At 45.7% G+C, this 66,005-nt stretch overlaps 2 protein-coding genes across 2 annotated transcripts; both read left to right on the top strand.

The window, feature by feature from the left end:
• The first annotated feature begins 18,042 nt into the window (after positions 1–18,042).
• On the top strand, positions 18,043–27,951 carry PRPH (peripherin). Its single transcript, XM_066617627.1, has 9 exons — positions 18,043–18,605; positions 22,306–22,366; positions 22,712–22,807; positions 23,726–23,890; positions 24,495–24,620; positions 25,613–25,833; positions 26,016–26,065; positions 26,497–26,576; positions 27,904–27,951. The coding sequence occupies exons 1-9, from the start codon at positions 18,043–18,045 to the stop codon at positions 27,949–27,951; spliced, it is 1,410 nt and encodes a 469-aa protein (XP_066473724.1).
• A 12,267-nt stretch (positions 27,952–40,218) lies between these two features.
• TROAP (trophinin associated protein) lies at positions 40,219–59,691 on the top strand. The gene is made up of 16 exons (XM_066612847.1): positions 40,219–40,407; positions 41,816–41,996; positions 45,286–45,443; positions 46,713–46,794; positions 46,984–47,072; positions 48,363–48,484; positions 49,785–49,828; positions 50,566–50,723; positions 50,927–51,020; positions 51,139–51,257; positions 52,037–52,129; positions 52,604–52,681; positions 54,096–54,194; positions 56,435–56,741; positions 57,187–57,386; positions 59,270–59,691. The coding sequence occupies exons 1-16, from the start codon at positions 40,219–40,221 to the stop codon at positions 59,333–59,335; spliced, it is 2,079 nt and encodes a 692-aa protein (XP_066468944.1). The 3' UTR covers positions 59,336–59,691.
• Positions 59,692–66,005: the final 6,314 nt, after the last annotated feature.

Genomic DNA, 66,005 nt, shown 5'->3' with positions numbered 1-66,005 from the left:
TGCTGTAGCCTTTCCTCATAAGGTAGGTGTCCCAGCCCAGTAATCATTTTGGTTGCTCTCTTCTGCACCTTTTCCATTTCCACTACATCCTTTTTGAGTTGTGACCAGAATTGGATGTAATACTCCAGGTGTGGCCTTACCAGGTGCTGTAGGCTTATACCATAGTCTTTCGAGACTGAAGGTTGCCAACCATTACAATATTAGCTGTCTTATTCTCAATGCCTTTCCTAATGATCCGAAGCATGGAATTAGACTTCTTCACTGCCACTACACATTGGGTTGACACTTTCGTTGAACTGTCCACAAGCACCCCAAGATCTCTCTTCTGATCTGTCACAGACAGCTCAGAACTCATCTTCTGCAGAAGCATCTCCTTGGCAGAAGGCTCTGCTATTACACAGCACATCAGCAGGTTTCCGAGGGCTGAAACATTAAGGCTTCCCCAGCACCATGCTGAGTGTCAGCAAAATCTTGTTGGCCAAATGTGGCCCCGGGCCATAGTTTGGAGACCCCTGCATTAAAACATCTGTAGAAGGAGTCTAGGAGTCATTGTGGCTTCAATATTCTGAATATCCAGGAACTTAATACCAACATTGACAAACTTCACTGATCTCTTTGCCTTGCCTTTTTTGTGGCTTTAAAAAATTAGAAGAATAATCTTTGGTTTTTATAGCTTCCCCCATGTCTAATACAATTCTTCACAACCAAGGCTAATAATTCATTTGGGAGGAGAGGCATCAGATCCCCTATAGGAGGGCAAATGTGGAGAAAGTACCTAGAAAATCTAGTTCTTGGTTGTGGACTGTGGCACTCTTGCTTTCAGTATTAAAATGACAATAAAATCGTCTCTACATCCGAATACAAGCTGCTTGCACTATCAAATTTATTGATGGGAGTGGGAGAAAATGTAAGTGATGTGTAAAGGAAGAAGCAGTATCTGAGTTTCTGCTTCTGAAAATAGTGGGATTGAGGAAGAAGTTGGCCTAGTTCTTTCCTCCAATTATTTTCAGTAACTCCTACTTGAAGGTTGTCCTGGACCAATGGGCAGTTGATTCATGCATATTAACTCCCTTGGGAAGCTGGCCTAAGCTGTGAATAAGTTTGATTTTTTTATATTGGCTTAGCTTGCTCTAGAGAGTGCCTGTGCAACACGGGACTATCACATCTCTTTCCCCTCCAACCTTAGCACAGGGTGACAATAGTGGGTTCTTAATGCACGTGCCTGAGGGTAACTTACCCTTTTAGCAGTTTCTAATGGCAAAGAAAGCCAGGGTTCTAATGCTTTTCTGCTACTAGGCAAGATCTGGCTTTAGCTGCAGATGGAGGAAAATTCAGTTGGCACTTGACTCCATGCTTGCCTTATGCTTTTCTAGGGCAATTGATTTAAACATAACTTGCTAGCCAAAATATAGCTATATAAAAACAACTGGAATAAAACAGGGATGTTTAGAAACAGGCAAGTTGAAGAAAAATGGAAATTGCATATATAAGACTTGGATTTTTAATGACGTGCATCACAGAATATTGTCTTGTGTACAAAATACAAGTTTGCAGAGCAACACATCTTTTAAATCTTGTGGCTTCTAAGCTGGTTGCCATAATTACAAGCTCTATAACGCCAGCAGGCTATACTTTAAATGAGCTTCTAAATTATGAATTGGCTTTTATTTGAAGAGTGCAGGTCTCCTGTTAGGCCTCTGAAAGATACATGCACTTTATTCTTGTCTTGCAGCTCTTATGATTATAGGCCACCAAGCTCAAGAAATGGATAAGTGTCTATTGCTGTGTCTGCAACTTGGAATTCAACCCTTGATTGATGGGTGTGTGTGTGTGTGCTGTCAAATACTGTCAGGGTAGCAAAACAAGTATAGGAGGATGGATTTGAATCCGGTAGGCTGCAGCCATATCTGCATGCATGGGCAGAATTCACTAGGCCATGTCTGACTTGAATTGTAATGGCCTTGTCTTTTGCCTGCTCCAGTTCTTTGTATGCTAATTCTGCTTAGGGACTTTTGGAGTCTGTATGTCTAGTGAATTCAGCATCAACACAGCTGGTACTAACTGCTAATTTTTATCTGACTCTACCATTTGGCTCTAAGGCAGGTCTTGTACAGGATTTCCAAAAGGAAGAAGTCTGGACTGAAGAAGATGGGGTATCATGAACTCAAGTAGTATTGGTTTCATATATTTGCTAGATTGTGCTGGGAAAGGAGGGGTCTAGGTGTATATAATAGAGTTATAAAAATGAAAGTCCCTTTTATCCCTAAGTAACTGACAGATGACTGCTACAGTATTAACTCTGTGTTGTGCTGCCCAGGGCCAAGACTGCAAATTGCCACCCTTGCCCATAAAACATCACTTCCTGTTTTATCTGAAAACCAGAAGTGCCATTTTTTGGCATTCTGAAAGTTGCCTGGGGGTCAGGGATGCTATGGTCAGACTCCTTGCCCCTTGAAAGGCCTTCTAAGACCTTGAAAAGGGTCCCAAAAATGGGCCTGGGAAAAAGGAAAAATGGTGGTGGTGGAAGGATTGTCACATGGTCCCCCTGGTGGGATGGCATTCTGGGGCATTTGCCCTCCTGCCCCCCAGGAATACCAGTGGTATTGAAAATAAAATAGGAGCAGAGGCAGGGGGAAAAACTATTCTGTTAATAAGCAGACACATCTTTGATTGTAAATGTTAGAACAAGGAATTCTGGAGTGATTCCCTCTGCATGGATATATGAGACCCTATGCTGTGGTGGAACTCATGGAAAGAGGTCTGCATGCTTGGAGGATGTGTCAAACAGGTGAGAATCATGGCCTCAGGTCTGACTCCATTTTGTGAGCCTGCAGCCATTTCTGCAGCAGCTGTGAGAAATCTGCCTAATGGGATGTGAGAAAGGAGCTTTGTTATCTTGGGGTGCATTCCAACTAGCATAACTCATGATAGCAAAGGTGCTTGAGCCTTTCAGGTTTGAGCTTTAATGTTGTGCTAATGAGAAATTGGCCACAGCTGTGATTTGGCAGTTGGGAGGGAACAGAGTGAGTGACAGAGGCCTCAGCTGGTTACATCCCTCTTCTAGAACCTCTGGCTTGCTGAGAGCTGAGGTATAAAGGAGCCCACAGGGTTGGTGTGAGGATGAAAGAAGGGGAGGAATCATGTACAACACCCTGAGCTCCTTTGAGCAGGGGGCTCTAAACTTTTATGCCAGAGGGCCACATCAAATATCTGGCATGGTGTTGAGGGCTGGAAAAATAAATTTTAAATATAAAATTTAAAGAAATACATTAGAAAGCCTCAAAGGGCCAAAAATGTCACTTCTGGTTTTTCAGGAAAACCAGGAAGTGATGTTTTCAGGCCTTTAGAAGACATTCTGAGGGGAGGCGCATGGCCTCCCTGCCACTCAAAACGCACTCCAGATGCAAGTGGAGCACAGCTCTGGTCACATTGGTTGAGCAGGCCAGACACTTGCAGGAAATCAGAGGCTTGGTGCAGGCCAAACAGGGGCTTGTTGCAGGCCGCATCTGGCCCCCAGGCTGGGGTTTGAAGACCCCTGCCTTAGAGGAAGGGTGGCTTAAAAATGTGGAAAATATTAATTTTGTCAGGGGTTGTCAAAAATGTATGGGCCTTAGATGTCATATGACCTTGGGCCCATAAACCAAGAGTGAGGCCACTACTGGTGGCAGGTCCCCAAGGAAAAAACCCTGCCCCTCCCCCAACTGTGTACAACTTTTGCTCTGGGAGTTGCCTGGGCCACGTGTGCCCTGTTTGGTGTGGGCCTTCTTGCACCCTGGCCAGCCTCTGTTGGTCTCTCAGAGCGTCCTGTGCAGTAGCAAAAGGGGCTGGAGAGGCGAGGTCAGGCGCAGACCATTCCTCCAACGTTTCAGGCAGCCGCAGGGAGCGCTGGCTGCCTGCTTGCGGAAGATGCTCGCCGAGCCAGAAAGCATCGGGCGGCGCCCCCTTCGCGAGGCTGCATTCTCTTTCGCTTGCCGCCTGCTGAAGGTCACCTCCTTTCCTCCACCGAGAGCCGCAACTCCGGCAGCCGCGGTACGGAGCTGGCTCGCATTCCATACGCAACAGCGGCCTCTAGTGCATGCCTGGATGCGACCATCGCCCTTGGAAGACGCAGCTCCTCTCCGCATTGCAGCCTTTGTTTATTGCAGACGAGTTCTGTCTGCAAAGTTAAAGGGTGTGTGTGTGTGTGTGTGTGTCGGGGGGCGGATCCTCCAGCCTTCGAGGGCTCCGCTGAGACTCCCCCTTTAAAGGTAGAGGGACTGATCTGGCTCCCCTGAACCGCCTTGCGGGTAGCACAGGGAGGAGGATCAGGCAGCCCTTTCCTTTGGCGAGATGGAGGCGGTACAGGGTCGCTTCTGTCTTCAGGGCTGGCGCCAGACACTGCGCAGGTCGGGAGCGGTGCCTGGTCATGCAGGAGGTTCGTCTGGACGAGGAGGATGCAAAGTCTGGTCACGCTGACCCCAAATACCCTCTGAATAAAGGCCTGGCCTGTGCAACCAAGAAAGAAATTGCAGCTAAGAAATGGCTCATACATCTCCTTATTTTAAGGGGCTTATACCCAACCAGACTTTAAAAGCCAAGTCTTTATGACTGGGGAGGACCAGCGGTTTGAATCTTACCTCTGCCATGCACTCAGAAGGTGGCCTTGGGCAACACCTCTCTCTCTCTCTCAGCTTTTGCACAATGGCTTCAATTGGGGGGGGGGGATAATACTGATCTATTTGACAAGGTTGCTGTGCATATTTTTAATGACTTTTTAAAACCAATGTGGGCCATGAAGAATGTGGAATGCTCAGACATGCTATATATATGCTCAGCATGACTGATCCCATACACTGTACTGCAGTGGTTCTCAAACTGTGTAGTACTGGGACCCACTTTTTAGAATGACATTCTGTCAGGACCCACTGGAAGTGATGTAATTCACCTGGAAGTGTTGTGGCTAGAAGTGATCTAATCAAGCAGGAAAATTTTTTTTTAACACCCCCATATGACAAAATCAAATCAATTAAGTAAGTAAATTAAAAATGTAAATAAGTATAAATTAAAATAGTCATTTAAAGTAAAGAAGAACCTTCCTAACCCTCCCAAGTGGTTGCTTATCTGTTTTTTAAAAAAATTCCCCACATCCCAAAGGCTGCAATCTTATCCACACCTACCCAGGAATAAGTCCCATTGACTATCATTGTTAAAAGCATAGATATGGTGGCCTGTTAAAAGTACAGATCTGTAACATTTCCCCATATGCAGTCATGTACCATGGTAGAATCAAGTCAAATATTTTAAAAATAAAATGCCCATTGAAATGAATGGGGATCCACCTGAAATTGGCTTGCAACCCACCTAGTTGGTCCTGACCCACAATTTGAGAAACACTGCTGTATGTGATCCTCTTCCAATTGCCCCACCTTCCCTGCTAAAGATACATTGCCATTTAAGACTCCAGCATGGTACACTCTTCCTCCAGTTATTTGATGCAAACATTTTCCCCTTCTTGCTCTCTACTATAAATGGTTTTATTCAGTGACCTGTTCAATCTTTCTTCTGCAAGCCCCAAGATAGCATTTCTCCTTTATAAAGCTTTCGTCTTTGGTGGGATGGAGCCAGCCAGAGAGAAACAGTGAGAGGAAGGGCAAGGTGAAGAGGGCCACTGGTGTTAGCAGATTGGGGAGCATCTTTCACTTTTGCTTACTTGTAAGTGAACTTGATTAGTATGTGTAAAACATCCTACACATGTGTAGCATGTGTAAAAACCAAAAGGAACCCTTAATTTCACATTTGCTCTCCTCAGCAGATATAAGGGAAGGGGGAATTAAATAAAAAACAAGTATGAACCAAAAGAAAGCCTTAATTTCAAATTTGCTCCCCTAAGCAGACATAAGGGAAGGGGAATTAAATAAAAAACAAGTATGAACCAAAATAAATCCTTAATTTCAAATTTGCTCCCCTAAGCAGACATAAGGGGGATTAAATAAAAAACCAAGTAAGTGTTGGAGTTGGTATAACTCTGTCTGCTTCCAAGAGGTGGCAGGAGACTGTCCTAAAAAGGGTTAAGCCATAGTCCAGTGTCCTTTGCAATTTACCTGTCCACCTTGGATGACCTATGTGGGGCGTGGCCCCAGACCCTATATAACTCCCTTCTTCTCCGAGCACGTTCTCTCTTCCTCAAGACCACTGACCAGACAAGATCACCACTCCCAGCAGGGCTCTGCTGGTGACGCCATCTTGACCACATGGCACGCAGGATGAGGCAGCCTCAGGGCCTTGTTATCTTTTAAGTTAGTGTACCTCTGAACATATTCAGATGCTGTAACCGTACTACTAAGGAACTGTGAGTAAATGAATCTACTTTGCAACTTCAACCAGCCAATGTTGTCTGTCTTTCTTGATTAGCAGTCAGCTGGGTGTGGGAGGCTCCCTGGGGTTTATTCCTAGCAAGAAGGGGGGTCTGCTGCTGAAGCTACTCTGCTTCCCCCTTAAGGAGGAAACCAGGTTTAAGAAATTCCTCCAACAGTAAGAACCAAACTGAACCCTTAATTTCACATTTGCTCCCCTCAGCAGATATAAGGGAAGGGGGGGGGGATTAAATAAAAAAATCAAATAAGAACCAAAAGGAACCCTTAAGTTCACATTTGCTTCCCTAAGCAAATATAAAGGAAGGTGGGATTAAATGAAAAATCACGGAATGGGGAAAAACCAAGAAAATGGGAGGATGATTTGAATAGGAAGGGAGGGGATTCCATCTGGTATTTTTTGCCTCTGGTAGTAAAATATTTGGCACTGACTGGGGGGGGGCATAGGTAACTGGTAGAACACCTGCTTTGCATACAACAGGCCCTAGGTTCAGTTCCCAGTATATAGGGCCATGAAAGACCCCCTCAAAAAAAACTAGGTGAGCTATTGCCAATCAGTGGAGAACATGCCATACCAGATGGACCAGTGGTCTGATCTGGTGTAAGTCTAAATTCATATCCACAAGTTGGTATGTGTCTGTTTAGGGCACATAATAAACTTTCATCTCTGGCTCCAGCAGATCATAGGAACAGGCACATTTTTTCTGAAGTTATTCCACCTGCCTTGAGTGTTCTGCTAATAAGGCAGGATAAAAGTGCATGCTTTTCCCACAGAGTTTGGGGCAGTAAAATTAACTGAAAGGATGCTGTGTTGGAATGACAGGATCAGTAAATACCATGTTAAGTGGGGACAGATTTCCTAAGGAATACAGTAATTGTTTGGAAGAAAAAAAAAATGCCAGTGATCTGGATGGGGAATGCCACCCTATCCATAATGCACTTAGGGCCTCTCATTTGTAATGTTAATCTCCATGCCAGCCTGTGTAGCTATGGCACAAGAAGTTCTCTTATCTGACGTTTATTTTTTCTACATCGATTTTTAATAGGGAACATGTATGCTGAATTTTTGCGTAAATAACCCACCCCTCCCACATTCTCATTTGTGGCAAATACATGTGGCAAGAGATAAGAGGCACTGAGAATAGAAGTGGTATCAAATCACATGCAGGACAGTGAGGGGATAAATACCAACAACTCAGCCATTTTTTCCCCAGATTGGGGGGGGGAAGAGTTGAGTTTTAGGCTGCAATCCTAACCTCACTTTCCTGGAAGTCCCATTGAACACAATAGGACTTACTTCTGAGTAGACCTGGTTAGGATTGTGCCCTGAGGCAGGCACTTCTGCATTGTGGGATTTGTTGGATGTGTTGTTTGGCCCTCTGGAGGCCCTTTTGTTCCTGAGATGGTTCAGAGGGTGCTTAAAGTTAGATTGGAATTTCACCATCTCTTCCTAACAAAGGAAGGAGTGGGGGAGGCAGGAAGGGGAAAAGATCTTGGCAGCTCTTAGGTCAATTGATTGCCCTGGCAACCAGTGTGGCCTGAGCTGAGACAAAGCTGAGAAACTGAGTGCCTGGTCCTTGCTCTGTGTTCACAGGCACCACTGTGCCCCAAATGGATGCCATGAATCAGCAGAGTAAACCAGCGCCTTTCTGTGCCACTAGTCAGTCATTTTGGGAAAATTTCATCCAATGCATATTGGGTTAAATTTGTTGTTGTGATAGGGAGGAGGAAGACAATAAGAGGTAGTGCTGGTGCTGGGAATCCTGGGGGAAAGCTCTGTACTGCTCCCCCATGATGGAGCATGGGGCTCTGTGGGTTCAGGCTTGGCCTAATTTGATGGGCACCCTGATGGGCCTGGGTTCCTGACCAGTCCCTGATCTCTGATGCCACTCTTTATGAGAGGTTGGTACTTCATATTACAAATACTCTTGATCTCCGGGTATCTTACCTGATAGCTTGCCTAGGGACTAATCCTCACTGAGATGGTAAACAAGTGCCCGGGTTATACCACTTCAGCCTGCAAGAGGCAGCTCACATAACAAAATGCTTTTCCATACAAGAAACATTCACTTTACCTAGAAAACCAGCATGTCATGGGGGAAGGTTCTTGTCCAACTTCCTTTTCACCCTGACATCTAGTTTTTCATGTGGAAGGAATCTTCTTTTGTACTGAGTATTCAATCATGTGAGGCTCCTCCCACAGTCTGAAGCAGTAGAGCCAAGGCACACCTTATCACTTCTAGGAGAAGCAGGCTGAAGACTGATGGGAAGAGAGGATAGATGTTTCTTCTTGGTTATGTTCAGTTCGGGGAAATACCACTTCCAGAAATGAGGTGGCAGTCACTTTGGGAGGCCTATGTGTGCCTGCAAGGATTGACATAAACCCTGCCCCCCCCCCATTTTGTGGGCTGTTTGAAACTGTTGGAAAATGTGAACATTTCCCTTTCTCCTTCCCAACTGGGCAGCATTTTTTTAAAAGGAGCAGGTTTCACTTTATTCAGCATCTGGCCTGCAGCAAAGAACTTTCCCTAGGCCAGTCTGGCTGCAGATGATCCATTAAAGCTGAAAATCCAATACAATTGGCATTTCACTGATGCTTCAATTGGTCTGCTTCTCTCTCTTTCTCTCTCTGCACGTCTGCATACCCCTTTAGCTGTGCTTTGGGCACATTTCAAGTCCCTCAGCAAATATATTCAATTGTCTGGCTTTCCTGTAAGTAGCTGGCATGATTCTCAGACGCTGGGGGAGGGGGAGGGATAAGGAGAGCGGGCAGAAGCCGCAGAGAATGACTGATCCCTGAAATACTGGCCCCTGAATGTCTGCCCTTCTCTGAGTTTTATTCTAGGAATGATTTATTAGTTGTTATGTTAGCATGACCTGTATCTTCTCCCACTGACTGTGATTGTATCATCTTCAAAACCTTTTATGATGTAGCCTCCACCTTTACCATTCTGTTCTGGTATTCTTGCTGTTGGTCTTTCCTTCTTGGGTTTTATTGCCTTCAGTCCCTGAATACTTCCTACTTATTTAAATAATGTTGTCATTCTCCCTCATTGCTTCTTATAAGAGAAGTCCTTCCAGAACATCTGTACAGCGCCACCCCTTCTTTCAATTTCCTGTTCAAACCCCACTTCAGCCTCTCCTTGGCATAGCCCTTTAAATCCTCACCCCCTACAAATACTAATCTTAAGTACAAGTGTACCTGAGCATATTCTTGCTCTGTTGTTTTTGGGCCTGTCTCTCCTCTCCTCTCCTCATCCTCACCCCCAGCAAACTTTAGATTGTAAACTCCTCAGGACAGAGACTTGTATTGGTTTATGCTACTCTGTTAAGTGCTATGGACAGCAGTGGAACTTTAAAAAGACCCATAATCTGTAACTGTTCCCTTAAGCAGAGCTTTCCACATGCACTGCCTCCGACGCATTCTTAGCATCACCTGGCAGGACAAAGTTCCAAATAACACAGTCCTGGAACATGCTGGAATCCCTAGCATGTAACTTCCTGATTTTAGAAATGGGCTGTGTCAGAATGCCAGATGCAAGGGAGGGCACCAGGGTGAGGTCTCTTGTTATCTGGTGTGTTCCCTGGGGCATTTGGTGGGCTGCTGTGAGATACAGGAAGCTGGACTGGATGGGCCTATGGCCTGGTCCAGTGTTCTTATGCTGAAACAGAGACACCTGCGTTGGCTCGGTCATGTCCTGTGAATGGATGATGGCCGGATCCCAAAGGATCTCCTCTATGGAGAACTCGTGCAAGGAAAGCACCCTACAGGTAGACCACAGCTGCGATACAAGGTCATCTGCAAGAGGGATCTGAAGGCCTTAGGAGTGGACCTCAACAAGTGGGAAACCCTGGCCTTTGAGCGTCCCGCTTGGAGGCAGGCTGTGCAGCATGGCCTTTCCCAGTTTGGAGAGACACTTGGCCAACAGACTGAGGCAAAGAAGCAAAGAAGGAAGGCCCATAGCCAGGGAGACAGACCAGGGACAGACTGCACTTGCTCCCAATGTGGAAGGGATTGTCACTCCCGAATTGGCCTTTTCAGCCACACTAGATGCTGTTCCAGAACCACCATTCAGAGCACGATACCATAGTCTTTCGAGACTGAAGGTTACCAACACAAGTAGAGCGAGGACAGAATCTCAAGCCACTGCTAGTGATGAAGACAGAAGTCGGCTTGTTCTTTCAGCTGTGTCCCTGTAAGCCATTTCCTCTCATTTATCATCTCTGTAGCACTTTCTAAGGTGCCAAGTGCTTTATTATAATTGTTCCTCTGATCTTTACATTAGTAGGTCGTTCTGATTGCCTTCTTTTAGAGATGATGGTGGCTGAGGCAAAAAAGAGGGAACAGCTTGCTCAAAACAAGTCTCTCCAGATGGTTGCTCCAAAGCTCCCTAGCCCTCACCAGTTTCCTTCTGCTCCTGCTCACTGCGCTTCCCCCTTCACAAACAACACATAGAATCATGATATGGAGAGTTGGCAAAGTGTAGTGATCAGAATGTCAGGCTAGGACTGGGGAGACCTGGGTTCAAATCTCTCTCTCTCTCCCCCCCCCCCGCCAAGTGCCTTAGGCCAATCACTGTTTCTCAGGCTACCCTACCCCAAAATGGGGCTGGGGGGAAGATCCATATATTGTCCTGACCACCTTCAAGGAAGAATGGGGGAAAAATATAATATTCTTGGACCAATTCCCATAATCCACTATTGCTTCAGCACGTAAAACTACTATAATGTATAAAGCTTTCTTTAGCACCAGGACTTTGTTAAGATTAAGCTAGATGAAGTGCCCTTACATCTGCTTTCAGCCAAGCTGAGGCCATTAGCATTGCTCCCCCTAGTGGCTGTTAAAACCATGGCAAGCTGTTCCTGTGGAGCAACTTGCCACATGGCTGCAGTGGGTTTTCTCCATGCCAGTGCCTACATACAAAAGGAGATTTGTCTTGGCATGAAGAAAACACCTCAATCATGTGGCAACCCTTTCTTAGAGTGGCTGCTTTCCACATGTTTAGAATGGGAGCCACAGCAGAAAGCAACCCTCCCTAGTGACAAGCCCACCAGGAGGGGATTCTGCTTCTGCTGATGGTTTGATCTGCTCCTGAGAGCTGAGTGGTTGTTTTTTTTGTTTTGCCTCAGGCAGCAGGGGAATAAGGACTGTAATAGCAGCAAGGGTAGGGTTTTATTTTTTGCTTGTCTTTTAATCTATGGCTGGCTGGCTCTCTGGCCTCAGCTCTTCCTGCAGATGAAGGATCAGGTCTCTCAGGGCTGCTGTTTTGTTTTTTGCTAAGCTCCATTAGCTGTTAAGAGCCACTGCAGAAAGGGTTTGCCAATCTGATTATCCAGCTTCTGTTCTATACTTACCCAGATCGGGCACATTTCTGCTATCAGTCCTGGGAATATTATCTATAATTTCTGTATCAATTTAGCATGTAGAATGTTTTACAATGCTTTGTCTCATTCATCCTTCTAAAGCCTTTGTTAAGTAGGCTGCTCATGTCCCTAATATCAATCATCAGTGGGGGTGGAAAGGAAGGCCAACAGCCTGGAAAATTATTAGGATCCACTGGCAACAGGCTGAGTAACAGGAAACAGAATTTCAGAGCCACTGGACATTATCAAGCAGGAACTTTTTAAAAAATCCTAGGGTGCAATCTTACCCACACTTACCTAATAAATGGGCCTTACTCCTGTCATTGTTAAAAGCATATACATAGTAGCCTGTTAAAAGTATAGATCTGTAACATTTCACCAAATGCAGTCACATACCATGGTAGCATCAAGTCCAATATATTAAAAATAAAATATTGCAATGAATGGGGACCCACCTGGAATTGTCTTGCAACCCAGGGTCCCAACCCACAGTTTGAGAAACACTGCTTTACTGTATTTGTTTAGGGCCCAAACCTATCCAATTTTTCAGTGCCAACGCAGCCACACTTCAGCCCCAAGGTAAGCAAACAAATGTTTCCTTACCTTCAGGAGGCCTCTTTGACTGCCCCCCCAACACAAAGATGCAGTGCATGCCCTGCATCAGCACTGGAAAGTTGGAGAGGATTGTGCTCTTAGAATATTTTTATTCTGTCTTTCTCATCCCAGTAGAAGGCACTCAAGTTAGCTTACAAAAAATAAGACATCAAAACAATAAACAGTAATCGACTTAAGCCTTCAAATTAGAGGCGCAACATAAATAAAATTGCTATAGTAAGCAAAAAGACAACAAAATCAAACCCCATGAAAGCAGAATGAAACTAAAGCCCATATACTAGAGAAAATAAATAATTATCATTATAAATTGAATAAATAGGAATACTGGCAGAGAATGAGGTAGTAAGGTTGGCTCTGCAGCTAGGCAGATGATGTTCGGAAGTTACAGTGTTAATGGCACAGGTCCAGGTGGCTGGCACAGGTGCCAGCAGCTTGCTAGGTGAGGCACTGCCCAGGGACCCATGCCTATCAGAGGAACAAGCTGGCTGGGTCAACCTCTCAACCCTCAATACCAGTGGCAGAAGTAGCACTGCCCAATACGGCATCAGGGGGCACCATGAGGGGCTCAGTGCAAGGCTTTGCTCCATGGACCCTAGCAAACAGGTGCCTGCACTGCCCGGGCCATTTACTCATTCCAGAGGTCAACCAAGTCCTTGGTAGGATTGCTGGCCCTAGAAACAGGAAAGTCCCCCAGAGCTGTCAAAAATCCATCTGGACCCATAAGACTCAAAGGGCAGAACTTCCAAATAGGTTACCTACCCCAGCAAAGGTGAGAAGCATCAGAAAGCTGAACACTTACTAGGGGGTGATCAGATGATGGCAAAGGAGTGATGTTAAATCTCCTCTCTAATCTGATCACCATCAGTTTGTCTTTCAGTAAACACCAGATCCATGTCCAGCAGAATGGCTCCAAGACAGATGTTAGCCAAAAAAGGCCCTTGGTTGCTCCTGTAAAGATCCCTGATTTTCCTCTATTTTTCAGTTTGGACCTTTTTAGCATCCTAGAGGCTTCTGTGATAGTATCAAAGGGGCCTGTGAGTGAGCCAGATTCAGCAGACATTGTCCGATTGTTGTTGTTTCTTACTGAACACCTTTTTCCCCCAAATGACCAGTAAACAAAGAACTTGGCCTGGAGCCAGTTCATTGGACCATGAAGCCTATCTGATTTCTGAGAGCAAGAAATTAAGGGACCCAGCTGACCCACCCTTGGACCTAATCCTACAGGTCAAACCTGATTAAGCTACATTAAGCTATGCATCCCATTTGCACATTTGTCTCCTTCCAACTTTGGAAGCATATAATGCTTCATAGGGGTTTGCCTTGCTGCAAGGGTGGGTGTCAAACTCTACATTTATGCAACACACTTATCTCTCTGGACATTTGCTAGAGTCCTATCCTGAATACATTTCAAAACTTTTTTATATTTGTAAGAATTTGGTGATGAGATTGTGGTAAAAGGTTAAAGAGCCCAAAATAAAGTCAATCAATTATTTAATCCTCCTCAAACCAAATGGCCTTTTCCAGGAAAGATAACAACTTATCCTAATGTTTAAATAATAAGCTTCATAGCCATGGCAGTGTATATTCTGCAGTACTTTACCACCATCATGCAAGCACAGAATTTGGTATTGGATGCTGAATTCAATGTCCTGAGAATCTCAGCTTTCACTTTTGGAAATCAAGCTTCTAGCCCTTATGGCTGCAAAAGCTAAATGCTTGGTGACCATGCTTGGTGACATGTTGGAAGCCACAAACAGGGGATGAGAAGTTTTTCAGTGGCCAAAGGGACAGAGTTTCAGCAGCCTGCCTAGCTGCCAGTCCTATGTCATGTCTAGTACTGCAGAAAGATTAAATTTAGCATCAATATACTATGTACGTTTGGGCTTACTGTCTCAATTTATAGTTTCCTCAGCTCAGCTTTTTATGGTACAGGGTTATGGATATTTTTTTAGCACAGAGTACACATGCTCATGATGAGAGATCTGATCACCACTCTTGCAAACCCACACCCAGCAGCCCACATGCCTTGAATGAAACAGGCTTGTTCGTTCTTAAAGATCCCTACTTGCAACATTCTGCTCCAAGCCTGCCCAGCTTTGCTTCCCTCCTAGATGCAGGAATGACACAGGGCAGCTACATTTTCCAAACCTATCATCTGTAGATGGCATTAATTAGCCTACATATTGGCAGCCCCAGCAGGGTGCCCAGGACCAGACAAACCCTTCCGGCAGTACTGGCCCTATCAGCAGTGGCTCTTTGGCAGGCTGCTGAAGTGTGGGGTCTGCTTGGCCATCAGCTTGGAGCTTTCCATTCCCTCCCTTTTTGTGCCAGCAAAGATAAAGACACTGATGTGCTGTGAAACCAGAGCGGTTGCTCCAAACATCCCACTCTTGACAAAGCATGATTCACTCTGGGTGAGTTCACACATGTCCATCACAATGCCTGCAATTCCTGTGTGTGAAGCAGCAAACGCCAGGGACAGAGCTTGCACACCACCTCACATCCTCCCAAACACCATGCTGCTCGGGGGAGGCAGATGGCAGGCTCAGGGGTGAGCCAGGCAGCAACAGGCCACCAGCTAACAGTGTGCATTACTGTGTGTAAAAGTCTCCCAAATCTTGAGGAAGAGGAGAAAGAGCAGTGGGAGGGAGGGAGGGACAGATCCCTACATGAGAAGTGCTAAAGCAGGGGCATGATATGGCTCACATTTAGGGAGAGGGGGTGGGGGGCTCTGGACTGTGCTGATTTTCCCCATAATTCAAGCACTGGCTGAATGATGCACTGTAGGATGTACTGACTGCTCTCCTGATGTCTACCAGACAAGACCAAATTGTCATCTAAGAGCAACAAGCAGCTCCCGAGACAGACACAGCTGAAGATTTGCTTCTGTCCCCTCCCAATGGGAGCTTTTTCCCCCAGGGCAAATAACAGTCAGGGGTAGGGGTAGGGACAGAGGCAAGGCCAGCCTTAGGAGCTGCGGGCTCCAAGTCGAAACATTTTTTGTGGGGTCCAGGTTCACAGCGATGAATCTGCAGAATCTTAAGAGATAAAAATAAAATTTGTTGGACTTTATATCTCTATGGTTGAATAGAAAGCAATCAAAATGTGTGCTTAAAAGTGGATGTTAACGGAACAAATGGATCTAAGAACATTTTAATATAAAACTGCATACAAGACTAGATTACCCAAGCATGAGGCTCCCTTAGGCATGGGGCCCAATTGGGATCTATTGGTCCAATTGGCTTAAGGCTGATCCTGGACAGAGGGTTAACCTCCCTCCCACCACACTGAAGCCCCAATTTATGGGAGGGGCCAAATTCAGCTCATGTTGGCAACCTTCTATTCTAACCTTCAACCTTCTAATAGTTGGCAACTATTTATTTTATGGTATGCTAGGCCTAGTCATGCCCTTATAGTGATGTATGATGGTAAAAGAGCTGGAGGAGGGAAGGATCATATGGGGTGCAAAAGGAATGCAGTTTCCAGAGTTTCACAGGGACTGTGGGATGAAAGAGAGTAACAAGATGGGGACTGGGAGGGGAGGGACAAGCAAGTGTAGTGGGCTGACAAGAAATTAGGAGTGGGAGCAAGAAGCATTGGGTGGAGAATTTGAGGATGAATCTTAGCAGGGGGAGAAACAGTTGGCAGCAAGAGCTGTTGGGCAAGAACTGTCTGCAGTGGATTTATTGGCAAGGGAGTTGCAGGCGCTGGGAGGAAATGGCTGAGGGGAGAAGGACCAAGGGCCGCCCATTTTCAGCAACAGTTCTTCAACTCAGAATCTCTAGCAAACCTCAGTATAAATGGATGCAGAGTGGTGGTTGTGCATAGAAATATAGTTACAACCATGATGCAATAATGTATGTGTAAGGGAGCTAGAAAAAGATATCAGAGTGGACTGTCTGGTGTGCTGATATGTATAATAACAATAATTATTAAGAATATTTGCATACCGCTTTTCAATAAAAAGTAGTTCACAAAGCCGTTTCCAGAGCTAAACATATGGTTCCCTACTGTTGGAGGAAATTAAAAGTAGTTTCCTCTTTGGGGGGGGGGGAAGCAGAGTAGCTTAAGCAGTGGATACCCTTTTTGGGTATCACCCCAGGGAACCTCCCTCACCCGGCTCACTGCTATTCAGTGAAAAAAGGCAAAGAGGCAATTGCTTGTTAAAGTTGCAAAAAGAAGTGGTTTACTCACAGTTCCATTGAGTGTACATTTACAGCACACCTACCACCCCCAAAGGGGCTCACACATGCAAGTTTGTGCACCTAACAAGATTCTTGTGTAAAGGCTGCAGGCCTTGATTAGGGCTGGGGTGGGATACCAGAAAAGCTTGTCTAATCAACATGTGCCTATGTATGCACCTGTTGTGTGTATGCACATGGGCGTGACTGCATGCAGGACTGCATTCTGTTGAGTTCATTGCCCCAACTCACATACTGCGCATGAGTGCCTGTGGAAACACCCACTATTCCATTTTGCTGGACAGGCAAGCATCTTTCCAGAAGTGATGCGCTACGTGGTGGTGCTGCCAGTGGCACTGCATTTCCTTCCCCTGCTTCTCAGGGGAGAGGAGGTCAGTGTGGAGTGACGTATTGGAAGATGAGGCAAGTGCTGGATGAGTTGCCTGGATGGTTTGTACTGAGTGAGGAGCCACAGCGGTGAAAGCAAAGAGCTGACAGAGAGGCATGATTTGTGTCATGTCAAGTCTTTCCCTCCCCTTTGCATCTTAGTTTGCCTTTCTGGAATGGGACAGACTGACCATATCCCACTTCAGAAAAGAAAATCCCCAGCTCCAATATGGGGACTAGTTCCCAATGAATACAAATTCATTGTATGTTAGGTCATAAATGAAAAGTGGCTGATGTCCCAAACTTGAAACCTTCTCCATTCAGGGACTCCTAGAAAGTTCCTCTTCCTACCAAGCGCCCACTTGTTAGCCTCCTCTAGTAGCCCTATCTAGGGGTGGTGGTGGTAGTGGTGGTGCAGGGGGTACATTGTTCTTGGGCCCAGGGTCAAAAAGGGAACCTGGGAGTCAAAGGGAACCAAAAATAAGGCCTGGGAACCAAATTCACCTTTGAAAGAAGAAGGGAAGGGGCTCCAAAGAAACTTTGTACCCCCTGATAGCATTCCTCTCAGTGTCTCTGGCCCTGCCCTGCCTAGAGGTCTTCGAACAGAGTGAGCCACCCCTCTCCACAATTCTCCCCACAACTGAGGACAGAACTGCTCAGCAGCTGCCTTATGCATGCTTCCACCTTCCCAGCCCCGACAAAATGGCGTAGCCGTGCCAATGGGGCGTGCGCTGCACCCTGGGGTGGGAAGGCAGCTGCAGAGGCCTCTTGAAGGTCTGGGAACATTTGTTCCTTGACCTCAGGGCTGCGATGATGCTGGAAAGTTGGACAGGATTGGGCCCAAAGACCCCTCTCAGCTCTCTCTCCCCAGCGCTATGGGGGTCCAGAGAGCCCTTCCCTGATGCTCCAGTTGGTTGGCCAGCCGCTCCTCCGGAGCAGCTCTGTGCAGGGAGCGGGGCTTCTGGGCTGGTCGCGTCCTGAGCTTGGGTGGTTCCCTGCTGGCCCGGCCTGGAGGGCTGCAATGCGGGGCTCTGGGCCGCATCCAAGGAGGGCGGAGCCTGCTGCCCCCGTGGCTCCTTCCCCGCTCCTATAAAGGGGCGCCCCCTGAGCCGGCGCCTCCTTCCTTCCTTCCTTCCGCGCCAGCCATGAGTTACTCCAGCAGCAGCAGCGGCGTGCGCGCCACCTCCTACCGCCGCACCTTCGGGGTGGCCCCGCAGCTGTCCCCGCTGGGCTACTCCTCCTCGCGGCTGGCCTCCTCCGCGCGGCTGCTGAGCACGCCCTCGGCCGGGCTGGCCTCGCTGCGCTCCTACCGCGGGAGCGGCGCCGGGGGCGCGCTGCTGCTGCGCTCCAGCACGCCGGCCGCCCCGCGCCTGGGCTACGGCGGCGGCGAGAGGCTGGACTTCTCGGTGGCCGAGGCGCTGAACCAGGAGTTCCTGGCCACGCGCAGCAACGAGAAGCAGGAGCTGCAGGAGCTGAACGACCGCTTCGCCAGCTTCATCGAGAAGGTGCGCTACTTGGAGACGCAGAACGCCGCCCTGCTGGCCGAGCTGGGCCAGGCGCGCGCCAAGGAGCCCACCCGCGCCGCCGACCTCTTCCAGGAGGAGCTCCGCGAGCTGCGCAGGCAGGTGGACACGCTGGGCTCCGACCGCGACCGCCTCCAGGTCGAGAGGGACAACCTGGCCGAGGACCTGGCCGCCCTCAAGCAGAGGTGAGCGGCGGGGCGGGCGGGGCGGGCACCTGGGTCCCCTCTGCAGTGCGGGAGGGGGAAGGTGGAGAGCCGCAGTGCCTGTCTGGACCCCTTCCTGAGCCTGGATGGCTGGCACAATTGGTGGGGTGCGGAGTGGGGGGGTGGGGGCTGATAGCCGCAGTAGCCCTAAGACTGGGTTCTCTGACCCTGCATTTAGTGGTGGGAAGGGTCCCAGGGTCAGGATAATTCTCCAGTCGTGCAAGGCTCAGGCAGTAGTACAGAGTCTGAATGCCAAACTTGACCGCACCACCGCCTCGGACACCTGGGTCCCCTCTGCAATGGGGGGGGGGGTGGAGATGGAAAGCAGCAGTGCTCGTCTGGACCTGATTCCGAGCCTGGATCAGGCACGCTGGCACAACTGGAGTGGTGGAGGGGGGACTAATAGCCACAGGAGCCCGAAGACTGGGTTCTGTAGTGGTGGGAGGGGTCTCAGGATAGGTCGAGAGTATACAGGGCTGCGTTTATTAAGCAGGACTTCACTCAGTAGGGATTCTGAATACCAAATGTGAAACTGCATTACTCAGTTATCCAAGGTAGTTTAAGAATTGAGAGATGGGTTTGGATTCTGGTACTTTTCTCTTGGGAAACTGACTGCTGATCTGACACCCCTTCTGAAGATAATGAACGGGGACTCCTGGGTTCTCTTGCAGAGAGAGTGGGGAAGGAGTCTAAGGGGTAATATCAGGATAGAGTAGCGAATTCAGAACTGAGGGCTGAACCTGGAGAAGGGTGTGGCACATGTGTCACTGACTGAAGCAGTGAGCCTCTGCCCAAGAGGGATGGAATGGGAGCAGCCAGTGAGGGATGCTTTCAGGAAAGAGTCCTGAGGAGGATGACCAGAACCTCCTGGGTTCAAATCTTTACTTTCATGACTTTCAACTTTCTCCAGAAAGAAAACATGCAACAATAAAACATTAAAAATTGTATGACAAAATTTATTTTTTGCACCATATAACATGATTAATAAATGGCAACATAGGAACCAGCTGAAATTGCACAATCTTGTGAGTTTTTCTGGTGCATGCTAACCTTAATTTTAATGGTGTAAGAAAATCTGGCAGTTTAAGGATGCACTCGCTGGGAGTGCCTTCTGAGAGAGGGTTTTAATGGTTGCATCACAGTAGCCCTGGCAAGGTGTAGGTGTTCTGCCCCAAATAGTGACAACAACAGAGAGTCTTTTTGCAGCTAGATTGACATGGGTACCTCTCTGTAAGTTGCCATCTCAGTTGTAAAACATGATTTTTGTCGGAAAAATGATTAAAACATTATGGAACTCGGCTATCTAACTTTCTGGGACTAGAGTTGAAAGGCAGGTGGCTTAGGAAGGGAAGGGGGCAGCTGCAAGCTGGGATTTCTGAACTACAGCATATGCCTAGCTTGGAGAGAGTCAGAACCCTCAAGTTTCTGCTTCAGCTCTAGGGGCAGATTTTGGATTGAAATTCTAAAAGATGAGAAGAAAATGGCATTCTACCTGTAACTGTAGCGAGGTGATTCTCATCTCTGAAATCTTCAGTGTGCAGCACAGTAAGGGGTAGAGAGTTTTTATCATGCGTATGAAGTAACATAAGATGGCTGGAGACATACTGAGATTTTAGGAGTTGGCTATGCACAGAAAAGAGGTATACCTGTAATTCCTGATTGGTCCTTGATATGAACTAGTGGGGTGACAAGGATGTGGTGCTCCAAGAATGGACTGTGTTCAGCAGGCATCATGGCAGGGGGATGGGCAGGTGTAGGAAGCTAGGGCTAGGAAGGGTGATGGACTCTATGGGTGTGGCAGTGGAGAATGGTCTCTGGAAGGAACAGGCAGATGATGATGGGAAATGTGGCAGGATCGACTTCTGGCAAAGTTTGGATTCTCATGTGGATTCATGTGATGTCTGGATGAGGCAGGGAGAAGGGGGAGTGAAAGGGAGCCACACCAAATGTGGAACTTGGTGGAGGGAAAGCAATGAGGTAGAGCAAAGGAGACATGACAAGAAAAATCTCTTTGGGGAAGAGATCTGCATATGAGCTGGTGTTGCCATGACATGGCAGAATCCATGTGACAGCAGTGCAGTTGCTGGCAATATGCTGGGTAACTGCAACTGCCTCTTAAAGTAAGGGGGTTTGTGATGCAGAAGGGGTCTCACCAATCTCACAGGAGATGTGTTTACCAAAAGGTGTGTGTGTGGGGGGGAGAACTTTCATGCATTCTGCCACAGAAGTAAAAACAAGCAAAGCACAGGATGGGATGGAAGAACTGAGACTGCATTCCCCAAGGCACTGTGGGGTGGGGTTGGCGCATCCTGGCATATGTTATGGCAGGTGCAAGGTAATATTGGAAGACAGGAAGGCAAGAGACAAGCATAAGGATTGGAAGTTTGGAAGAGTGAGTGGGTGTGTTCCCCTTTTCTCCATTCTGTCCCTTCAGATTGCCATCCTTTTTCTGAGTCAGTGGGAAGCAGAAGATGTACTGGACAAGAAGGGTGTGGCTGGATGGCAGTCCCCATCTGCACCTGGAAAAACCTCCTTTCTTCAAAGAGGGATGATACTGTATTAACTTTTAAAACCAAGCTTTAGAGACTTTTAGCACAACTGAAGATATCTGCAAAAATCTTTTCAACATAGCCATTTCAAAATTACCTTAATTTCACTATACTGTATCTACATCTCCTCTGCTAGCCAGATCTCCTCAACACGGGACTGATTTCATACTGATCAATTTCTTTATCTTTTCCCCAAATCCCTTTTATTTATTATCTAAGCCCTTTTGCTTGAACTCACATTTTCCTGTTCTGTACAGCACTTAGCCCACAATAAGTAAACACTGGAGAACTGGAGGAATTTACATGTCACTTTTCTATTGTGACTATGGGGTAAGGATTAGGCATGGTGAAGGATAGCAGGGAAGGAGGATGTGGGCAGGAACTTGTATATGGCATCAGTTTGAATCATCCAGCTTGGCCCTTGAAAAGCAGAGGGCAGGAAGAGTAGAAATGGATTCCTATTTTAGACACAGAAAAAGGACATTGGAGTAGTGTAGTAGGCAAAACTGGAGTCTCACAGTGCAATCCTAACTTGTGCTGGAACAGGTAGGCCAGCGTACCTGCACTGTATCCAGCGCAAGTTTCAGGTAACCAGAGGCTCAGCCGGGGCAAGGGGAGATGTTTCGCCTTGACCCAGAGAGACCCACTGCAGTCCCATTGGGGCTACTTGGATCCATGTCACCTCCAGAGCTGGCGCAAATCCGAGCAGCCCAGAACTGCCTTTGGCTACCTGGGAATGGGGTCAGGATCTGGGCATAACCGCTGGGTCCTGGCCCTGCCTCCTGCTCTCTGCCCACCCCTGGAAATGCCCGCAGCCTGCCCTCCCCCGAAATGCCTGCCTGCCACCTCCTCCCTGCCCTCCCCACGTCCCCCTCAGACCTCTGTGCTGGCCTGAAAAGGCCGGAGCAAACTATTCCCACTGTGACTGGATCCAGTGTGGGGATCTTGCAGGGGAACCCTGCAGTTGCATTGTCGTGAAAGTGCTTTACAGCACTTTTGTGACAATGTTGAGCTGGCACAAGGGACTTGTGTCAGCCCAACTTGACTTTAGGATTGGGCCCTCAGTTGGACAGTGCAGTCAATGTAAGCTACAGAGTGCTGTTTCTAGTTCTCCCATTTTCTGCCCCCTACAGACTGGACGAGGAGCAGCACAAGCGTGAAGATGCTGAGAATAATCTGGTTCTGTTCCGCAAGGTGAGCAAGTTAGCACTTGCAGACTCTCGCGCTTAGTTGCTCTCATATTCATGTTTGTATAGGCTTTCTGGTTGTTGTTCCTCTTGTTCCCTGTTCCCACATTTGTTCCCTGTGCTATTTGAATTGTGAAGACTTGAATGCCATTCCTGGCAGCCAAGTGTGCTGTCCATTGTGCTGAACCAGGGAGTTCCACTCCACCCCTACCAGCCTGAGTGATGAAGCTAGGAATATCTTACCTGCTTTCCTTTGCCCTTCACTGACCCTTGTGCAGGTTAAGTTAAAATGGGAAAAGGGTGGACCTTCTTGCTATGACACTGACTCTTGTTCTCCTTCCTGAAATGGTAGGATGTGGACGATGCCACCCTCTCACGACTGGAGCTGGAGCGCAAGATCGAATCCCTCATGGATGAAATTGAATTCCTCAAGAAATTGCATGAGGAGGTACGGGAATAAATGGGCTGCTGTCTGGGCTGAAGTCAGACGTTAGCCTCCCTCATGTGTGCACACAGTTATTGGTCCTTGTAGAGGCTTTTGAAAATCAGGCAGCACCAAAGTCATCCCATCCCATTTGATGGGTGGGGCATTAGTCCCATTAGTACAGGGAACTATACCCTGTACTTGCCTAGCAAAAAAAGCAGCAACATGTGTCTTCTGCACCCAACCAAGTGACCAGCTGTGGTGCTGGCCTGCTGCTAGGGATGGTGACAATCGAAAGACAGAGGTAAAGACTCTAGGAGAAGCAGTAGATGACCTCTTCACAGGTCAGGGGAAATAATCTGTCTGGGCGTGGCAGAAAGGGAGAGGTTGTAGAGTTGGATCCCATCCCATATTTTAATTTTTGTGGCCAGTTCTGAGAAAGCTGCAGAAGCCATGTTACTTGTGCTCCCTCTAGTGGTGAATAACAGGACTGCAGTTACATTCTTAGCCCCACCCTTGGCTTTGAAAGCAAGATAACATGTGTCAAGGATTATGGATGTAGGTTAGCAGGGCTGATCCAGTTGAGGATTCCTTTCATGCAGCAAGCCTTCTCTTTCAGCCTTTTTGCTTTTTCTTCAATCTGTTTCATGCATTCTCTGTTAGCAGGCATCTGCCTTGTGATGCTTTTAATATGCCTGTAGTGGGTTAATGGATCTTGTGTTTAGGATCTGCCCTTTTTGTGCCACTAGCTTCTCTATGTGTACTGTGATTGTCTGTATGTGTAATTGGTATGCATGTGCATGGGTGTATATGTGTGCTACTTTGTATTCAAGTATCCTGTTTTGTGTGTCTTGTCATATATTTGTGTATATGCATGTTATTTTGTATGACCTTGTATGTATCTGACTCTGACATGTTCCCACGTATATCTCATGGATGCAGGAGCTGCATGATGTGCAGGTGAGCTTGCACAGCCAGCAGCAGGCGCAAGTGGAGGTGGAGCAGGCCAAACCGGATTTGACAGCTGCTCTGCGAGAGATTCGCACCCAGTATGAGAGCATTGCCGTCAAGAATCTGCAGGAGTCCGAGGACTGGTACAAATCAAAGGTGCTTAAATTGGGGATAGTTGGAAGGGGATGAGGGCATGTGTATTGACATGTTAATGGATAGTGTTGGAAGTGGGCCAGGAAGACCAAATCCATGTTCATGCAAGAAATTCATTGGGTGACCTGGAGTGAGTCAGTTTCTGGAACTCCACAGAGGACAATGTAACTTTGGGAAGTATTGTGAGTGAAAAAAACAGTGGAGGTTAAGCATTTCCTTCCCTGTCATTCCCATTCCCCTGCTTAAAATTCTCAGTGCTTTTTAATTAAAAAAAAAGTATTGCGGTTTTGTCATATGCATTTTTTTGTAATGAGTGGTTTGCTGCTTAGTAATTGCTGTGCGATTGTAGCACAAGAGGCAGCCTTGTATAGGTCAAGTGGGGAGGGGGACAATGACAAGATGTGGGAACTTGCGGGGAATGTGCGGTCATTGGCCATCATTATCTGTGAGATCTTTCAGACTGAGATGAGTAGAGCCTCTTGAGAAGAGTCATGAGTGCATGCCAGGTTCTGTGGTCATATTCACACACATGTTTATTATTGAATAAGTCAGGATAAGAGCTTGTCCTGGGCTCCTTCCCTTCTTTTGATGTTCCCGTTTCTTGCAGTTTGCTGACCTGTCAGACGCAGCCAACCGAAACCATGAGGCACTTCGTCAGGCTAAGCAGGAGATGAATGAATCTCGGCGCCAGATTCAGAGCCTTACTTGTGAGGTGGATGGACTCAAAGGAACAGTGAGTAGGGCACAGATCTCACCCTGGTCCTCTTGCTCTGTTCCTTGGAACAACCACGTAACAACCCAGCCCTGCTGAGCAATTTGCTCTGTGTTCCAAGGAGCTGCTATTTTGGTCCACAGAGACATACCAGAGCCCTTGCATGGACAATATGGGCCTTTTTGTCACCTGGAGGAAGCTAACACCTCTGATTGACCTCTGGGCTTAATCCTATAATCTGTTCTCAGGATCCTGTGCAATAACCTGTAACAAAGAATATAAATGCATTTATATTTTTTACCTGCAAGAAGAGGTTATATCACCCGATCCTGCTATTACTCCCCCTGCTTCTTTTTTTTCTAAAAGGTATGCAGAATAGGATCTACCTATCTTGCAATTTAATACCAATTTAAGAAATCCAAACATGGGTTTTGCTGGATTCTGTGCAGAGATTGTTATATACTCTGAGGAAAAAAAAATCATTCTGCAGCCTGAATAAAATATACATATAAAGCAAATGTGTATTTATTTGCTTATTTCACATACTACTGGAATCTCTCCTTGCCATCCTCTTCTGGCTTCTAAGATTCCACCGTGTGTTGTCTATATATTTTCATGTTTAACTTCACAGGTAGAAAGAGTAGCAACTGGCTTTAAAAAAAAAATAATGAAAAGTGGGTGATCAGGAAGTTTAATTCCTTGCCCATTGTCAAATTTTGCAGTGTAATTGGGGCATATCCCCAGTGCTGGTTATTTGGCTGTTTCCCTTTTGCAACTAGAAAGAAAAGAAGTGGTGGCAAACCATGTTTAGCCCTCAGTTACTACTGAGGGCTTGTTGATCATGGAACAGGTTTCAGAGGCCAGTGCTTGGATAAACTTTGTGGCTGTGGTTTTACCTTCTCTCACTCATTTGGTGCAGTGGGTCAGAGACTGTGGCTTTCAGATAAGGTGCCTGGACTCAGGCTTCCAGTGTTCAAATTCAGGTCCCAGTTCTGAGTTGCTTGTCTCCCCAGAATGAAGCCTTGATGAGGCAGATGCGAGATCTGGAGGACCAATATGGTGCTGAGGTGATTTCATACCAGGATACAGTGGCACGGCTGGAGCAGGAGATCCAGCACATGAAAGAAGAGATGGCTCGGCACCTGCGGGAGTATCAAGACCTGCTGAATGTGAAAATGGCCCTTGACATTGAGATTGCCACTTACCGCAAGCTGCTGGAGGGAGAGGAGAGCAGGCAAGTGCTCAGCAGGCAGAAAACACCCCTCTGAGTTTGCATGATTCAACTCGGGTCCCTCTCCGGGGTTGGGGGAAATCTTTACTTCTGTTGGAAGAAAAAGGAATGGCAATATTAAACAGGGCATTGAGGACCTGGGTTGCAAGAGTTGGCTCTACTGCTCACTATACTGTTCCCTACAGGATTGCAGTGCCTATTCAATCCATGGCATCAGTCACCATCAAAACAACAGGTAAGCCTGTAGCATTGGGATGCATCATGCAAGCTGATAAGGGTGCATGAAGGTTTCTGGAAAAGAATAAATAAAAATCTGTTTGGGGCATTGGCACCTATATGGAGATTATATGTGTGAATTTGTGTGGGTCCCAGCATGTATATTGTTCTGATTGTCATCTCTTTCCTCCTGTTGCTCTGCACCCCACCAAAGCCAATTTATTGTTGGGAGCACATTGATAGGCTGCTGGAGAATCCCACTCCCTGTCCAAAACAGGCAACCTGAGCTTAATCTTTGGTGCTGCTTCTCCCTTGGGGACAAGCAGGATAGGTTCTCCACCTTCAGTTCATTCTGATCTTGCCCAGTCTGAATTTGGAGTTTTATGAGGCTGGGGGAGAATTCTCTTGAGAGTGCTATACCCTGTCTGTTAATAGTCTTCTTCCCTTTAGTTTCAGAGCCAGAACCAACTGTGGAGACACACACCAGGAAGACTGTTCTGATCAAAACCATTGAGACCAGAGATGGAGAGGTGAGTTTGCTGCTTGTTTGAAATGGGAACGAAGGCACAGAGCTCATTGTGGACATAAGGGACAGGAATCCTGACAGATAAGCTTAGAGGTCAGTGAAAAGGGGAACTCTAAGAGTTCAAAGGAGAACTCTCTCCCCTAGCTTCTCTTTGAGTCTTAAATCTTCTGGAGGTATTGGCCCTCCTCAGAAAGGGACTGCAGCTCAGTGGTAGAGCACTTGCCCAGGTCTCAGTTTCTACTCTGGCAGCATCTCCAGGTAGGACTGGAAAAGACCCTGAGGCTGAGATCCTGGAGAGCTTCTGCCAATCAGTGTAGACAACACTGAGCTGAGTGGACCAATGATCTGAATTGATACAAGGCAGCTACCTCTGTTACTATGTAGGCTTGCTTCAGAGACCCTTTAATAATAATAATAATAATAATAATAATAATAATAATAATAATAATAATAATAATAATAATAATAATAATAATAATAATAATAATAATAATAATAAATAAATAAACTTTATTTATACCCCGCCGTTCTCCCCAAAGGGACCCAGGGTAGCTTACAACATGTTAAAAACAGATTAAAACATAATTTAACAGATAAAAACATATTAAAACACATTAACAGATACCATAAAAACATTAGTTGTCAGATAAAAAAGAGCATAAAGCAGCAGATCATAGAGGACTCAAGCCTGTAAAAAATACTAAAAGATGTTAAAAAGGCCATGAACTCAGAAGGCTTGTTTAAACAAAAGGGTCTTCAGGCCTAGCGGAAAAGTCTCAAGAGAGGGCCCCACTATGCACTTATTATAGTGCATAGTGCTTATCTGTGCAGCATGTGGTAGTCTAGGTTGTGTGGCCTTGTTTGTGGGAGCCAGGAATGTGGGTGCTTTTTGTCTTGCTCTGTGAAGTTGGACCTGGGTTGGCTTTTGGTCCTTTCCGGTCGTGTGATCACACAGCCCTTACACACAGCTATACCCTGCCCTTAAAGAAAATTCAAGAAGGTAATCAGAATTATGCAAACCATGCAAATCTGCATATATTTGCTTGTTTTGCATAAGGTTTACTTTTTTTATGCCAGTCATGAGGAGAGGCAAGGACATAATACAGCTTTAGAGATTTTACCAGGCATTACCCACACCTGTCAAACCATCAATTGCAGTCTTAAGGACTAGAAATGTACCCCCACCCTTAAATTAAATGAGATGCTTGGGATGTTGAATTTTTCAGCCATATGATCCTGTAAGTGGATTAGCATGGCTGATTCTGCTTTCATCTGTGTACTGACCAATACCCTTTCCACAGGCTCTGACCCTGTCTCTTTGTCTCTTTCAGGTGGTGACTGAATCAAGGAAAGAGCAGAGAGCCGAGATAGAAAAGTGATGATGGCTGCACCAAGCGCCCACTCTGTGCCATAGGGATGGGCACTAAAGCTAACCAGTGTGCAGAAGTCGCAGCAGTCGAACCCTGTATCCCCCCACAAAGCCTCACTGGCCTTACTTATAATGATGACAATACCTCTGAACCTCCAACAGCCTTCCCACACTGTACCGGGCTTCCTGAGCCTGCTTTCCCTTTCTGTGCACCTCTAGCCTTCCTGGGAGCAGCCTGGTTGTGATTCCAGCAATAACCACACATGGGCTGAGGAGCTTGGTTTCCTCTATCTTGTCCTCCTCTTTCACTGTCTCCTACCTCTTTTACCACACAATGTCTCTTCTTGCCCTGCAAGATCCAGTTCCAGCCAGGCTTGACTTGAAAGCAGAGCAAAGCTGCCTTCCTACAAAACGTTAGTATTGACTTGAGCTGCCACCCACGAGGTAAAGATACCCCAGATCTAGATTCAAACCTGACAGTGTTGTCCATGGAGGTCCATGACTATGCTGGTGACCAACTTGACCTCTGGCAAATCTTGCTAGGCACAGAAACACCAAAGAGCACCAACAACTTGGTCACCATCTGTGTTCACTGCCCCTGTTGACCTAGATACTGATTCTCTATGCTGATAATTGAGAACAATCGTAGGGATTCTCAAAGTTCTCACAATAAATGTTCTGAAGTTTACCCAAGACTAATGCAAACAAAACACATAATTGCATTTTTTTTAAGAAATCAGATTTTACGGGGTAAACATTTTTTAAAATTAAACTAAAACAGCAAGAAACCTCTTCTCCAGTTGGTTTTTGTGGGGCTTCATTAATATCTGTACCAATGTGTACTTAATGACAAATATCCATTGGATCTGGCTGGCTGTAAGATTATGCTGGATTCCCACTGAAGTCAGTTGGACTTATTCTCAAGTAACTATGGGCACAATCCTGTGCATGTCTACTCAGAAGTAAGTCCCATTGTGTTCCACAGGGCTTGCTCCCAGGAAATTGTGTACAGGAATGCAGCCCGTGTTGCTTCTTAAGTAGCCATAAAGTAGAATTATTATGCCTTGAGAAAGAACTCTAAAGATAAAGCAGGTCACACGAATAGTCAAAGTGGTCACGTCTTTCCCCGACACAGAAATCTTGCGACTCAGGAAAAACAGTATTTCAAGATCCCTACCTTTTATCACACCTGTACCCTACTGCTGGCCCTCAAGCAATCTGTCTCCTCTGCTAACTTGCTTGCTGTTTTGTGCTGCTATGCCCCACCCAATCCCTTTGCTGCTAATTCTACAAGGGATGCAAGAGCAGAGCAGTAGGTGCCACTCTTATCAGCCAAGGTGCACCAGTGTGCTTTCCAGTTATTGAATGTGTGCAGATGTCTACTCTGTGTTATGAATGTGAGGAGAGGCAGATGAGCCGTTGGTCGGTCAGTCAGTCTGCAAGGAAATGAAGAGACACTATTGTTTTAGCATCGGAGATAAGCTTAAACAAATAATTCTGTATCTCAACTGAGAGAAAATACATACATCTGACTGAGACTCCTTAATGCTCATTGGTTTTGATTACTTAATATTCAATCCGTAGAACTGCGCCAAGTGTTCACCTGTCAGAGCTATGGCTTCTCCTGAATGTTAGTCAGTTTCTTCTTAACTGTCAACTTTTTTCTCAGATCTGATTTTCCAAAACTGTGAAGTTGGTTAGGATGTTGGAGGATGTGATGATCTGATTTCTCTCCACTTCAGCTTTCTAGTCCCTTTCATTCTCAACTTGGTTCTTCTCCTTTCACCCCTGCTTTTCCAAGGCTAGGCACAGGGCAGTCTTATAGGAATAGTCATTTCAGATCTTATCAAATTACTAGACTATGAAAGGCTATGACAATTCCTGTCTTCCAGCTTCAACCTAGGGAATCATCTTGGTAGTGTACTTTGTAGTATTTCCCCTGGCGGTGGACTACTGGTAGTTTAGTGGACAAAGAGACTATTTCTCTTGCTCAGTCATCCCAAAGTACTTGCCTAAAGATAGGTATAATGAGTCAGAGTGATGGCCTGCCACACAGCCAGTGTCTTATCTTCAGCCAGGTACTTTTACTGCCCAGCTCCTCAGCACAGAGCCTTTGGGCCAGATTAAACCGACTGAATACCCAACTATTTCTTTACACTAGTCTTGCATCTAGGGCTGGCTGCCTGCAATCCATTCCTGTTTCTTCTTTGTGTCACTCCTGGATGTACACTTGCAGAGTTTTTGAAGGAAATCTATAACAACTGGGAGCAAGCAGCCATTTTGAACAACCAAGTACACAGGACAGGTGACAGCCGCCAGGATGACAAGTCAAGAAGATAGTCATTCTGGACCTCACTTACCTTCGGAGTTCAGCTATAACTAATTTGGAGAGATATAAAAACTACTTCCAGAGGGGCAGCTATGTTGGTCTATTGCAGCAAAACCTATGAAGAGTTTTGTGGAATCTTAACACAAGCTTTTGTTGACTGCAGACACTGACTAATGAAGCAGTGTCAAGTTAATGAAAGCTTTTCAGACTGGAAGTGGATAATAATCCACAACTTTACATTTTCATATCTAGCAGTCTTTTAAGGTACCACTAGGGTCTAGTGACTATACTGGTTGTATCTCATTATCCACTGGGGTTCTGTTCTGGAACCCCTAGTGTAGGGGTGTCAAACTCATTTCATACAGTGAGCCAAATAGCATTCATGATGCCTACTGAGGGCCAGAAGTGATGTCATTAGGCAGGAAGTGATGTCATGAAGCAGGTCATGACTAGAAATAAGCTTTTCTTCACACTTATCTGCAAATGGCAGAAGATCTTGATCATATTTCAAGATATGGGAGAGCCTAATTATGCAGATAGCCCTTTCAGCAGTGACAGCACACCAGCAGCTAATGGTGCTGGGAGAGACCAAGGGCTGGATAAAAGTCTTCTGCGGGCTGCATCCGGCCCCCGGGTCTTATGTTTGACACCCCTGTCCTAGTGGATTAAAAATATCAGTGGATACCAGATCAGTGGAAAAACAGCTTTAAAGACCTACTTCCAGGTTTCTTGTTCCTCTGTCACCCCACAATGCATTGGTATAGATGCTATATCGCATTCAGTCATTAGTTGGGGTGAATAATGGAATTGAATGGAATGAAATTATAATTAACAGCGTGAAGGCAGGAAATTGGATTTTGGTGCTTTTTTCCCCTCTTGTTACAAGGCATTTAAAGGTGGACCTCAGTATCAGTGGTAAGTCAAACCAGTGATTACCAAACCAGTGGATACTGATGTCCCACCTGTACTTTTTCAAGAATATGATGAGCAGAATTGGGTAGAAGTAAAAGCATAAGATCAGTCAGGTATTCAATGCATTAAACAGCTACTGGTACAGCTACTAGTTGCAGTAACGATGCTTTTCATTCATAGGGGTGAATTATCGATTTTACAACTTCAGAGAACAGAAAGATGTGCTTTCTCAGTAAGTGTTTTGGGTTTAGCTGCTACAAAAGCCACAGTGTATATATGAAGCAGCTAAGGTGCTATAAGCCTTGCTTAAAGTACTTGGTAAGTTACCAAAGAGATAAACAGCATAATGCTAAGCTTAGAGGAGTGAGAATGGTTTCCACCTTCTGCTGAGTCAGACCATTGGTCTATCAAGCTCAGAATTATCAACATAGGCAGTAGCTTGCAAGGTTTCAGAGAGGAATTTTTCTCCGCCCTACTCTGAAGATGCCAAGGACTGAACCCAAGACTTTCTGCATTCCACTCATGCTCTGTATTATTGAGCCGCAGCCGTTCCTCTAAACATGCTAAAGGTATGGCTGCCTGCTCTCCTGCAGCCAGACTGAGGGTATGAGGGCTTGGCCCCTGGACAGTCTAATCCACTAAGGTGGAACCATCTGCCATGTTTTTGATCCCCCCTTTTAAATTATAAGGCAAAGAGGGCTGTTTATGCACACAAAGGGGATTGTGCTATATCACACATTCAACATTTTCCCCCTTGTATGTGAAATTAGCTTGTAGGATGTTCTGTAATGGATATAAGGACATATAATGGTAACTGCTTGTAATGTAATTGACCAAGCCATTTCACCATATTCCATGCATAGGAAGGAGAGTACCAGTTTCTCCTTGACATAATTCTCAGTCAAATAATTTAACTTCTTATTCATGTGCTTCTGCCTGCAACTCATTCATTAGTCTTTTTTAGAGGCTTCTATGAATACAACTTGAAAGCTGACAACTTGGTTTCTCAAAAGTATCCTATATGGAACTAATCAGTATTGCCAAGTGCTGCTATTTCTTTACAGGCATTGCTCCTGGGCCTTTTACAGAAACTCAACAGGAAGAAACTAAGCCCACAAAATGTTTTCCTGGCTTTGAGATAAAAGTGATGAAAAAAGCTTGTATGTGCTTAGCAGTTGTTAAGGCTTAGGAGCAGCCAGTGAAAGAAAAAGCTGGCAACCCTAAATTTCAAAGCCTCAGAATGGTATATTGACTATTTTACTGTTGAGCTGCTATAGTGTGATTAAGGGCCCAATCCTATCCAATTCCAGCAACAATAGAGTCTCATAGGAAGGGAACAAATGCTCCCTTGCCTTGAGGAGGCCTTCATGCCTGGCCACCCCCCCACCACAGGATGCAGTGTATACCCCGTTGCATGGCTGCATCAGTGCTAGAAAGTTGAATAGGACTGGGCCCTAAGGCTGTAATCTTAAGCACACTAGGCAGCAAGTCCCACTGAGCTCAGTGGAATTTATATCTGAGGATTATGCTACATGAGACTGAACTGTGAACCAGAAAGTTCTCAGTACAAATCACACCTCTGCCATTAACTCAGAAGGTGAGCTTTCACAAGCTCTTCTATGTTTCAGCCCACAGTCCTGTTCCCAATATGGGTTTAATCATACTGGTTTACTAACATATAGGTACTCTGTAAGAGCAACTGAGATGATGCACAGTATGTGAAATGGTTTGAACACTAAGTCACTATATGAATCTACTCTTATTAAAATGGCTTTAGGAAGAACTACTAACACAGTATACTCAGTGTTGTTCATACTTCCTTTCTGGATGTTTTAGGATGCAGATATACGGTATGAGCACATAATTTCCAAGAGTCAATCAAGTTCTCTTTTAAATATCTGTTCAATATTGATCATGTCTGGTTTGTTTTCAACTGAGCTGCAGAGAAAGTGTCTCTTATGTCTTTCCCCTTCATCTTTTTTATTTTTGGTACGGCTAGCAAAGTCTTGATCTTCTCAGAAGAACATTATTGAGATAATGACTGAAAACCAAAAGGTTAGAGACGTTAAGCTCATTTTAGTGGTTTGCCACTTTGCTCACCTTCCAATCTTCAAAATCTTTGGTAGCTCTTTCCCCTAACCCTCTTGCTGCTGAAAGCAAAACTTGACATGGCACCCTACTCAGAAGCATGTTTACTTGGATATGCGTCCTGCTTATTCAAATGGCTTTGTTACCAAGGGACAGCCTGATTTTGTTGCGGGGCATTGCTCAGGCTGCAGCAACCGAAATGTTTGTCCTGTGGCTGAAAAAAAAGCTGAATCTGCAGGAATTCCAAGTGCTACATGACTATTTAAAAGGAGGGAGTATCTGGTTGCCAGGCAGTGACCTGAAAAACTTGGCTGTAAAAGGAGCCACCAGGCTTGTGTCACTGCATTGTGTCACTGCATCTTGTGTCCCTGGTCTTTCAGCTTAGTCTTCCCTCCATGCCTGCTTCAGTGAATCAAAGTGCTATTGGCTAGTGCAGGTGGAAGACCAGGGCAAGTGAAGAAACAGAAGAGATGAGCAGGAGAAAGTGGACCACTTCCTGCTACAGCATGAATGTGATCTTCTAAACCTTGCTGTTCAGACTACATCCTTGTAATCCTAGCTGGTCAGCTGGTTTAGTGGTGCAGGAGGAGCTACTGGCCCGGAATTTACCTACTTTTTGCTTTTCACACAGAACAGAACCTTGCACCACCTACAAATCCTTTACATTTGAAGCATTTTGGTTTCAGTGAGCATCTAACTTGCAGGGAAAAAAAATCTGCTCTGTTTATTTGCATCAAACTTGACATTCATGGTAGGCCTATTGGCTGTTGTTGATATTGGCAGTCCAAGTCAAGTGAGAGTGCTCCCCATTAAGAACACAAAAGATGCCCAAGGTGAGACTGGATTTAAAACAAAAACCCAATCCTATGCATTTACAAGTATGGAAATAAAAGCAACGTGTAGGAACAAGAAAAGTTTATAAAGTTCTCCTTTGGGAAACTAGCAGCACTAGTGTATTTCTTAAGCAGTTAAATGTATTCAAGTCTATGTAAGTGCAGGCTGCATGACATATTTCCTGAGATTAGTTCCTTTTATGATTACACTGGCATGTTAGCAAGCCCCACTTTCTCCCTTTTCGATGATAGGTTTTGAAAAATGAATGAAGATTCCCCTTTCTGGGTGTGGATTTTCCCAGTTTTTGTTAGCTATGTCACCTATTAACCAAATTCACAGTTGGAGCTCGTAAGCATTCCTGGTGCTAATCCTCCCATACTACTGGTTCTTAGCATTACAGTGCTTAAAACCAGCTCCTGCCTCTCTTGTTACTGTGTTGGGCCAATTCCACACTATTGAGTACTCTCTAACCCAGTGTATCCATACCAACTGGCTCTCCAGAATATTATTCCTTACAGCTTGGATTGCCTTACCTATGCCTAGCTTGGGAAAAGATGATGTAATAGGCCTAGGTGGCAACTCCCACTCTCCCATGGCTACAAAGAGACTCAAAATGGTTGTGGTAAAACTATTTCTGGAGCTTGATTACCCCTGATGGTCTGCCATTGTGTGGAACAGGTCATGTATTGCTTCCAACAATCCAATAAACACTACATGCTGAACTGAAGAGTGGCGAGTACAGTAAGGTTTTTGTTTATTTCTTTGTTCCCTCAGTTCGCTGTAGCATTTACATACAACTCACATTGAATGGAGTGTATTGTTTGGTCAAGGTACATTAATACCACTGGCCCTCTGCATCCCTTCCTAGTTCTGTTCTGCTTCTGGTTACGTGCAGGAGGTCAGGTGCGCCCTCCACCATGGGCTCATAACCCACAGTGAGTCAAATCTGCTGGTTCCAAACCTGTGGGCCCACCTGCAGCTGAAAAGCTACCACCTTTTCCTGACTCTGCCCTTGACCTGTTAACAGCAGCCCAAGTTAGAAATTTACTGGAAAAACTGACCTTATGAGGCTTGCCCACCAACACTTCAATGTCCGAACAACTTTCATCTGTTCAGTTTCTATATTCAGTGCTATAACTATACAGGCGGGTAGGTGAAATCAGTCCCATTAGGATTATTCTAGGCCTCTTCCCTGAATTTTCAGGTTCCACTCGGAGGACAGGGAAGGGATAAGATACCTCTAGCTCTTTATGTCTTATAAACAAAAATTATATACACACAGTATTTCTCTTCAGCTGCTTACTAAACCTCATCCTGATCCCTGCCTCCCTTCATTCCTGTTAACAAATGCAAATACAATCAACAAACATATTAAAATATTTAATACAACTAAATACCTTTGTAAACAATAGGCTACTTCTATTTAGTCTCTGGTAGTAGTGAATTAATCCCCCACAGGCCTGCCAGCCCTCAGCTTCTGGCTATTAAAGCATATGAGCCAAGTCAGTAAAAAAAAGTGGCAGCCCTATTTCTTATAGACCATGTGATACAAGGACCATCACTTGCTCCAATCTCCTTTTCAACATGATAGTTCAGGTTGACAAACTTGTGGTGTCAGGCAGAGCTTTGGGTCACTGCGTGCAGAAGGCCTCAGGCTGAATCCCTGGCAGTAGGTCCCATTAGGACTGCAAAACTCTCCAGAGCCTGAAACCCTGGAGAGGTATTACTAGTCAGAGTACAGGTAGACTATCCTGAGCTGGATGGACCCCTGAGACAATCTGTTTCGGTAGAATGCAGCTTCATGCATGCAACTATTGACCATCTTTTTTCTATTGCTTACAGCAGCAATTTTCAACCTTTTCCATCTCATGGCACACTGACAAGGTGCTAAAATTGTCAAGGCACACCATCTGTTTTTTGACAATTGATAAGGCACACTGCAGTGCCAGCTGAGGGCTCACATCTCCCAATGGCCTTCTAATATATGACACTTCCCCCAAACTCCTGTGGCACACTTGAGAACCATTCGCAGCACATCAATGCACCTTGGCACAGTGGTTGAAAATCACTGGCTTACAGAGTTTGAAAAGTAAGGTGACCACTTTTATTTTTGATCCCCAGTTTTTGGGGGGGTGGGGAGGAAGGGAGAAAATTGCAACTACTTTAATGCAAAGAAAAAACACTGATCATGGGGGGGGGGGAGAAAATTGCAACTACTTTAATGCAAAGAAAAAAGCACTCTGGGCATGTAAAAAGCGTCTTTCTTTTAAGTGGCCAGAGGGAGCCAGCAATGCTTACCCAGTCCCTTTCTAGCATCGCTTCTACGCACTGCTCCATACTGGGCTAGCTACTCCCACGATGGCTAATGAGCGCCCTCTAGCGAGCCCCACTCTCCTCCTCGGCCTTCCGGCTTTGCCAAGTCCCAACATTCTTCTCCACGTTCTAGTCCCGCCCCTCCTCTTTTCATCGCTGGGCGCGTGACGCTCCGAGAGGCCAATCAGCGCCTTCTGCTGCTTTATGAACTGGTTGGGGCGGCTGGTGCTGTTTCTGGTCAAACTGCCTCTGTGGAAACGAAGTTGAGCAAAATCAGGTGGGAGAGGAGGAGGAGGGACCTGCCCGCTTCTGAAGGGCTGGGGCTTGGAGTGGGGAGGTGGGTACCCTTGGCCAAGCCAGTGGTGTGAGCTCGGAGTGGTGGGAGGCTGCAAGTGTGGGGTAGCAGGACCCAGAGCCTTCTCAGGGCAAGAATAAAGGTCTGTCCCACTGTCCCCAGATTCCTCCCCTCTTCTAAGTGTGATGTCTCTAGAGACATCTTGAGTTTTAAAACTGCAGCACGAGTTGTTTCCTAATGGGCAGCAAGGATGCTAGGTTGGGGTGGCTGAAGGAAGCAGGACTGCCTAGGCATTGGGGGAAAGGTCGCTCTGGAACTCTAGGGAAGAAGTGGGTTGAGGATGGAAAATGGGGATATGGACTTGGAGGCCAGCACTGGGGGCATCCACTAAAATTGAGTGGCAAGAGAGTTTGAACAGACAGAAGAAAATACAGTATTTCTCTCCCCAGTGTGTAACTAGTCTGTGGAACTCCTTGCCACAGGGTGTGGTGATGACATCTGGCCTAGATACCTTTAAAAGGGCACTGGATAGACTTCTAGAAGAAAAGTCCATCATAGGTTACAAGCCGTGATGGGTAAGTGCAGCTACCTGGTTTTAGAAATGGGCTACCTCCGAAGGCTGGGTGCAAGACAGTGACAACAGGATGCAGGTATCTTGTGATCTCCTGTGCTCTCAGCGGCAACTGGTGGGCCACTGTGAGGTACAGGAAGCTGGACTAAATGGACATTTGGCCTGATCTAGCAGGGCTCTTCTTATGTTCTTACCATGCAGGAACAGGGGTGGCTTAGAAGTTGGCTAGGTAGGGGCTGATGGGCAGTACCCATTGCTAGGCTGATCCCTGAACAGTGGCAGTAGTCAGCAATCTGGCACTAGTACCACCTGTGTTTGAAAGGGCTCTTGTGCTTCAAGTGCTTTAAGATTGGTGGATGCAGGATTACCTGTCCATTCATAAGTGATGGGAAAAGGTGCACTCACTGTTTGCATTCCTGCCTGCTACACAACTTTTGAAGACACTTTTGTTTCTGTAGGGGAAGAAAAGGTGACAACCATTCACAAGGGGGCTGGTGGCTGGGTATGTAGGGTAATCTTTCTTAGTCCTTCACTTGTGTACATGTTAACAGTCTAACAAAGTAATCAAGGCCATGGAGATTTTTCTCAAATTTAATTTTTAAAAATGTTGTGTTGCTGTTGAAGGAAAAGAGACAGGACACGATGATACTTCTATGGGCAACAAATCCTGGCAGCTAGAGTAGTATGGGCCAGAGAGGCATAGGGTTGCCAGTTATAAAACTGAGGAGGCTCCTGTACCTTTTGTAACGTACCATGTATACTGATGGTGTAATCTAGATCACCAGTTCCTGACTGTGGGTCTGGAACCCACCAGTGGGTTGTGATCCAATTTTTGGTGGTTTGTGAAACTGACAGAGCAGATAAATAATAATAATAATACAGATATTTACTGCCTTTCTTGGTTATCAGATTTCTCCTCAGACTTTATTCAAGGCGGTTTACGTAGGCAGACTGTTCTAAATCCCCCTAGGGATTTTTACAATTGAAAGGTTCTATCTTTCAAGAACCACAGCATTTCAGATGGATCTTTCTGATCTGGTATCACATTCTGGCCTCCAGTTTCCTCCCACGCAAGCTGACAAGTGGCTCCTTCATCTCTCACACAGAGAGCAGCCAAGACACTTCTTCGCTCACACCGAAGAGCAGGTGGAATAACTTGTCAGCTGCTTCAAGGTCTCGCCATTCACGAACTGGCCTCGAACTGGCAACCTGCAGATGTTGTCTTCAGGCAAACGGAGGCTCTACCCTCTAGACCAGACCTCCTGCCCATAGATTAGGCTATGTGCATCAAGCTGCGGGTGGGGGGGGGAGCACTATTGCCCAATATTTATTTATAGCCATACCTGGTGGTGTTTACAAATCAGGCAGCAGCCTCTAGGCCTCCAAAGATTGAGAACCACTGAGCTAGATAATAAAATGAAAAACTCTGCTAGACTTACCATCTCTACTCTAACTGTAGTTTTATGATAAGCTGTACCAAGTGAAATGTTTGCTCCTGTTGCTCTTCATCCCTCTTGAGGTCTGAACTTGAAAACCATTGGGAAGCTGTGAGGCCCAGGAGGTAGTGAGGAAGCCTAACCTTATGACAGGGGCCTGTCTCTGAAAAGCATCATGATTGTTGGTTGTGCTACATCAGGGGTCTCCCTGGTCTGGGGGCCAGATGTGACCTGCAGCTACCCAGCCTGCGACAAGCCTCTGGTCCCCTGCAAGCCTCATGTGGGTACGCTGCTTGTGGAGTGGGGGAATGGGAGTCCATTTAAGTGTGTGCTTTAGTTCTGTGGTGTGTGTTGGTGCTTGGAGAAATCCTGGAGTATAGAGTCCATTCATTTATCTAAGTTCTGTCTCTAATGTGTTTATTTAAATTTTATATTTAAAATTTATTTATTTTTGGCCTGTGACACTGTGCCAGCTATTTGATGCGGCCCTCTGGCCGAAAAGTTTGGAAACCCCTGTGCTACCTCAGTAACGGAGACAGACCTGCTTGCATGAGGTCTTGGCCTGAAAACTCTAAAGTGTAAGGGGATTGAATGCTGAAAAACAAGATGAGATGTATGTGTTGATTTTTGCAAATGGATTTCTACTACCCTGCTATGATAGGAAGGTGGAAGAGAGGTAAGCTTAGGTGAGAGCTTTAATGGGTTGTGATACCTTAGATTGGTGTGCAGTAGAAGTAGTGCTGGACTTCACCTCCCTATGACTATTTTTTGTCTTTGGAGAAGCACGTTGAAGGTGAAGAGCAACTCAGGTTTGGCTTGGCTGCAATCATATTCTCATTTACTTTGGAGTCTCATTTACTATTGAATCAATGGGACTTATTTCTGAGTAGACATGTAGGATTGCATTGCTCATCTTCCTGCTTTGGTCCATTGGTGGACTGTAATGGCAGCAGAGGATTTCTTGGTGTTTTGTTTCATTGTATTGCATAAAAATAGAACTGAAAACTCTTAGAATGCAAACCACAAAGGCTAAAATATCTCTGTACTTAAACTGCAGCATTTTGGGAACAATCTTGCAACCTTAGGGTCAAAAGGGAATATTGTGCTATTTGGCACTGATACCCCCACCCTGTGTTAAAGGCTGGAGGAGCAATGCTTTGCCTGTAGAGGAGGGACTTGCCTGAGAACATCAAAGGGAAATTTACTGCTGTAACAACTATGTTTTTGGTGCGCTGCAGATTGTTGGCCAGGATCATAAGATGTTGAGGTACAAGATTAGATTAATATTTTCTGTGCAAGATTTCATAAGTACTGTACTGAGCGTGGGGCAGGCATATAGTTAGTATTGCCCCTACAAAAGAACCATGATTATGAGGTGCTGTCCAAGCATAGCTTGTACTACCAAAACTACTCTTGTGTGCACGTGAACATTTTTGCCCAAAAACTCATTTTTCACAAAGGTATCAATACTGGTGAAAAGGACTTGGCTGCTGTTCTACATGGCCCAAACAGGGAAGGAGAACCTGCCAAGAACCCCACGTTTTCTGGGGATCGATGCTGAGCTGGAACAGAATGAGAGCATCTTACTTACTGCAAATGCCTTGAGTAGCAGTAAGATCCCAGTACTGTCCAAAAGCAGACTCCCGCCAGAGGTGAAACAATCACAGCAGCAGAATCGTCTTCAGCAGGTGAGTGTGATACATGTACTTTTTGGCATATGACAGCTTTTTTCTTCTTTTTTTGACAAGGTTATAACTATGCTGTACCTTTGCAGCATCTGGCTGCAATTCATTGAAACAGTTTCTACCTCTCATTGTTACCAGGCAAAAGCTTGAAATATGTCTTAGTGGAGCCTGCTAAGGATTGGGAAATGGCCTTGGGAAACAGAGCCTTGTGTAAGGTTTTCAGTTCTGGGCAGGCCTAACGAGTGCCTACACTGATTTTCATTTCTGTGACTACTAGACCCTTGCTTCACTGGTCCCATCAAATAAGACCTAATCTCTCTTTGATCTCCCAAATGTTGAGTGCTCCAGAGTGTGTACCTGTGGTACAGAGGGCTGCCAGCTGAGCTCTTCTACTGGTTTATGGGTCTGGAACTTTTAACCTACCATGTGAACTAAAGATTTATCTGCTAAACATAAATTTCTATAGTGGGGCTGATTACTCTCTTAGAGGGTGTTGGAAGCCAGGTTTTCATGAAGGAACCCATGCAAGCAGTGGGCTAAACTGAGCAAAAGGTTTGGGATGATGTCTCAAACGTGGGCTCTACAAAGGCTTTTTAGCTTATTAAAGCTCTATACCAGTGGTTTTCAGACGGGGGCATAGCAATGCCCCAGCCTGAGGGCCCTGGCCTCTTTCCCCTTAAGGGGCGGGGTCAGGGGGAGACAGGGAGGAGGTAGCGATGTGATCCCCAGGATAGCACAGCTCAGGAGGGCTGCAGGGATTGGGATGCACTCACAAGTCCCTGCAGCAGCCTGTTGGAGGTGTGGGGAGCCTTGTGTGAGCGTCTGCCGGGTCATCAGAAGTTAAAGTGGAGCGATCATGCTCCACTTTCACAAAACTGGAAGTGGAGCGCAATCGCTGCACTTTCACTTCTAACTAGCTGGGGAGCCCTGCAAATGCTTGTGCAAGGCTCCCCACACCCCCGACAGGCTGCTGCAGGGACTGGTGAGTGCAACCCAGTCCCTGAAGCCCTCCTGAGCGGTGCCTCCCCCCAGCCCCCGCAAGGACTTACAGCGGTGCAGATCTCCTAGAGAGTTTAAAAACCACTGCTCTATACAACTAATTATTTGTTTACATACATAGTGGTGATTAGATGGGTCGAATGAGTGTGTGATTGCCCAAATCAGCTGTCATGAAAGGTATTGCAATGGTTGTCCAACAGTGTGTTTGAATTCTCTCATGACCTAGTTCTGCAAATTTGCTTCTGAGCATTGACCCTTGGAAGCTTTCATTTCTTGCATTGAGGACAGAACAGTGTTCAGCTGGGGAACCAGCAGCCTGTTCTTTAGGCAGGCTGATCTCCAAACTTTTGTTACCCCATTGAGTGAAGCACTGAACACAGCATTGACCTGACTTCTATCCTTTTGTTCACAGATATGCCCATCCAGCTTGAAGAGCAAAAGGGTCAAGACCCCCAAGAAGCCTTGCACTATCTCAGACCCTGGTGTTGCAGCAACTGGGCTACTACCCAAGAGCTGTTCCAGAAACCCCCTGGGAGAGATGCAGTTGAGCACATCTGGTCATAGGAATGTATCAAAAGATCTTGTGTCAGATAGCAAAGGTATTGATCACAATGGCAAAGAACCTTGCTCTGCTTTTAAGGCAGGGATGAGTCCACCTGGACCATATTTTCAGTGTAGCCTTAACTTGATGGAATGACTTCTCAGAACTAATAGGTGTGGTCTGAGCTGTTGTTGGCCTACTAAATAACATGCAAGAGAGGTGCTGATCAATTTCAGTATGGTGCCCTGGTAAGGGATTGGTGTAGGAAATAGAGATTTAAGTTCCTCATGTAAGTGGCAAAGCCTACTGGATAGCCTTGAGCAAGTTGTTCTCTCTCAGCCGTGTCTCCTTTAAGGGAACTGCTGTAAAGACAAACTACTTCATGCCCAAATGTAGGAACAATGGGATATGAAAGAAATGCAGGGGGCCTCCTTGTGTATTCATTCTTGACAATAACTGATTTTGTACTATGTAGCTCAGTTATTAGATTAAAAGGATAACCTCTAAATGCCACCACTGATGGTGGGATAATGTTAGGTAGGCTTTAAGCTAGTGGCTTAACAAAACCCTCTCTACAAAAGAGGCAGGGTTTGAGTTTTATACTGGGGGGCTTGATTAATTCCTTTATAGGAAGTTCTGCCCCCAAGTGTGCAGGTTGCCTTGTAAACCAGAGAGGTAGTTCTAACGTCTGCGCACCTTGTTTCTCTTGCTTGAGCTCTCTGTATTTGCACTTCAACCAGTTTTGTACCCTGTAAAGATCTCTGATGTGGCATACTTGGTTTTTCTAATTCTGACAGGCCACAGACTGGGTGGCCTCAAGATGGACAGCCATGTTATTCTGTTGCAGTAAAAACAGCAAGGGATCTTCTGGTACCTTAGAGACTAACCCATTTATTTCAGTGTAAGCTTTTGTGGGCTACTGGCCACTTCATCAGAGGCATGAAGTGGAATCCTCAGTGGACAAACTGTATGCACATGCAAAGAGAAGGGAAAAAGGTTATGAAAGGTGGGGTTGAAGGGCTATGGAATGGAGAAGATAAAATCTGTGATCATTCTGTAAAGTACAAGGGCCATTTACAACCTTAAGAATTAAAGCAGTCACGCTGGCTATGCTGAATGGAGTGGAGTACTGAGGAAAAAGATGTTTACCCATTAGAGCCTGTATCATGAAATGCAGTGAGTGACTGTTCTGTGTGAGGTCAAATCCATGAGATCTGGCTGAAGATTATTCAGCATTGTGTGAGGCAGGAAGTCTTCATCTTTGTTCAAGCCACACTGAACAGAGTCAAGTTTCTGGATAAATTCTAGTTCAGCAATTTTTTGATGGAGTCTCTCTGTAATTCCTTTGTAAAGTGGTTCTTGGATAATGGGAGAGTAAAATTCTCTCCCATTCCTTTCTGAATGTTGCCATGTTTTAGGTCAGATTTGTGTCCGTTTATCCTCTTGCGTAGGAGACTGACCTGTTTGTCCTGTGTAGACAACAGAAGGATATTGTTGTGAGGTGATAGCATATATCTAGAGCAGGGGTGTCCAAACCCCGGCCCTGGGGCCACTTGTGGCCCTCAAGGCCTCTCAATGCGGCCCTCAGGGAACCCCTAGTCTCCAATGACCCTCTGGCTCTCCGGAGATTTGTTGGAGCCCACACTGGCCCGACGCAACTGCTCTCAGCATGAGAGCGATTGTTTGACATCTCGCGTGAGCTGTGGGATGAGGGCTCCCTCCACTGTTTGCTGTTTCACTTCTGTGATGCAGTAGCGACAGCAAAGGAAAGGCTAGCCTTGCTTTGTGCAAGGCCTTTTATAGGCCTTGAGCTATTGCAAGACCTTCATTCATATAAGTTCATCTTTAATATATTCATTTATGTAAACTTATGTAAATTTATTCAAATTGTAAATGTAAATTAATTCTTCCCCCCCCCCCCGGCTCCCGACACAGTGCCAAATAGACGATGTGACCCTCCTGCCAAAAACTTTGGACACCCCTGATCTAGAGCAATGTTTCTCAGACTGTGAGTTGGGACCCACTAGGTGGGTTGCGAACCAATTTCAGATGGGTCCCCATTCATTTCAATATTTTATTTTTAATAGATTTGATGCTCCCATGGTATGTGACTGCATTTGGGGAAATGTTACAGACCTGTACTTTTAACAAGCTACTATGTATATTCTTTTAACAATGATAGTCAATGGGACTTAATCCTGGGTAGTGCTGCAGCCTAGGATTGTTAAAAATGGTCCCGCTTGATGAAATCACTTCCGGTGGGTCCTGGCAGATTCTCATTCTGAAAAGTGGGTCCTGGGGCCTAATGTTTGTGAAGTGCTGAGTCACCAGGACTCAGGTGTAGAGTGAGCCAGCTGACGAGGCATGCATCATGAGACAGGGTGTGGCAAGAGGAGACACCACCCATCCTGATTCGTGCACAGAGCTTTATAAGAGACTGTGAGAGCCCTCATGTGTGCATCATTGGTGGTCATGTGTGTTGTATGTTTTGCTGTCTCTGCTTTGTTCTGCTATGCTGCTGCTGTTATTGTAAATTTGTAAATACAGACTGAAATGGTGATGGATTTCCTCGTCTCTGTGTACTCTCTACGTTGTGGGCTGTGTCCTTGAAGCTGCATTCCGCTGGACAACCAGATAAGGAGCTACTCCCTCCTCCACAAGGTTTTTTTGCTAAGTGCATAGAAACACCACCAGATTTTTGGCGTTTAAGATATTTCCTGAAGTTAGAATAGGTTACTTTTCCAGTTAGAAATAGTACTGTGGTTGCATATGCTGACTATATCAACTATCTATTACATTTTTAAAGCAACTAGAATTGATAACTACAATTTATTAAAATGTGTCCTTGGAATAAAAACACACAACACCACAACATCAGAGTTGGTTTCTTGCAGGATTTGGTTCCTGAATCATCATTGCACTTTACATAATAAGGTCACTACCTCCTCCATTCCATAGTCCTTAACCTCACCTTCCACCATTATTTTTCTTCTTCTTTGTTTGCTATGTGTATGTTTGCCCACCTACTGAGGATCTTGCTTCCTGCTGCTCGTGAAGTGGTCTGTAGTCCAAGAGTGTTTAAAGAAAATTGGTTAGTCTTTAAGGTGCTCCAAGAATGTGGGTGATGTGACTGTTAAGGAGATGGGGTGCTTTATAAGAGGTTTGGTTCAGGGAAAGGATTTTGAGTCCTAGGCTTCCATTTTCAGGGGTACTTCTGGACAGGTTTGAGAAAATAATTGTGGCATTTGGAATGGCTTGGTGTGTGTGGCTTTTTGTTTTTCTCCAGCTGTGCTTCCATAGTCCCCTGTATTGCTAATGTATGACCCTGATTTCTCTTGTAGGAGTAACCACGGTTGAATTTCTGCCTGACGCAGATGCCCTTGCTAGTATATTGTCCAACATGGGGTTGACTAACCAAATGGTGGGTGCAACCCACAAGCCTAGCTTGGCCAGGCGAGTCCCTCTGAGAGGGTCAAGAACATGCTCAGTCAGCAATGGGGTAAGTCTCCTCCATGAACATGTGTGTATTCTGTGTGCTATACTCTTGTCTGGATTCACCTGAACTAGAGCAGTGACCTAGGTTTTAGTGTGCCTTTCTAGACACCCAGGAGGGTGCTTTGATTTGGGTATGTGTTCCAATTGTCTCAGAGCTATGGAAGGGTTGTGGGAACCTAGTAGCTCAAATGGAGGAAAAGCAGACTCAGGCATTCAGTCACTTGGGGGTATCCTGGAGTCGGGATCTGTTCTTCAACCCCCTTCCCATGTGCATGTGGGTTTTTTTTTTGGAATTTCTGGTATGCTTCCAGACTTGGTTCTGTTGATGCATCGAGTAAATGCTGGCTGGGCTCACTCCCACTGCCCAAGGTCGCTTGGCCTGGCACAGTTCCTGGGAGTGTCTGTGTAGCTGATGCGGCTGCAAAGCATGCGTCGGGGAGGAACACACAGACAGCAGCTTCCTTCACCAAAGTCTCTATTTACAGGTATACAAAGCAGGCAACAAGCGTGGGTTCCAATGCAGGGAACCAGACATATCCAGCCTCACAAAGTGTGCAGCGTACTGACAGAGTGCTTCGCCTCCAGCCTTCCCATGACCCCACTTTACCAGTGCTGGCTGCTCTGTTTTTATTGCTCTGCTGGCCAATGAGTGCCTGTGTACATGCAGGCTTAGGCTAATTAGCCCCACCCAATCCCAGCTGGGTGTGTGGTCACTCAAATGAACTCTTTTCACCTGCTGAGTGACTCAGCACAGGCTTTTAGTTGCCTCTGTTAAAGGGCCAGCTTTTGCCAGGCCTTTGTGGCAAAGCCAAACCAGAGTGTTCCTCCAAGAACTCTAACCGAGGAGATGGGTCACATTCCTTGACATGGTCATGGCTTTGATTTTCTCCTATATGTATCTCCTCTTCCCCTTATGCTCAGATAATCCACTAGGATCAGAGCTTTCACTAGTGGCACCTGCCCTCTGGAATCTGTTCCCTTTGGAGCCCAGGCAGGCACCTGTTCTGCAGGCTTTTTAAAACCTAACTGTTCAGGCAAGCATTTGCTACAACAGTAACTTGCCCTCAACCTAGTTCTCCTGCTGGTGGCTTTGTTGCTGATGCTGCTGGTTAGACTTATGGTTCTGATTACATGACTTTTGTTCTGTTGCTTTCTCTACTGATTTATATTGAATGTATTCTGTTGTACTCCACCCTGTGCCTTTTGGCAGAAGCATGCTATTGATATAGTACGTACTTACAATTTTTTTTAACATGTCTCTCTATTTCTGTAGGCTGGCCAAGGCTCACTATACAAAGATGCCCCAGCAATGAATCTTGCCCGCATGTCCCATGTATCTAGAGTAACACCAGAAGGTACTGAAGTAGGGGATTCTACCTTAGTTCCTGGGGGATAGGATCAGGGTGGCTAGTCTCCAAAGCTTATGCATACGGCTCCTGTACTGCAATTTGGTACAACTCTAGTGTATCTGGGGAAAAATGGCAACTTCCCTGTATCTTTAACTCCTCTTAATTTACTAATGCTCTCCTCCCCCTCCCCAACAGACATGGGCCCCTCACAATCCTGTAGCCTGACTCTGACTGGGCAGCAGCTTAAGGCACTGTCGGTGACGCTTGAGAACTTTGGGCCTGGGGTGAGTAACTGATGCGGTTTGTCATCTTCTGAGCAGCAGGTGGCAGCATTGGCAAGAAAGGCTGGGCTTGAGGAAGTTTACGGAAAGCCTTGAATTGGTGAAGGATGCCTCTGCAGATGTTTGCTGAGGAGGAGCTCTGTCCTTCACAGTTGCAAGCATTTATTTGAATGCCTCTGGAAGACTCCTCAGTGCTTGTTGGGGCTCTTGGAAATCTGACCCTGGCGCCTATGGCTATGTAATTCCTGCTCTTACCATGAGAAGGGATGAAGCTGCTGTCCTGGGTGGCAGATTAGCTTGTAGTGTAATGGGTGGCAAACTTGAGCAAGTGTCTGAACTTTGCCCTTAAAAGTGCCAGAATATGGCAGAAGCTAGCATCTTCTGACATGGCACCATGCACAGTACTACTATGAAGGAGTCCCTGCCCTTCTTGGCTTGTGTGTTCTTCTGATGCCTCTGCATGTGTGTTAAGAGAAATGATTCCTCCATTTTTTACTCCAGGGAGCAACCTGGTGTGTCCAGCAGGCAAGTGGCTGTTGCAAACAAACTCTACCTTAGCCGCAAGCCACTATGCTGGATTACTAAAGATCTGATGTTGTCTTGACAGCTGCCCTCCTAGAGCAGGGGCTATAGCTCAGTAGTGGAACATCTGCTTTGCATACCAAAGGTCCCAAGTTTGGTTCTTGGCATTCTAGATAGGGCTGGAAAAGACCCCAGTCTGAGCCCTGGATAGCTTTTGCTAGTTGATAATGATTGCATTTATCCAATATCCATCCTGTATCCGAGGAGCTCAGGGTGGTACATATTCTCTTCTCCCCTCTCTGCCTGTGAGGTAGGTTAGACTGAGAGATGGCAAGTGGCCCAGGGTCACCCAGCAAGCTTCATGGCTGAGTGGGAATTGGCTCCAAGTCTCCCCAGTCCTGGCCTGATGTGCTAACCACTGCATCGGCTCTTGGTGTAGACAGCATTTATTTTAGATGGACCAAAATCTGATTTGGTTTAGATAACCTCATGTGTTCATGCACCAGAAACTAAAGTTTGTGCCTACACAAGGCTTTAACCTTTTTAAGGGAACATCCTCAGGCTCACCTTGGTCTACAGTAATGACTTTGTCTGTATACCAAGGAGGATCTGCCTTGTGCCTGTGCGAGAACCCTTTGCCGGTGGGATGCCACTTCCGGTATCTCCTTGCAGCATGGTTGCTGTCCCACCTGGCCTTGTGCCTCTTTTCACCAGAATAATGCTTGGGAGCAGCAGTGCCTTGTGTTCCTCACTGTCTGACATACACATCAGGTGGCAGCAAAGCCTAACCCGTCGATGGAGAACCTGGGTGTGGGCAAGTGTCAAGATTCTGGAGCGAGGTCCAAGGCCGAATGTCCAAGCAGCATCACTGAGGCTGGTATTGCAGTGCCGAGGTGAGAAGGAAACCAAATGCAAACTTGAGGTCAGGTCTTCTGCTGTTGAGGGCCTGCACAGCAAGGCTGAAATTCACGGTGACTGAATAACAATTGATCTGTTATCCTGCTTGTGTGTGTATTCAGATCTTTTCAGTGGGGGTATTGGGAAATCTACGCCTACAATTGGCTTCTTTTGTGCTGTTCTTATGCTGCAGAAGTTCTTCAGAGCTTCGTATTCCTTCCAGAGAAGTCTCCTTTGTTCACAAGGTAGCTTTTCAGATGAGCATAAGAATATAAGAACAGCCCCACTGGATTAGGCCATAGGCCCATCTAGTCCAGCTTCCTGTATCTCACAGTGGCCCACCAAATGCCCCAGGGAGCACACCAGATAACAAGAGACCTGTATCCTGGTGCCCTTCCCTGCATCTGACATAGCCCATTTCTAAAATCAGGAGGTTGCACATACACATCATGGGTTGTAACCCATAATGGATTTTTCCTCCAGAAACTTGTCCAATCCCCTAGGCCAGATGCCATCAGCACTTCCTGTGGCAAGAAGTTTCACAGACCAACCACACGCTGAGTAAAGAAATATTTTCTTTTGTCTGTCCTAACCCTCCCAACACTCAATTTTAGTGGATGTCCCCTGGATCTGGTGTTATGTGAGAGTGTAAAGGGCATCTCTCTATCCACTTGATCCTTCCCATGCATAATTTTGTATATCTCAGTCATGTCCCCCCTCAGGCGCCTCTTTTCTAGGCTGAAGAGGCCCAAACGCCGTAGCCTTTCCTCATAAGGAAGGTGCCCCAGCCCTGTAATCATCTTAGTCGCTCTCTTTTGCACCTTTTTCATTTCCACTATGTCCTTTTTGAGATGTGGCGACCAGAACTGGACAGAATACTCCAGGTGTGGTCTTACCATCAATTTGTACAACGGCATTATAATATTAGCTGTTTTGTTCTCAGTACCTTTTCTAATGATCCCAAGCATAGAATTGGCTTTCTTTACTGCCACCGCACATTGGGTTGACACTTCCATCGACCTGTCCACACCTCCCCCCCCAAGATCTCTCTTCTGATCTGTCACATACAGCTCAGAACCCATTAATGTGGCAGTTTCCAGAAGCACAGAGTAACTGTCCTCCTTCTGCGGCACAAGGGTTGTTCTTTCTTCTTTGTTGGGCCAAAAACCTGATCTCCAGTAATTCACACTGGAGATTAGTTGTTGCACCCTAGGAAGAGCGGCAACCCCCTGCCTTGTCCCCAAACACATGGCTGTTCTGTGGCTTGTAACTGTTGTGCTATCTGCCCTTAAATAGCAACTCTGCTGGGAAGAAGGAAAGCACAGGAACATCATGGCAAGGTGAGTGGCAACTTCTTTCTTAGCTATCCTGCTGTATGGCTGGGAATCTTTGCTGAAAATCTAAGCTTTTTTTGTGGGGTGGGTGCTGCTCAAAGTCTGTCCTACTTTCTTCTGTCCTGTGGTTGCAGGTATAAATCTGCAGGCATCAATTTTCAAGCATCCTGTACTGAATGATAGTTTGTGTGCATTTGAATAATAGTAGGCTTTGCTTGTTTTGTCCTTTCCTTGGACACCTTTGCAGGTAAATAGCTACTTTGCAAAAAACCTGGATCCTTTAATTTGGAATGTTATTCCAATGATACTCTTCATTCAGTAAAATTGCATTAATACTGCGCTGTGCCTTAAGTACAACACTTGGTTTTCCTTAGAGCAGAGTACAAAAAATAATGCTGAGTCATCTTGCTTCCTTGACATGTGCCTCCCCCAGTCCCAGCAAGCTCCCCATCTACCAACTTGTATTGCTGGAGGTATCCACAACTGCAGGGTGCTTTTCTTTCCATATATATGATGAGATCATTCTAAAGAAGCACTTCTGCAGGGGCTAATTCTTATGTTTAAAGTAGGGACCTTAATGTGGAATCTGCTTTTGTTTTGTCTTTCAGAAATCCTAATATGCCGAACTAAGTTTGCCTCTTGCCCCCAAATGCACTTTGCCTCATCTCTATACTCTCGTCTGTGCAGGTTTTTTTTTCTGGTGCTGTTGCTGCCTTTTGACAGCCTTGTCCTTCTCGTTATAGATGAAGAGTTTGTACCAGACCCAGCTGCCAAGGCCAGCATTCTGTCGAACATGGGACTGAGCCATTCAGCCCTTCAGGCCAATGGCAAACTGAGCTTGGCCCAGCGGGTGCCAGTGAAAGACACTAGGAAACGACTTGCTGCTTGCAGCAGCACCAGGGTGAGCAGAATGCTTGGTTTCTGTACTTCACCTGTCTCCAGGTTCCTAGGAAAGCATTTGCTCATGAGAAGGGGCTGGTGGGCACAGGATCCAGTAGTAGTTCATGTTATGACCTTAGAAAACCACTTTGGGAAGAGCTGGTGGGGGAAACTTTCTGGGGGAAAGCTTTCTACTGCTACTTGGCTTATGTTTCCTCTCTCTAGGATGGAAATGCTGCTCTGCTAGAGCCTCGTATGAGTGCTCCCCCAACTGCAAAATTTGGCCGGATATCCTGTCGTTCTACACAGGGCCTTAAAGGTGCAGTTAACAGTGTTGCTGATAAGCCAGGCTTCTCCCCTGACTTTCTTCTGTTTAGAGCTCCCAGTCCTCTGGTATTCAAGCACTTGGCTTACAGCTTCTCTGTCCTGCTTCATAGGTCTGAAGGAGTCGGAAGCTTCGGAAGCCCAGCCAGTCAACACACCTAGCAAGAGATGTTCTGTTCTTGACTTTTCACCCTATGGACTAGCCAGGAGAATTCCATGCCCACAGTCCCTGGTTTGTGCTTGAGAGGGGAGAAGGGTGTCTGCTCCTGGCTAGATACTAGCAAGTCCTTAATAACTTTGTCATGTTTCTGGGAGATGAAGCTCTGGTAGGCTCATATCAGGGGCCTACCAGATCCTAGTCTTGCCCCCTTTCCCCCTTGGGCTTAATGCCCTAACAATAGTACATGTGTGTCCCTGTTTCTGGAAAGAGATCTTGCTGGTGCAGAAACATCTTTGCCGCATTCCTGTATATTTCCCAGACACAATGCAAAGAGCTAGTTTTGACCCATAAAACCTTATACAGACTGGGACCTGAAAGCCTGCCCGCCCCTACAAGTACCTGTCTGGTTGACGAGACCCTCTTCAGAGGCCCTGCTCTGTGCCCTTTGCTTTAGAAGCCAGATGGCAACTGAGGATAAAGCCTGTTCTGTGGTGTTGCTGCAGACATGTTTGCCTGATGCCCCATTTTTAATTACTAGGCCAAAAAGATTTTGTTTGGGCTCCAAAGGAAAAATCATTTTCATGTCTTTTAAATTGCTGTGGATATTTAATCTTTTAATGTGCTCTTAGTTGCAATAGATTTGTGGGGCTTTTTCAACTATAATATTGTGATTTTGCTCATTTGACTTTATAGTTAGAAGCTGCCCTTGCAATGTTTGAATTGGAAGATGGAACTAGAAATGTGTTAAGACTGTAGTTCACCTAGGTGCACTTAAGTTCTGTGTCTTGCAGCTTACTATAAGCTTACTTTGCCAGGTCATGCTCTGAATTCTTTCTCTTGTCTTGGATCAGCATTCCAATCCATGGAAGTGCAACCGTGTGCCTCTTTCTGCCTGTGTGAAAGGCAAGAGGGCAGGTGCCCAGTTCCAAACAGAAACGCCACAGGTGGGTGGATTCTAAAGTTTGGAAATATCCAAATGACTGACAGCATGACTGAGCATCAAAGCAGGCTTTTATTAGAAACAGCTGTGGGTTGGGAGGCACACAATTCTGATTGGGGTCATGTGAGGAAGGCAACTCTTCATAATTAAGAAATTCTATATAATCCCACAATATCGGGTGGCAATGAGTTTCTCAAGATGCTACAGGTGCTGTGTGAAGAATTTCATTTTCTTTCATTTTGAGTGGTAGGTTCATTGGCTCAGTTGACTTGCATGTTTGTAATATGTCTCTGTGTGGTTTTAAAATATAGCATCTTTTCATTGCCTCGTGAAGATCTCTTGGTTATAGGACTAGGAAGTAACCTCCCTTGGTGACTAGGTTGTACCTTGGTCTTAAAGAGAATGCAGGGCTTGAAACCAGTTGCCAGTAGTTTTTCAGAACTGGTACGATAAGCTAATGTCCATCTTGTTTTTCTAGGCTAAGTGGGCAGGTGGGCTTTCACCACAGACAACGTGTACTGTGGACTCCAAGCAGGATGGCACTGCTGTGCCCTGGGTAAGTCTTCAGCTGGGGAGAAGGAAGGGTTTTCCATTGGACAAAAGTCTCCGTTGCTCATATCCATTTATGTTTTATGTGATGTTTTGAGCTTCTTTCTAACAATATCTTCTATAAAGATTTGTAGTACTTCATAAATTGTAGCTGTTTTGTGACTCCCTTCCCCTTCTGACTTGTACGTGCACCAGCAGGAGTTCTCTTGCTGCAAAATGTGAGGTGAAAAGCAAATCCTGACAGGAATATTCACTGGATCTGAATAGTGGATCATGCCACCATTTTACCAGCCAGACATTTGGATGTGAGGATCAATTGTCAGGTTTTAGTCTATGCAAGTGAAAGACTTGTTGATAGCGTTATGTCTGCAGACATTATGCTAAGTTACAGGCCTAAAAGGCCTAGGGAGGCTTTGCAGATTTTCCACTATTACTTGATGCAAGTTCCAGGGAGCATGTGCTTGGATATGGGCTTGCTGGATAAGGGCTTTAAACTTACTAAGAGAACTGGATTTCTTTTCATAGTAAGTGTAATTTTGTCACCTGTACAGCTGTTCACCTTGTAGTAGCTGCTGACTTAACAAAATGAAGGCAAAGGTAGTAGAGTGCCTATCTACTATTTTAGGTAACTCTGGGCCCAATCCCATTGGGCTGCTGCACTGCCAGAGCTTGCGTTCTGCAGGGCAGTTTGCTTTATAGCTGTCAAACTTAGCGTCTGTCGGGGAGCCCTGGTGAGGATAGGGAGAAGCAGGGTGTGGAGGGGTTGGATTGACAATAAGGGGATGGGGTTGGCAGCAGCCGTGCCACCAGTATCCTATTTGCCTTCCCAAGTCCATATGGACTTGATTTGGCAAAGTCAGGAGAAGGTACAAGTAGACTCATTCAGGTATCAAAAGCTTACCCCTGTGCAAGGCATCAAATGTTCCCTTACCAGAGAAGACCTCTGGAACTGTCACACACACACACCCCAGCAGTATTTAGTTAGGATTGGGCTGTTCGTCCAATATATTTTTGAATGTTGTATTTTGGGTTTTTTATCAAATATAATTTTTCTGACTAGACAGAAATTAATCTTTTTTTTTCTTCTGTGCATAAAATAAAAAATAAAAATAAAAATTTTTTTTTAAAAAGGAGTACATGTGATCATTAATTTGCAAGTTCCAAAAAAGGGGAGAGGGGGAAACCGATATATAAACAGTCTAAAATATTTTGTTGAAAAATGGTCAAGAAACATTAATCCGTTCAATTAGAGCTCAAAATGTGGAGCTCAAAAAGTGCAGAATCGCATTGGTTGGGCAGAAAGTGGAGATGGCGTCATATCTTTGTCTCCCATTTTCCTTGACCCAGTCCTGCTTCTGGAGGTAGTTTGGCAGGGTGGGGGTTTAACCAAGGCGCTATTGTGGCATTTACCTCCCCAATAGGAGAAGATTGCTGTGCGCCTCTTCCATGATGATCTGGGGACAACAGCAAGGAAAGCTTCACCTGCTTCTGAGATCACCCAGGAAATGAGAAAGCTCCAGGTAGGAAATGAATGCTTCAGTGGGTGGCAGAGGATGGTACTAGTAGAAATGGTATCCTGAGCATGCAGGTTCTGATGTATTGGAAGGAATAAGCCAATGGTTTCTGCAAACTTTGCAGGGTTGCAACTACTGAGCTCTGAAAATGTGGAGATATGAATCTCCTCAGCCAATTTTGTTAAGACTGAATCCACATGGTGGGCGCCAGATTAGGTGCTACTGCTGGGTAAATTATTATTACTATTGTGCTGTAATAATAGTTGAGAAGGGTTGCTGAAAGCTTGATTCTGGATTTAACTAGGAGGGGACAGTGGCTGTTTTAGTACAGACAGCAAAACTGGGAGACTTGTAATGGGAGCAGCAGGGTGTCAGAGCAGAGACTGGTGTGAAGGAAGAACACAATTATGCATGTAACTGATTCCTGCTTTGTGAGTATCCCAGACATTGGTGGCTTTGATGCATGAGCTTGGACTATATGAAGGGTTCTGGTCCCAGGGCATGTTCTGAGGGTACATGATATGACCACTTGGCCAAAGTTAAGCAGACCTGGGTCTGGTCAGTAAATGGATGGGAGATTAACCTGCCATGGCCCTAGGAAGTTGCCTTGTACAGAGTTGGACCACTGGTCCTGCTAACTCAGGATTGCCTACAAAGGCAGCCGCACTCGAAGACTTTAGGCTTTGGTGTTTTTTATCACGATGATCCCTTCCCCTACATCAGGTTCCATGATCTGGAAGAAAGTGAGAAAGGTGTGATGGAATACTCCTTGCAGTGTCACCTAGCAGCCTGAAACACTCATTACTAGAGGTGTCTGAAAATGGAAAACATGAAATAAGAGATCAAAAAATTTCTATAAAAAATAAGACAAAATAAAACAATAGTTCTGAATAAAGCAAAATAACACCACTTTTGCTTGTTGAAGTGTTTTCCCGTGGCTTTTTTGCTCAAAACTTGTGGAGTGTCCAGTGGCTCTGAGGGTTTGCGCATAGGTGCCTAGGCCACCAGGTCAGCTTCTGGCATATGACCTGATCCGGACACTTCTGCAACTCTACTGCACTCCATGCCATCATGAAAGACACCGGCATGGCCTAGGAAGGGGGAGCCGATGGAGACTTCCTCACTCAGCTGCCAGCAACTCTCTTAGAGCCATCCTTGCCCTGGCGCCTTGCCCTTCCCTTTGCACCAGGCACAGACTTGAAGACAGAGGCTTCCTCAGCCTGCTAGGAACACAGCAAGTGTTTCAAGTAAGCCTTTTTTTTTTGTGCCCTGGAAGCTCCACTGATTGAATGTGTGTTTACTGTGCTTGGTGTGCATTGTTTTGTGGCATTTTATTTCAACCAGTAAGCGTGGCTAGTAGTGTGTGCTTGCAGGCAGCCTAGCCATTAACCCATTCTAGCCTTAACCCTGCTACTGAAGTGCTTGTTTAATGTTTTAATTTGTAATGAATCCTACTCAAAAGTAGGACTGACATAGTAAGCACCTTGTGCTGTTTTGTAATCCCCTCCACCCCAGTTCTTTTCAGCATTCCTAACCATTAGCCTTTGCCTCTTTATTAACCTCCAGGGAACAACAGTAATGGTCGCTTTTGAATGAGGTACATGACAAATTGTGTGCAAAGGGAAAGCAAACAAGCAGTCTACAAATTAGATGGTGTGGAAATTCAAAAACTTCTATTTTTTTCCCCCCAGATTTGGAACCAATTCACTACTGGATTTTATCCAATTCAAATAGAGTACTCTTCTCGTACTTGGTTGTCTCTACTGTTTCTGCTCAACACTTTCAAAAATTAATAATTTGGAATAAACACTGCTTTTTGCCTTTTTCAATTCAGTTCACCAAATCTGTGAAAAATAAAACCATTTTCAAACACCTCTACTCATTAGTTTTAAAAATATCAAGCCCTTCATAGTTGTAGAAAAGCTTGGGAAGTACCTTCTCTTCAGTGTCTTTTTTCCTCCCTTGATTGTTTCCCACCCATCCTTGCCAGAACCTTCCAAATCAAATAGTAATGGACTATACAGTGCAATAAGCAGAGCCTTCAGTTTTGCAGAATATTAGGTGCCTTGAGATGACTTGGGGATGGTGCAGTGAGGCTTGGGGTTCATGGCATAGGTATTGGGGAAACTTGGGGGACACACAGAAATCCTGGTACTCATCATTGGGACTTGTCCCCCAGTAGACATGCTAAGCCTAATATGCAGCTGGCTGCCCTGTATACAATCCTTGTCTTTTGTGCTCCCTAGCGTATTGAGCTCCTTGCTCAACTTCTGCGGCAAGAGATCACTGGAGGAGTCGATTGTGAAGTCACTACCCCACTGGAGGAACTGCACAAATTGTTGTCAGCACATTGCTCACCTGCTCCCAAGCCTGTTCAGTCCACCACACCTCAGCCAGATTCTAGCCCAAACCTCTGTAAGCCAGCACCAGAATCTCCTTTTGCTGCAGCTCCTGAGCTTAGCACAGCACTTGCTGCTTCCAGCCAGCAAATGGTCTGTCCTAGTCCTTCTGTCCATTCAGTCCAATCCCCTTCACCCAGGGCGAGTAGTACAGGTAAGATGAGATTACTTTCATTCCTGTCTCCTTGAGGGGTTAGGAAATGGTGTGTTGGGAATGCTGCCAGGAGTATCAAGAAGGAAAATTTCTTGCATCTGTGGAGAATTTAGGGTGTTGGCTGATGTGGTGGAGACATCTACTTTATTCATATTCTGCCTTCCTGGTTAAAATCCTTAAGGCAGCTTACAAGAGACATTTAAAAAAACAAAACACCACCAAACAAAAACTATTAAGCACTGCAACAGTCAGCTGTAACTACAGTAAAAGTTAATTGCTATTTAAATCGCTCATGAAAGGGATGGACTCAATCCTGGTGCCCTTTGAGTGTGATACACTCTGGAAGTCCATTCTCAAGTTGACATGTTTCTAGGCACCAGGTTAACTGTTCAGTCTGGTTTCCTGGTGTACTGTAGCTCATGCTTTCTTATGTTTGTGCCTCCAGGAGATTCTGCTGCCCTTCCCCCTCTCAGCCAGGTCAGGCAGCGACTAGATGACCTTCTCCAAGCACCTAATCGCTTTCACGAAGCCTGTCTGAACGATGAGTGTGCCTTCTACACTACCCGAGTCACATCTGTTCCCCAGGCCTCATTGCCACGGTGTAAGGAGCCAGTGGCCAAAATGCTTGATGCTGATGATACTATGGTATGATGAAAGATTTTATTTTTAAGTGTTCTTTGCTTTATTGGTACAATGGTGTTTAATTGTTATGTTGCATAATTTTGTAAAATTAAAAACATACACAGCTTTGAGCTCTGAGAGAAGCGATTTACAGTAGAAATTTTTTAAATAAATATATTGAGGTGCTCAAGCCTGGTGGAACAATGGACTCTGCTTCACTTCCGGCTCCTTTTGTGGAGACTGAGGATTTATAAACCTTGACTGTTTTCTAAGATGCAACTTACCATGGTGTGTCGCATAGCTGCTTTATGTGCTGGCTGCCAGTCTGTAACCTTTGGCCAAGCAGCTAGGAGAGCTTTTATCGCTCATTGGAGCAGTGTGAATGTTTAGTGAAGCTCTCTTTGCCATTTGGAAGAATGTTTTGGAAGATTACAGCTTTCTGAGTGACTGCACCACACACCATATGGGAACTTTGCACTTGGAGAATGGTGTTCTAATCAGTCATTGTTCACAAGCCATAGTTTTAGGACTCAAATGGTCAGTAACCTGGAAGCCATGGAGCAGCTTAAGGATCCTATGTCTAGAGTAGGATCTGTGAACAGACTGAGGCTCTGTGCAAACTTATCAAGACAGGAACCTAGGCTGGTTCTCACAACGTGTACCAAAGCTCAAACGGTGGCTTCTTCCTCTCTCTTTTTGGAGGATTGCAGGCTGAGTTTCCACCTGCTGAGTTGAAAGCACAAACCAATAACCACTGCCCTACATATTTTTGTCAGAGTGGAATTAGTATGTCAAACAGACTGACTAGCCTCATGTAAACTTTGGCAGTGGACAATGTTACAAGCCTGTGGCATGGAGCCCTCAAGCATGTTTCACAACATGCTCCTGTGTCAATTGCAGGAAGCTTATTCCTCCAAAGACCAGTGTTTAGAATGTCAGACAAGGTCAGACTTCAAATTCCTGCTCAGCGCTGAAGTCTTGGTGACCTTGGGCCAATCAATCAATCTCTCTCTCTGCCTAACCTGCCTCTTAGGGGTGGGTGTGAGCATTTATAGTAGGAGAGAACCTTATGTGCTGCCCTGAGCTCCTTAGAGAAAAATTGTCATAAAAATGTAACCTCAGAAACCCAGCAGGCTTTGAGCAACTATAAACACTCCAATACTATGGACTTAAGTAAAGCTGTGGCACATGCACACCCATTGCACAACTGCATTCGGAGAGGCTGTTTCTGGAGTACAGGAGTTCTCAGTTACATGTAACATAACAAACAGGTTCTGCAAAGGCATATGTGTGGGAGTGTGCGTGTACATACCCTAATCCCCACATTGTTGGTATGGGAGGGACATGTTCACAGCTGCCCTCTGTGGGGAATAAAATTTCCACCTGTCAGTAACTTTGAGGTGGTCTCATTCCACAATTACATAAATCAGTGGTTCCCAAGCTGTGAGCTGTGGCTGCCCTGGGAACCGCAGGAACCAGCCAGGGGAGCCGTGGAATCCTTGCAAAAACTGCCCCCGTATAGGATGGAAGCCCTAATGGGAAACCACAGCTAATAGCCCAGTTGGTCAAGGAAACTGCCAGTTGAAAATTTAGGAACCACTGACATAAATGGATGCCTGCCATTGTGTACTTATACCACCCTAAGTAGTACCATTAACACTGTTGTAACTGTTTGTCCTGTGGAGGCAGTGGAGATTGGGACTCTAGGCCTATGTTTTCAAACTTGACAAAAGAATGAAAGGGCTTGGGCTGGATCTGCTTTTTGCTTCTAGTTGGCATTTAACAGTTGGGCTTCCTGCTTCAGTCTGTTCTGGGCCATTGCTTTGGATCTATAGGGAGGGATGGTCATTGAATAAGCTACCCATGCACACGTCCTTTACTTAGTATTTCTCCTCTTTGTCCACCAGCACTTTATCCCCATCTCATTGACCATGCCCACGTTTGCAGAAGCAGAGAGGTCTTCACCAGCATGAGAACCTTGGCCATGACATCACTATAGTGACATCTGCATGGAGATGGTCCAGTTTTTCTGTGAAGTTCCTCATCACCAGCATTTTTCATCTGCAGCTACAGTCCTTGGCCCTGTTCTCAGAGTATCAGCAGAGCTCACTGGGACCCTGACTCTCAATGACTTTGATGGGAGAGCCAGGAGCTAAAATCCCTCCTCTTCTCTGAAATCAACAGTTGGTGATTCAGAAAGGTGAAGGCTGGCTTTGGGGGAGAGGAGGTCCCTTATTACTGTGTAGCAAAGTAGTCTTGTAAAAGACTGTACACTAATGCTATAATTGTGTTTAAACAGATGTTTTTAAAAAGGAAAAATTTAACTTAACCTGATTTTCTTGAAATGGTTGTTTGCAAACAAGAATATAATTTATGGCCAAAGCCAGAAGGCTCCTTGGCAAATCCTAATGAGTAACCTCCTATTTATTTGCATTTGTCATAGGTGCTTCTGGTTAGTTGATGAATGGTTGGTGGGGAATGGGGAAGGTATCTTGCTTTATACTACAGAAGTTTGTTACAGATGGGCTTCTAGGGCAAGGCAGTAAAAAAGGGTTTGAATCCAACCTCCAGTTCTGAGCTTGGAGCAATGAAGGTAGTTGGGTGAGCCTGGGTTGGAAGGGTGGATTCTTTTGGCTTATCCTACATTGCAGGGATGTTAGAATGACAAGTAGGGGAGAGGAAGACGCACACTATACAACCCTTGGCTCCCTAGAGGCAGAACAGGATAAAAATGGAATCAGACAATTGTTGTCATGCCTACTCAGTCAAATTCTTCTACAATTGGCTAAATGAGGCCTATTTATTTATTAAAAGCCCTTCTAACAGACATAGAGCCTTACAGCAGAAGAGAAGGTGGGTCCCTACCCCATGGGGCTCACAAACTAGACTCCAGTGAGAGAGAAAGGGATGGATATGGTGCCAGCCTTTGCTGATAGGAGCTGCGATGCTTGGGGGGTAGTGATGTCCTGATGTCATTTCAGGGGTCTCATGTTTAGCAAACAAAGAGGAAGAGTCCATCAAAAACCACCCCAGCTGCTGCTGTGACTGCCCATGTACTCCAGTTGCTTCCTGAGCATGCTACACCACTGCTGTAGCATTGTACCCTTCTGGCTTGGCCCCCTGAGCACTTGCTACATCACTGATGTCACCATAGCTGTAAGGCCAGCCTGAGGGCTGTTTGCACTTGATGTGCAGACCATTTGCTGCTGCCGCCCTGGGCAAGGGGGCTGGATTACTGCCACCTGATCTGCTTCCCATTGGCTAAAAGTGAGTGGGAATCTGTGGCAGGCTGGAAGAGGCCTGGGGAAGGCTTGGAGTTAAAAGAATCCCAAATCTGTTTTGCTGTTTGTAAGGCACATGAGTGTTCTATGGGCCAATCCTTAGACAGGGAAAAATTTGCAATTATTTCATGTGCATGTACTTAAGCTTAGCACAATAAAATAGCAGGACAGAGGTTAAGAGTGGGTAGCAAAGGATTAGCAGATTAGGTTCCTTATGGAAAATGGCAGTAAGACATTCTTGTAAAAGAATCTATCATTGCCATTCAGCAAGGCTGCATTGGCAGAAGTCAAGGATGCCATAGTGACTTCAGATGGTATTTGTATGCCTTTTCCATGACATCAAATTGCTGCTGTTGCTATTTTGTGCTTGTTTTTAAATAGTTTGTCAATAAAGAGTTGATAATGGGGGGGGGAACCTAAGAAGATATTAACATGTTACAAATGCCTACCTTGAATTCATGGAAGAATTGGCATGCAATTTTTATGCATGCTGCCGTATACAGGTTTCTTGCTTCATGAATGTGACCTGCAGCCCACCTCCTTCGAACTTGGGTGTCCAGAATGAAAACTCTGTGTAAATCACCAGTGACAACAGAAGAGATATAAGAGTAGCCTCACTGGATCAGGCTATAGGCCCATCTAGTCCAGCTTCCTATATCTCACAGCGGCCCACCAAATGCCCCAGGGAGCACACCTGATGACGAGACCTGTCTCCTGGTGCCCTCCCTTGCATCTGACATCCCCTTTTCTAAAATCAGGAGGTTGCTCATACACATCACGGCTTGTAACCCATAATGGATTTCTCCTCCAGAAACTTGTCCAATCCCCTTTTAAAGGCATCCAGGCCAGATGTTGTCACCACGTCCTGTGGCAGGGAGTTCCACAGACCAACCACATGCTGAGTAAAGAAATATTTTATTTTGTCTGTCCTAACCCTCCCAACACTCAATTTTAGTGGATGTCCCCTGGTTCTGGTGTTGCGAGAGAGTGTAAAGAGCATCGCTCTATTCACTTTATCCTTCCCATGCATAATTTTGTATGTCTCAATCATGTCCCCCCTCAGGCGTCTCTTTTCTAGGCTGAAGAGGCCCAAACGCCGTAGCCTTTCCTCATAAGGAAGGTGCCCCAGCCCAGTAATCATCTTAGTCACTCTCTTTTGCACCTTTTCCATTTCCGCTATGTCCTTTTCGAGATGTGGCGACCAGAACTGGACACAATACTCCACAGATCTGCCTGTATCCTCTTCAATGGAAAGTTCTAATTTAAGACCAGTGAAATAGCCCCAATAATTGTAAGAGAAGTCTTAAGTATATTTTAAAAGTTTGTCTGAAGGGCCAGATCTTGCTCTTCAAAAGGCTAGATTTGTTTGTCTGTGTTCTGGGCCACACTGCATGAGGCTGCTGCTTGAATCTCTTCAGTTGCAGCTGTCATGCCCAATGGGTAGTGATGGATGGTGCAGCAGTCCCTGTTCCATTCAGCTACACCCACCTTGCTTCATCTAAGCCAAATGAGAATGAATGTTTTTCCTTCTCCTCCTCCCTGGGACCAAGGCAAAGATTTAACTACAACCTTCCCACACAGGCTTTCACCTCTTACTTAAAGCTTGCCTGCGTTCCCTCTAGTGCTCAGCAAGGTGAAGTGTTACTGTGGGTGGCAAAGGTGACAGGTTGCAATTCTGTCAGGTGTAGCTTATGGTTAAGGTGGTTTATAGGATCCTCTAGTCTAGTCTGTGGTTAATTGAACCAGCCCAGAGGGACAAGACCTAAGGAGACAGGAACAACAGCACTACACCTTTTGCCTTGATAGGGATGTGATGTGAAAAGAATTCCATATTGCCTCCACATGGTCTCTGCTACATGGAGAACTAGCTGTAGGCCTTCACTGAACAAGGAGGACTCCACCAAAAGAGAATTCTTTGCTCTTGGCTAGGTGTATGTCACATTCTGGTTTTTAAAGACAAACCCACCCCTTTCACTTCTGTTCCAGAAATGTTCTAGTTCTCTGCTATCCTGTATCAATGTTGTAGCTTTTATATGGACCATACTCAATTATTTGTTAAAAGAAAATGGAATTTGCACTGGACCCTCGAACACCACTCTCCTGGAGGTGGTGAAGGAGATCATCGTTTTATGAGAGGAAACTCAAGGTAATCTTCAAATGAAAGATTTGTCTTGCTGGGGTAGTGGTAACCTGTCAAAGGTCCGTATATCCATCATGATGATATGAAATATGGCTATGTCCCCTCTTCCATAGGGAACATTAACATTAAAGGCGTATTTCAGCAGGCCACTGGCTGTCACACTTTCAAAGGATTGAAAAAGGGTTTCAAAATGACAATCGTGTTTAGCTATGTCTTGCTGTCTTTCTCCTCACACTCTCCTCTCACATAAGCTGCACAGGACTTTACTGCTGAAGAAACTCCCACTTTACAGCCCACAATATTGCCTTAGAAAGAAGTTATTCAACCGTTTTCAGGGAATAGGGAAGGTATAGTTTTCTTACGTGCCAAATTTGGGACTCTTAGCACCTTTGCATATTACTTCCTACCCCCACCCCCATGGAGTTAAGTATCAGCACCACCCATCCAGGAGGGATGGGGTAGGATGCTTAGCTGGCTGTCACCCACCCTGAGCCATTGGGCTTGGTGGAGGAGACAGAGTTCCCGGGCATGGTTTTGGAGCACATGATTGCTTTGCTGCTTGCTGAAGCTGGTCTGGGTCTGGTATTGCTGGATGGTATATTGCTGAAGCCAGACCTTTTCCCATTGGAAGAACCAATTTTGAATGACTTGAGTCTGTCTTCCTGGGATGACCTCCCTGCAAAAGAGGGGTGTGTCCTGTTGATTCCCAAAGCAGCCCAAGTACAATGACGACCACTAGATGGCAGCTGAGACCAAGAAGCTCCTAGTGATACCTTTTTTGTAATGCTCTGTCAATACCAAGTTCTGTTTCAAAGTCTTGCTTGACAAGCTCTCAGCGGGGAGAGGAACAAACAAATACATCAGGAATTGTGGTATATTTGCAGAGAGCATTCCAGGAAAAGGGCCAGCTCTGCTCAACTTATGTCTCTCCCCTCCCCCCCCCCCCGGAGATTTAATCATTTTTCAGGTGGTGCAAGTGTGTAAAGTTTGAGTGATGTGTTTTTTATTACTTTACAAAAATATCAACAAAGATTTTTAATCCTTATTAGCATGGAGTGATACACTCTGGAATAGTTCATGTGCGTGGGGTGAGAGAGAAAGCCTCAATGCTCGTTCAATGCACCTTATTCCTGTTAACCACACACCATCTGTTACCCTGCACATGCCCGATCTTGTCTGATCTTGGAAGCTAAGCAGGGTCAGACCTGGTTAGTACTTGGATGGGAGACCGCATGGGAATATCAGGTGCTGTAGGCTTATACCATAGTCTTTCGAGACTGAAGGTTGCCAACCAACCAACCACACACCATCTGCACACTGACCTTTCATTTGGCTGTGATGGTGGTGTCATCATGGGTGAGGCAGTGGAAGGAGCAAGATCATTCCAGGGTACCATTCCCATGTTGTTTTGACAGGGACTTCTTCCATGTCCAGTTTTGCATCCTATGTAAACCTTAGACAAAAGGATGCTTTCAGTAGCTGGTGTTCTGGAGTACAAATAATTGCATTAGGAGGGCAATGGAATCCTACTATCAAATGGGCAAATGTGACTTAAGATAGTGGGATAAAGAACGAAATGATTCAGAACTTTTAACCCTATGACAGTGTTAGAGTCAATGGCTTGAGACAGGCAATAGTTGCTGAGTGTTAAGTGGTATGTGAGAGTCAATGGCTGGAGACAGGTAATAGATGCTGAGAGTTAAGAGAGAGACCTGTATTCTTCACCCATGGGGTACATGCACACCAGTTTATTTTGTCCTGCTCATTTCTCTGGTTTAATGGGAGTCTGCAAGTTTTTGAAGCATTGATCCATTTCACCAGAGGCAATATTGAGACATAAGCAATGCGTAACCACACGGACAAGGATGGTTCTATCATACTTCCTTAAACCTCCCATTGAATTTTGGGCTGCCTCCAGTCTTTGGCACAGCCTGTTGCAGTAAACCTCCCTTGACATCAGTGGAACCAGCTGGGGTTGACAGCAACTGGGGGAGCATTTTTGATGGAACTGTGATACAGGAGACAGAAGGTTAAACACCAGTTCCCTACTGGGGGGGCGGCGGAATCTTGGTCTTTCCATAGATGCAATTTGCATTTGAAAAGATAACAGTGGAGTGCCAAACCCCATGTTGAATGGGTAGTGTGGCCTTATGAGTGAGTGAGGGACTTTATGATCCTCAGTTTGTGTGTGCACATGTGATTCTACTGTAATGTCCAGAGAAGCAGGGGGGAGATATGCTGGTTTTGGCTTGCACCTCCCCCCCTCCACACATGCTCTATTTTAGACATTCCAGTAGAAGCAAAAAGCAGAGGTGCAGAGTACTTGTGCATCAGCTTGTCAAGGTGTCTTCTTGCAGCACCCAAAGCCACTTGGAACTGGGAGACAATGTTCTTGCCTTTCCAAGTGTAACGAAGACAAGAGGCTGACTCCCACAGCCCATCACTATAATGGGATAGGGCTGGCTGGCTGAGAGAAGCCTGTGGAACACGTGCAGAAGGAAGTGGTGGTGGGGGGTTGCATTGAGTTCACGTAATAATAATAAACTTTATTTATATCCCACCCTTCTCCCTAAAGGGACCCAGGGCGGCTAGTATGAGAATAATACTAGCATGAGAATGGTAGTGCCCTGCTTTGGCCTTGGAATAAGCATAGGTGACCATATCTCCAAAGGAATCAGGCTCCTGCTTGTACATGGCATTTTTAGAGTGTTTTTGTTTGGAAGGGTTACTTTGAGCAGCATTGAAAAGGCACCTTGAAGGTATCTCAGAGGCACTCTCCTTTTCACAAGACTCAGGGCTGAGCCTGAGTTCAGTGCAAGCTCCAGATCTGACCCCTTACTCAAAGTTGTACACAGCACCTTGGATGCACCATCCTGCATGCATGTGGAAGGTTGGGCTGTAGCTCAGTGTTAGAGCACCTGCTTCACATGCAAAAGGTTCTAGGTTTAATCCTTGGGGGACTCTAGGTTGGACAGAGGGAAATTCCTGTCTGAAAATTTGTGTTGATAATACTGTCCTATATCTATATATAGATATATGAGACAGAGAGAGAGAGAGAGAGAGACTTACACATGCATCAATGTGTAATGTACATTATCTGCCACAGAAGATGCTTGCAATTGGTCATGTTTTTTTGCAGCTTCATAACAAATGCTACCCACACACACTGCAAGGCCCGCCTCTTTTAGTGCAACTTTATCTTCAGGATCGCCTGCAGTGTAC

This window comes from Tiliqua scincoides, chromosome 2, assembly GCF_035046505.1.
Source record: "Tiliqua scincoides isolate rTilSci1 chromosome 2, rTilSci1.hap2, whole genome shotgun sequence".
Taxonomy (NCBI): Eukaryota; Metazoa; Chordata; class Lepidosauria; order Squamata; family Scincidae; genus Tiliqua; species Tiliqua scincoides.
Note: the sequence above shows the minus strand (reverse complement) of the source record. Positions and strands in the feature narration are given on the sequence as shown.

Excerpts from the sequence above, each read along its gene's own strand:
- PRPH (XM_066617627.1), top strand. The coding sequence starts at position 18,043 with ATGAGTTACTCCAGCAGCAGCAGCGGCGTGCGCGCCACCTCCTACCGC. Across the intron at positions 22,808-23,725 it reads TCAAGAAATTGCATGAGGAG|GAGCTGCATGATGTGCAGGT; the intron begins GTACGGGAATAA and ends TCATGGATGCAG. Across the intron at positions 25,834-26,015 it reads CTGGAGGGAGAGGAGAGCAG|GATTGCAGTGCCTATTCAAT; the intron begins GCAAGTGCTCAG and ends TGTTCCCTACAG.
- TROAP (XM_066612847.1), top strand. The coding sequence starts at position 40,219 with ATGGCCCAAACAGGGAAGGAGAACCTGCCAAGAACCCCACGTTTTCTG. Across the intron at positions 46,795-46,983 it reads ATCTAGAGTAACACCAGAAG|ACATGGGCCCCTCACAATCC; the intron begins GTACTGAAGTAG and ends CCTCCCCAACAG. Across the intron at positions 52,130-52,603 it reads TCCAAACAGAAACGCCACAG|GCTAAGTGGGCAGGTGGGCT; the intron begins GTGGGTGGATTC and ends TTGTTTTTCTAG.